Raw genomic sequence first — 72,089 nt, 5'->3', positions numbered from 1 at the left:
TATCTACCAAAGATAACAATCATATCAAGATCACAAAGCATCGAGACTGACATCAGGTTAAAACCAAGGGATTCAACAAGCATCACTTTGTCCATATGCCTGCCCTTGGAAATAGCCACTTTGCCAAGTCCCAATACCTTGCTTTTACCTTTGTCAGCATATGTGATTTTCTTCAGAGGTGATGGAGTTAGTGGCATATTCATCAGCAAGCTTTTATCACCAGTCATGTGATGTGTGCAGCCACTATCAAGAACCCACTCAGTATTCTTGGGTTTGTCATCCTGCAGATGAATTAGTACAGCTTACCATCTCATATGCTTCAGATTTGAAGAATATGATATCAATTTCATCAGAAAACAATTTCATCATAACAGAATTATAAGGATGTGTGAAATATTTCTATTTCATCAATATTAGCTTGCGTCCCATCAAGCATTTCCTCAGGTCTCCAGCAAATTCTTTAGATGATGATTTTCATCTCGAGACCTGACCTGCACAAGTGATTAGTTTGATTTCTTCACCACCCACATGTGAAGGGGTGGTAAAGCATTCATCATCCTGCGAGCACCATAAGAAAAAGGTGGCATTGAAGGTAATGCACTTCTCTTAATAGTAGGGGGGTTAAAGTACTCATATGAATATGCAGAGAACTGGTTTGAGGATTTATGAACATAATGATTTGAAGAGAAACGCTGATATTCATATTCCTTGTAGTTTCCCTCCATGTTATACGCATTAGCACGGGTACGAGCATAATTTTGACCAGTTGAGGATTTTGATCCTCTTGAAGACTTTGGTCCTCCTGAGGAATTTGATCTGGGGTTCAGATTCTTCATCGGTGGTGTCATGAGGACATTCACCTGAAGATTCTCAAGACAGCTTTTGGGAACCCAGATTTTCCTCAAGGGAGGACCATTCCTGCAGTTACTTCCAACATATCGAGCAAATACTTCACCAGACTGATTATTGAACAGTTTATAGTTGGAGTCAAATGACTCATCTGAGGAATAGGATAATTCACATGAAAAGCCAGTTAGATTGGATGGATCAAAAGGAGGCCCAGTAGCAGCAACCCATGAGGTTTTGGGATACTGATCAGGTTTCCAATAAGATCCATCAGCATTTAATTTCCTCTCAAAGGCAATTCCTTCTTTCCTCGGGTTCCTGTTCAAGATCTTCTTTTTCAGCACATCACAAAGGGTTTGATGTCCTTTGAGACTTTTGTATATGCCTGTCACATACAATTCCTTCAACCCTGCATTTTCATCAGTAAAATTTGTGTTTTCCTCAAGTGAGGAAATAGACACTACAGGTGTAGTTGAAGAATTTGTAGCAATAGAAGCATTTGATGATTCTGGTGAAGAATTAGCAGTTTCGCGTTCAATGCATTTAAGACATGGAGGAATGAATTCAACTTGAGCAGCGCTGATCTATTGAGCTAGTAATGAATCATTTTCCATACGAAGATCATCATGAGACATCCTCAGCTTCTCTAGATCAAGCTTCCTTTGAAGAAATTCATAGGAAAGCTTCTCATGATCAGCGAGGAGTGTATCATAACGATCTTGAAGATCATCAAATCGATACTGAAGACTTTTCACATCTTCAGTGAGGATTTGGGTATGGTTCATTTCATCATTCAACAGATCATCACTTCTATCTAGCAGTTTCTGAAGCTTTTCCAGGGCAGTCTGTTGTTTAGTGGCAATGATAGCAAGTTTACTATAACTGGGTTTTTTATAATCATCAGGTTCACAGTCAGTTGAATCAGAGGAGGAAGCATCATTTGGTACCTTTGAACCTTTTGCCATAAAGCAATAGGTTGGAGCGAAGTCATCAACATAGTCATCAGTGTGGATGGTGTTATCATCTTCTTCAAGATTGAAGATTGACTAGCTGACGAAAGTGGTTGCCAGTGCAAGACTAGCCTGTCCGGATTCTGAGTCTTCATCAGAACCCTCTTCTTCATCACATTCCTCTGATTCTGCCTCGGAGTCCATTTCCTTGCTAATAAGTGCCCGAGCCTTTCTGAAACTAGTCTTCTTGTGCGATGAGGGCTTTGAAGATGAGGATTTTGAAGATTTCTTGTTCTTCTTCGAGTCATCAGAACTGTCATCCTTGTATTTCTTCTTCTTTGATTCCTTTCCCCAACAGGGACAATCATCAATGTAATGACCTTATTTCTTGCATTTGTGGCAGGTTCTTTTCTTGTAGTCTTCAGATGAAGATTCTGATTTCCTCATGTCTCTTCTTGAAGATTTACCGAACTGGCCACATTGTGTAAACCTCTGGAATTTCCTCACGAGCATTGCAAGCTCCTGTCCAAATTCTTCAGGGTCACCAATGCTGTCATATGAGTCTTCTTCTTCAGATGAGGAAATTGCTCTAGCCTTCAGTGCACGTGGTCTGGAATAGCTTGGTCCATATAGATATTTCTTTTCTTTTAGCTGGAATTCATGAGTATTGAGTCTTTCGAGTATATCAGCTGGGTCAAGCATCTTGTAGTCTGGTCTTTCTTGAATCATCGGAACTAAAGTATCAAATGAAGAATCCAAATATCTCAGCAGTTTCTTCACAACTTCGTGATCAGTAATGTCTCGAGCTCCCAGTGCTTGCAGTTCATTTGATATGTCAATGAGGCGATCAAAGGTGTCTTGGCAGCTTTCATTGTCATGCCTCTTGAAGCGATTGAAGAGATTGCGAAGAATATCAACACGAGAGTCACGCTGGGTTGATACTCCTTCATTTACCTAGCACAATCTCTCCCAAATCAGTGTTGCAGAGCCCAAAGCACTTACTCTTCCAAACTGGCCTGGGCTCAGATGGCCACAGATGATATTCTTCGCTTGAGAATCGAGTTGCCTGAATTTCTTCACATCAGCAGCAGAGACACTAGCAGAGATGAAGGGGACGCCATGTTCCACAATATACCAGAGAGCATTATCAATAGCTTGTAGATGCATTTGCATCTTGTTCTTCCAGAAGGGAAAGTTCTTTCCTTCGAAGGTAGGACATGTTGCAGTCACTTTAAACATGCCTGCAGTCGACATAACTAAAACTCCAGGTGGTTAAACCAAAATCACACAGAACAAGGGAGTACCTTGCTCTGATACCAATTGAAAGTGCGTTATATCGACTAGAGGGGGGTGAATAGGAGATTTTTAGAATTTCATCACTGAGGAAATTCCTCACTTATGACTAACTTACAGCGGAAATAGTAAAGGATCAGAAGTGCAAAGTTTCACAACAGCAGTTTTTCAGAGTGAGGAATGTGAAAATAGATTGCACATTGAGCAGGCACGCAAAAAACAGATGAGAATTAACTAGCGTGAAGAATTTGAGGTTGAGGAATTTCAGAGAAAGTCTTCAGCAAATTCTTCAAGCAGTAGCACTGAAAGTCATCAACACATAATTCGAGGAAAGTAAAGAGTTGAGGAATTAGAACCCGTTTCACAGCGAAGACAGTAGTTGATGACCCAGTTCCAACTGCTGTGACAGTCGTACATCTGGTTTGGAGCAGCTTGGTATTGAAACCAAAGGACACACAGTCCCTACCGTGTTCTCCTTCGGCTAAGAACACACAATCCTCGCCCAACACTCGTGGTAAGTCTTTAGGGCAGACTTCCAAACCCTCACAAACTTGGTCACCCGGGGATCCACAATTGACTACTGGATTGCTCTAGACCATGCGCCTAATCGTCTGGAGGATGCACAGTCCTCAAAGGTAAAAGGCTTCAGTCCCACACAGGAACAACCTCTTCAGTGATGCTCAATCACTTGGTTCTAGGTTTGTGGTTTCGGTGTATGGGGTATTTCCTCACTGATGAATTACTCTCGAAGACTCTGAGGAATTGGGTTGCTCTTATGACAAGTGTCAGTTCCTAACGGAGCAACCAACCATCTAATGGTTGTGGGGGCGGCTATTTATAGCCTGGGAGCATCCCGACATGATTTGACACTAATGCCCTTAAATAATATGACCGTTGGTGTGGATAAGACCAATGACTTGGCGTGGCTATCGAAACGATCGGAACCCTCAACTATGAGAGTCCTCATGTCACTCGTATTCCTCAGTTGAGGCTTTTGGTAGGATTAGGCTTGGGTTGAGCATCATGAGGAAATTCATCCCAAAGTGTAACTTTGACCCCCTTTAACAGTACGGTGTTCCTATTACTCAAGGGTGAAGAAAATAAAACAGAAAGAGTAAATCTTCATGCTTCAAAGTCTTCAAGATGATTTTCTTCAGGACACACCGAATTCCTCAATTTCAATATCTTCATGAGGATTTCATCGCAGATTCTTGGCGATTCAATTCTTCAGCTTCAGACCAAATTCTTCAACCGAAGATATACATTTTTAGGGGTCGATATTCATCAAATATCTCAAACTCCTCAGTGACTTATAGATCCTGTGTACACTCATAAACACATTAGATACTTAACCTATAAGTCTTCAAACCACCAAAATCACTAAGGGGCACTAGATGCACTTACAGTTCTTATCTTTTCTTTTTCGGAGTTCCATGTCTTTGCAAGTATTTCTTCATGAAGCTTCATCTAAATCTTTACAAGGCCATAATCATATTCTTTTCAACCTACAATTGTTTTCTACCATCCTTTAATCGTAAAGTTCTTCCAAGGGTTCTTCATGGTGATTCTCCAAGGATTCAATTCATTCTCAATGAGTTCTTCAAGGTTCTTGTTGGAGAACCTTAAGTGTTCCTTCTCTTGCCTTTCAAAGTGTAATTATTCCTCCATTATCCTTTGAGGTGGTGCTATAACATTCTTGACTCACAAGGAGTCTCGAAGAGAATTTGTTTGAGGAATGAGATATTTAAACCCACAAATTTCTTCAATCATGAGATGTTTTCGACCAATCATTTCTTCCATTGAGCTATCTTGGTTTGGATTTCACCTAAAGCTTTTTCTAAGATTGTTGCTATTATGGTGATTGTCGTTGGTCCAAGTTCTCAATATATCCTCTTGGTGAAAGAAGTTTTGCATATCTTGTTGCTCCCAACCAATCCTTGTTTTGTTAGTGGCGGATTGTCACCTCATAATTTTGAGATGGTTTTCATAAGCCCACAAGCTTGTTCTTTTCGTTATTGATTTTCCAACAACTTTGTTCAATTGTTATTGTGGGGATGCTTATCAATTTAATTACGATAGAATTAGTCATATTCATATTCCTTCTTTTCTTTTCAATGATCTAATTCTATTCCTTCCATTGTTAGATCTCGGGTCGAGATCTCTTGTTAGTGTAGGAGAGTTGTAACAGCCTGGAACTGACGCTCCGAAAGATTCCCCTTTTATTTCGTTGTCCCCGTGTGATTTGTTTGTTTGTCGCATTTATCATCGCATCATTCGCATCATCCGGATTGCATCGGCACTCCGTGGTCATCACATTTTCAAAACTTGCACCCGTTATTAGTTGCCGATTCTCTCTGTTTTCGTCGATGACCATTTTGAGACCAACCACACACACAGGCGCCCTCGGCATCATTTAAATCTTGTTTTTCAAATGTGTATATAAAATATTCTTGGATTGGGTTGAAACTTGATGTGCGGTCTTATTTTATTGTAGGTAGTCCACTTGCCAAGTTTCATTGCATTCGGAGGACGTTTGATACCCGAACCATTAAATATATAGCATCACTATAGCCGGCCAAATTATGGAATGTTTCAGTATTTTAAACCGTGATGTCGGGCTGCTCGTTTTCCATCTCTTCTTGACCCAATCCCCTCTACACAACCCACTAACCCAGCTAGCCCCTCCGGTTTCGGATCGTCCAATCGAGATCATATGGTCCGAAAACAAAGCAATTCCCTAACCCTATCCTCTCTTGGTATATATAGTTGGGCAACCCTAAATTCTAGGAATCTTGTCCCATCCCACCGATTCAGCCGCCGCCACCCACGTGTGGTCTGCTCCTTCATTTCCCCTCCTGCCCAATCCCGTGGAGCCTCCTCACCCGTCGAAGCCCGAGGCCACCTCCTCTGCTCGATCCCAAGGGAATCACAAGCAGCTCATCCCCGGCAACTAGATCGTTCGACGTGCCATCTCCCCGTAGATGCAAGCTCTCGCCCGAGCTCTTCGCATTGCTGCTTGCAACTCCGTATATGGTGGATACTTCGGCGAGCATCGCGCCGCCGGACCAGGTCGTGCCTTGCCGCCCCGTGCTTCCTTCCCTTCCTTCTCGGCCTCCCTCTCTCACACTTCTTCCCCCCTTTCTCTCTGTCAACAGGAGCAACCATGAGTCCCCATGAAGCTCTCCTCTACAGCCATGGTTGGAGCCAAGCTAGTCATCAAGCCCCGTTACCCAAGCTCCTCTCGAGCGCGAGCATCGCACCCAAAGACCGATGTCATTGCCTCGCTTGAACCATCAGACTCTCATCCCCGGCCTCGTCTGCTAACGCCACCGTCCTCCTGAAGTGCGGCCGTTGCCCTGCAGGTCGACATGCCTCTTGCCTCTTCTTTCTTCCACCTCTATGTTTCTCTGCATCTCATCTCTTTCTATGTGTGTGAAACAGAAGCACCACGCCATGGCCACCACAAGCTCCAGAACGTACCAAGCCGCCTCGTCACCGAGAATGGATTCCCCATGATTGGATCTGGGTGTTCCCAGCCTCCCAGACGCACACGCGCACGTACACATCCAGCCACGCCCAAGCAAGCTTCTCTGGGGCTCGGAGATTCGCCTCTGTTTTGCAGGTCTTGTTGGTTCAGATTCACTCGACGCAGTGCATTATATTCTTTAAGTCCGGTTTGCATCACAAGGAGTAGGCTAGCTCAGCTGGTTTGCACATTTTCGTATCAGCCAGAGGATCAACTCTCATTGTGGCCATTTTGTCACAAGTTCTTTCACTAGCTTGGTGGTTGGCGCCACAAGTTCCATGCCAGAGATCCTCGGGTGAAGTCCTTGGTACCTCATCCTTGTTTTTGTTACTGTTTTTCTGTTCAATTGTGCACGCACTCAGCCGTTTGGGCTTGATCCATTTCTGGATCGCTGCACTATGTTGCAATTCAGCCCAGAGGTTATATTTTTTTAGTCTGCAACTTTGCCAATTAACCACTACATTGCATAATTTTAGTATATATGCATGTTTTAAATTGCCGATAAGTAATGAACCGTACATCGCATTAAAATAAGTTAAATATGTAAAATGTTCAGAATTTCGTGTAGCTTAACAATTCCAGGTTTCATGCATGTTTAAAGTTTTTTAACCTACTATTTGCATTTATTTGCATAGATGACATGTTAAAGAGGTTTATGTCATAACTAATTAACCATATCTCCGATTAAAATATTCCACATATATATATCGACTAAAATGACGTGTAGAATCACATGCTCCCCTTTATTTTTTTCATTTAACGAATATAAAATATGTTTAGATCAGATCTGGACAGATTTCAAAATTAACGTGTGGGGTCGTTTAGGAAATGATATAGGTTGTTTCCGACCTCATTTAAAATGCCTAGCTAGTGTTCATTTATGCTTCACCTCTTGCCATGTTACCAACATTTTAAAACTTTCGTGTACCTAAATGAGAGTGAACTAAATATTTAAATGTGGAGTGTCGTCAATATGCGACTTGTTGCATATTGAGCTTCATTTAATGTGTAGTAATAAATTGGTGTGCTTTGTCGTGCCATGCATAATTAAACCGATCATGTATCATATGTGATGTGCATTATGTCATGCATATGTGGTGGTGTTATCGTGCATTGATTGTTGTTCCATATTGTTTCTTCTCGATTGAGTTCCACAAGCGTGTCAGAAGATGACGATTGGTTCGACTATGCGGTTCGTCTGCTTGACGAATTCCTTCTTCTTTCAAACGGGATCACATGCAAGATGACAATTTACCTAGATGCATTACTATCAATGCCATGCTAGTTGTCTCGCTTCTTTTGCTATGTCTCGCTGCCTACCACTTAAATATCATCCTCCTAACATTGCCATGAAAAGCCTCTAACATTTTCACAGCCGAGCAAATCACTTTTTGGCCATGTTACCGCTTGCTCAGCCTTTTGATAGGTTGCTAGTTGCAGGTGCAGTTGCTTCCATGTGAAAACATGGTTTCCTTGTTATATTACCATATCATTGTTATTTAATTTAATGCAGCTATATACCTGGTAAAAGGAAAAAGGCTTGGCCTTCTATCTAGGTGTTTTGTTTCGCTTTTGCCGCCTTAGTTTCGGCTACCGGTGTTATGTTCCATAAAGGAGCGCTCCTAACATGCTTGGGGTTGTTATTGTTGGGGAACGTAGTAAACTCAAAATTTTCCTATGCCATACAAGGTTCTATCTATGGAGAAACCAGCAATGAGAGAGGTTGTAGAGCATCTTCATACCTTTGAAGATCACTAAGCGGAACTATGAACGCGGTCCATGGGGTCGTACTCGCAGCAATTCAGATCGCGGTTGGTTCCGATCTATGTGCCGAATCACGACACCTCCGTGTTCAACACACGTACAGCCCGGTGACGACTCCCACGCCTTGATCCAGCAAGAAGGAGGGAGAGGTTGAGGGAGAGATCCGACAGCACAACGGCGTGGTGGATGTGGAGCTATGAGGTATTCCGACAAGGCTTTGCCAAGCACCGCGGAAAAGGAGGAAGAGGAGGGGCAGGGCTGCGCCGACAGAGAGATTTCATGTGTCTCAAACAGCCCCAAAACCCCAGGTATATATAGAAGGGAGGGAGGAGGGTGCGCCACCTCTAGCGTTTCCACCCTAGGGGTGGCGGCAACCCATCTGGGGCCAAGGGGGCGGCGGCCAGGGTGGAGAGGGGAGGGCGGCACCCTAGGTGGGCCTTGGGCCCCCTCCCACGCCTAGGGTTTGCCCCCTCCACCTCCTTGTTGCGCCTTGGGCTGGGTGGGAGGCGCACCAGCCCACCAAGGGGTTGGTTCCCTCCCACACTTGGCCCGTGTAACCTCCCGGGGCTGGTGGCCCCTCTCGGTGGACCCCCGAAACCCTTCCGGTGGTCCCGGTACATTACCGATGTCGCCCGAAACAATTCGGTGACCAAATCCTCACTTACTATACATAATTATTTACCTCCAGACCATTTCGGAGCTCCTCGTGACGTCTGGGATCTCATCCGGGACTCCGAACAACCTTCGGTAACCTCGTACACTATTCCCATATAACCCTACCATCACCGAACCTTAAGTGTAGACACTACGGGTTCGGGAGACATGTAGACATGATCGAGACATCTCTTCGGTCAATAACTAACAGCGGGGTCTAGATATCCATGTTGGTTCCCACATGTTCCACGATGATCTCATCGGATGAACCATGATGTCAAGGATTCAATCAATCCTGTATGCAATTCCCTTTGTCCATCGGTATGATACTTGCCCGAGATTCGATTGTCGGTATCCCTATACCGTGTTCAATATCGTTACCGACAAGTCTCTTTACTCATTCTATAACACATCATCCCTCGGCTAACCCCTTAGTCACACTGAGCTCAATATGATGATGGATTACCGAGTGGGCCCAGAGATACCTCTCTGTCACACGGATTGACAAATCCCGGTCTCAATTCGTACAACTCAACAGACACTTTCGGAGATACCCGTAGTGCACCTTTATAATCACCCAGTTACGTTGTGATGTTTGGTACACCCAAAGCACTCCTACGATATCCGCAAGTTGCACAATCTCACGGTTTACGAAAATGATACTTGACATTAGAAAAGACTTTGCATACGAACAACACGATCTAGTGTTATGCTTAGGATTGGGTCTTGTCCATCACATCATTCCCCAATGATGTGATCCCGTTATCAATGACATCCAATGTCCATGATCAAAAAACCATGATCATCTATTGATCAACGAGCTAGCCAACTAGAGGCTTACTAGGGACACATTGTGATCTATATATTCACACATATTACGGTTTCTGGTTAATACAATTATAGCATGAATTATAGACAATTATCATGAACTAGGAAATATAATAATAACCAATTTATTATTGCCTCTAGGGCATATTTCCAACAGTCTCACACTTGCACTAGAGTCAATAATCTAGTTCACATCACTATGTGATTGCAATGAATCCAACAGCCATACAGTTTTGGGGTTCGATCATGTCTTGCTTGTGAGAGAGGTCTATTAGTCAACGGGTTTGAACCTTTCAGATCCGTGTGTGCTTTACAAATCTCTGTGTCTTCATATAGATACTACTACCATGCACCATTTGGAACTATTCCAAATGATTGCTCCACTATACGAATCCGGTTTACTACTCATAGTCATCCGGATTAGTGACAAAGCTTGCATCGACGTAACCCCTTTACGACGAACTCTTTAATCACCTCCATAATCAAGCAAAATCCCTTAGTCCAATAGTTATTAAGGATATCTTTAAACGTTGTCCAGTGATCCATTCCTGGATCACTCTTGTACCCCTTGACTGACTCATGGCTAGGCACACTTTAGGTGCGGTACACAGCATAGCATACTTATAGAGCCTACGGTTGATGCATAGGGGATGACATTCGTCCTTCATCTTTCTTCCGCCATGGTCGGGCTTTTGAGTCTTACTCAAAAATTCACACCTTATAACACAACCAAGAACTCTTTCTTTTGCCAATCTATTTTGAACACTTCCAAAAACATGTCAAGGCATGCATTTTCTTGAAAGTTCTATTAAGCACTTTGATCTATCTCCATAGATCTTGATGCTCAATGTTCAAGTAGCTCATCCAGGTTATCCTTTGAAAAACTCCTTTCAAACAACCCTTTATGCTTTCTAGAATTTCTACATTATTTCCGATCAACAATATGTCAACCACATATATTCATCAGAAATTCTATAGTGCTCCCACTCACTTCTTTGGAAATACAAGATTCTCATAAACTTTGTATAAAACCAAAAACTTTGATCATATCATCAAAGTGTATATTCCAACTCCGGGATGCTTGCTCCAGCCCATAGAAGGATCGCTGGAGCTTTGCATACTTGTTGGCATCCTTTAGAATCGACAAAATCTTCTGCTTGTATCACATACAACCTTTCCTCAAGGAAACCGTTGAGGAAACAATATTTTGACATCCGATCTGCAAAATTTCATAAATGATGCAGCAACTGCTAACATAATTTCAACAAACTTTCAGCATACCTACGAGTGGGAAAGTCTCATCGTAGTCAACTCTTTGAACATTGTCAAAAACATCTTTGCGACAAGTCGTGCTTTCTTAATGGTGACTTTTCACCATCACCGTCTGTCTTCCTTTTAAAGACCCATCCATAGTTAATAGTCTTATGACCATCAAGTGGGTTTTCCAAAGTCTATACTTTGTTTTCATACATGGATCCTATCTCGGATTTCATGGCCTCCAACCATTTGTCGGAATCCGGGCCCACCATCGCTTCTCCATATCTCGTAGGTTCATTGTTGTCCAACAACATGACCTCTAAAACAAGATTACCGTACCACTCTATAGTAGTACGCGTCCTTGTCCACCTACGAGGTTTTGGCAGTGAATTGATCCGAAACTTCATGATCACTATCATAAGCTTCCACTTCAATTGGTGTTGGCGCCACAGGAACAACTTCATGCGCCCTGCCATACACTGGTTGAAGCGATGGTTCAATAACCTCATCAACTATCCACCTATCAACTATCCACCATACTCCCACTTAACTCTTTCGAGAGAAACCTTTCCTCGAGAAAGGACCCGTTTCTAGAAACAAACACCTTTGCTTCCGGATCTGAGATAGGAGGTATACCCAACTGTTTTGGGTGTCCTATGAAGATGCATTTATCTGCTTTGGGTCCGAGCTTATCAAGCTGAAACAATTTCACATAAGCATCACAGCCCCAAACTTTTAAGAAATGACAACTTAGGTTTATCTAAACCATAGTTCATACGGTGTCATCTCAATGGAATTACGTGGTGCCCTATTTAAAGTGAATGCGGTTGTCTCTAATGCCTAACCCATAAACGATAGTGGTAATTTCATAAGAGACATCATAGTATGCACCATATCTAATAGGGCACGCCCATGACGTACAGACACACCATCAGTCTATGGTGTTCCAGGTGGCATGAGTTGTGAAACAAATTTTCACGTGAAACTATTTTCACCTTGTCTTAAACGTTTACCAAACTCACAACTTAGATATATATGTTTACCTCCACGATCACATCATAGACATATTATCCTCTTGTCACGATGATCTTCAACTTCACTCTGAAATTACTTGAACCTTTTCAATAATTCAGACTTGTGTTTCATCAAGTAAATACACTAGTATCTACTCAAATCATTTGTGAAGTATGAGCATAATGATATCCACTACGTGCCTCAGTACTCATTGGACTACACACATCAAAATGTATTACTTCCAACAAGTTACATTCTTGTTCCATCTTATTCGAAAAGGAGGTCTTCAGACATCTTGCCCATGTGGTGTGATTTGCATGTCTCAAGTGATTCAAAATCAAGTGAGTCCAAACGATCCATCTGCATGGAGTTTCTTCATGCGTTTATACCAACAGGCATGGTTTGCATGTCTCAGACGTTTCAAAAATGAGTGAGTACAAAGATCCATCAGCATGGAGCTTCTTCATGCATTTTATACCAATATTACTCAAGCAACAGTGCCACAAATAAGTGGTACTATCATTACTACTTTGTATCTTTTGGCAACAATATTATGAACATGTGTATCACTACGATCGAGATTCAATAAACCATTCATCCTAGGTGCAAGACCATTGAAGGTATTATTCAAGTAAACAGAATAACCATTATTCTCTTTAGATGAATAATCATATTTCCATTAACATAATCCAATAATGTCTATTATCAACGCAAACACCAAATAACAATTATTTAGGTTTAACACTAATCCCGATGGTAGAGGGAGCGTGCAATGTTTGATCACATCAACCTTGGAAACACTTCCAACACACATCGTCACCTCGCTTTCAGCTAGTCTTCGTTTATTCCGTAGCTTTTATTTCGAGTTACTAACACTTAGCAATTGAACCAGTATCTAATACCCTGGTGCTACTAGGAGTACTAGTAAAGTACACACCAATATCATGTATATCCATATTCTTCTGTCGACTTTGCCATCCTTCTTATGTACCAAGTATCTAGGATGGTTCCTCTTCAGTGACTGTTCCCCTTTTTACAGAAGCACTTAGTCTCAGGTTTGGGTTCAACCTTGGGTCTCTTCACTAGAGCAGCAACTGGTTTGTCGTTTAATGAAGTATCCCTTCATGCCCTTTCCCTTCTTGAAACTAGCGGTTTTACAAACCATCAACAATTGATGCTCCTTTTCAATTTCTACTTTCGTGGTGTCAAACATCGCGAATGGCTCAAGGATCATCATATCCATCCTTGTTATGTTATAGTTCATCACGAAGCTCTATTAGCTTGGTGTAAGTGACTTTGGAGAACTATCACTGTCTCATCTGGAAGATCAACTCCCACTCGATTCAAGCGATTGTAGTACTCAGACAATCTAAGCACATGCTCAAGGATTGAGCTCTTCTCCTTTACTTTGCAGACAAAGAATCTTGTCGGAGGTCTCATACCTCTTAACAAGGGCACGAGCATGAAATCCCAATTTCATCTCTTCGATCATCACGTATGTCCTGCTATGTTCGAAACGTCTTTAACGCCTCAATTCTAAGCCGTTCAAGCAATATGCACTGAACTATCATGTAGTTATAAAAAACATGTATGTCGGATGTTCGCAACATCCACATATCACACTTGGGATTTAGCACACCGAGCGGTGCATTAAGGACATAAGCCTTCTGCTTAGCAATGAGGACAATCCTCAGTTAACGGACCGAGTCCGCATAATTGCTACTTCTATCTTTCAACCATATTTTCTCTAGGAACGTATCAAATACCGTAGAGCTATAGCGTAAGTTACAACATAATTTGCAAAGAACTATTTGACTATGTTCATGATAGTTAAGTTCATCTGATGAACTCCCACTTAGATCGACATCCCTCCAATCATCCAAGTGTTACATGATCCACGTCGACTAGCCCGTGTCCGAACATCACGTGAGACGGACTAGTCATCAATGGTGAGCATCTCCATGCTGATCGTGTCAACCATACGACTCAGGTTCGACCTTTCGGTCTCCCGTATTCGAGGCCATGTCTGTACATGCTAGGCTCATCGAGTCAACCCAAGTGTTTTGCGTGTGTAAACTGGCTTACACCCGTTGTATGCGAACGTTAGAATATATCACACCCGATCACCACGTGGTGCTTCGAGATAACGGTCCTTTGCAACGGTGCACACTTAGGGGAATACATATCTCAGAATTTTAATGAGGGATCATCTTATCTTTGTTACCGTCTTCCAAGCAATAAGATGAAAAACATGATAAACATCACATGCAATCTTATAGTAACATGATATGGCCAATATCATTTTGCTCCTTGGATCTCCATCTTCGGGGCACCATGATCATGATCATCACCGGCATGACACCATGATATCCATCATTGTGTCTCCATGGAGTCGTCACGCCAACTATTACTTCTACTACTATAGCTAACTGTTAGCGATAAAGTAAAGTAATCAACATGGCGTTGCATCTCATACAATAAATTAAGACAACTCCTATGGCTCCTGCCGATTGTCATACTCATCGCCATGCAAGTCGTGAATCCTATTACAAGAACATGATCAATCTCATACATCACATTCGTTTGGCCATATCACATCACATAGCATACCCTGCAAAAACAAGTTAGACGTCCTCTAATTGTTATTGCAAGTTTTACGTGGCTGATTTGGGTTTCTAGCAAGAACGTTTCTTACCTACGTGACAACCACAACATTGATAAGCCAATGCTATTTACCATTCATAAGGACCCTATTCATCGAATCCGATCCGACTAAAATGGGAGAGACAGACACTCGCTAGCCACCTTATGCAACTAGTGCATGTTTGTCGGCGGAACCATTCTCACGTAAGAGTACGTGTAAAGTCGGTCCGGGCCGCTTCATCCCACGATGCCGCCGAATCAAGATAAGACTAGTAACGGCAAGCAATTGACAAAATCATCGCCCACAACTTTTGTGTTCTACTCGTGCATAGAATCTACGCATAGAACCTTGGCTCGGATGCCAGGGGAACGTAGTAAATTCAAAATTTTCCTATGCCATACAAGGATCTATCTATGAAGAAACCAGCAACGAGAGAGGTTGTAGAGCATCTTCTGTCACATCCCTGACACCTTAAACAAGTTAGTCTTGTGCTCATGTCTTCTTTGCATTGCATCTAAGAAAATTTCAACAAGAACAAAGGAAGTGATGAAGGAAAGCTCAAAAACCCTAGCCACTTCTTTAAATAAAGGAAATCTCAAAACAAGTTAAAATAAATGAACCCAAAATGGCCTCAAGAAAAGTTCAAACTTTCTGATAAATCATGAAAGTAAATGAGCAATGAAGAAAACCATTTTCTTGACACTTTAAACATTTTAAAGAAATGCAAAAAGCTACTAGTTTCAAGTTTTAAATTTGAAATCAGAAACTTTAAATTTTCAAAAATATGTTGAAAACCTTGGGAAATGGATGGAAATATTCCAACAAATATTCTAAGGTGCTCAACATAGTTTTTTCAATTTATTTGGGAGTTGAAATAAATAGAAAACCAGTGAAATAGCAAAACAGAAACAAAAACAGAAAAAAAATGGAAAACCTTACCTGTCGCCTAGCCGGCCCAGCCCAGCTCCTCCTGTCGTCTCCCTCCTCGCCAGTAGGAGCAGGAGGTGGCCGCCGCGTCGCCGCGCGCCTCCACGCAGCTCCCTGGCTGCCTGGCCGCCGTTTCGCACTGGCAAGCACGGGGATAAGCTCCCCGTGGCCGACCCTATCCATTCCTAGCGCCAGATCCCCCCTCCTCTCGGATCTCTTCTCCCTCCTTCTGTCGCCATTGGAGCCCGAGCAAAGCTCGAGCTTCCCGTGCCCCTAGCCATAGGATCCCCTCTCTGAGTGCACCGTTAGCTCCGCCTCATCGATCTGGTCCTTCCTGCAGAAGCCGAAGCTTCCCCGAGCCCTGCAACGCCCACGCCACCGTCGTCTTCAACCTTCGGCCGCCGGTGAGCTCTGCTCGATTCGTCGCCCTCAGCCCTTCCCCGAGCCGTCTAAGCTCTGCTCTGCACTCCCCGTGAGCATGCGGTCGTTTCCCCTAAGATCTCCCCGTCGATCCCCTCCTCTAGGCCTAGTTCCACCGGAGCCCGACAAAATCCGCCGCTGCAGCTCGTCGCTGGTAGCCCTCCGGTGATCAGCTCGTCCTTCCGAGGGCACCAGCAGCTTCAGGCCGTCGCGTAGATGCTGTAGGAGCTAAGAACCGTGCGTAGTTCTCTCTGTATCAATGACCTCGATGACGCCCGAACCTTGACCGCCGCCAAGCTCGTCGCCGGCGTCATCTCCGGCCAGATCAGCCCCGGCTAACTGCAGAAATGGAGCTGCGGGAGATGTGTCGTTCTTCTGGTGCTCGCCGCGCAGCGTTTGGCCCCTTGGGCGCCGTTTCCGAGCCCCTCCGCCGTTTTGGTGGTCGCCGGAGGCTCCTCGCCGGCTAGGACGACCTCGCCGCCGGTGGATCTCGGCTGGCCTGAGCCACTGACGGGTGGGGCCAGCCTCTGGATAGTTTAGAGATAATGAAAATAAATCAGATTAATAAATAAGACACTGACATGTGGGTCTAGTGAGTTTATTTAACTAAATAAGATTAATCCTAATCTAAAATTGACCAGAGAGACTGATCAGTGGGTCCCACTGGTCAGGTTTGACTTTCAACGGCCAGATGGACTTGCTGATGTCATGCTGATGCAATAAAAGTATTTTCCAGTATAAAAATAATTCTAGAAATGTTTAAAACATCAAAAATTCATGGAAATTAATTTGTAACTCCAATGAAAATAATTTATGTATGACAAAGTATCAAAAAAATTCAAGGAATCTGAATATGCTATTTTCAATCATGTTTGAAAAAGTTACAGAACCCAAACATGTAGATTAATGAATAAGTGAATTCTTATAAATACTTTATAAATAGAATATGAAAAGTATTTAAATTTCTTCTTGTTTGACATGATCAAACATGGTTCTAATAACAAACCAGTACCTAAACATGACATCTCATGCATGCTAACATCAAGTTGATCTGAGCATCAGGTCGAATCAATTAAATCGGTATCCGAGAATACCTCGTTTGAATTGATATTTGAATGTGATTCAAATCAACTTCAAACCTAATACATGTTGATTATATTAGTATATCACCTTGCATTCTCATGCCATGCTCATGCATCATCTTGTTTGCATATGATTGTTATTGATTGTTGCCCTTCATCTCGGTAGGCTCCGCACCCCCGGATTCCACCGAATATCCGTCTGACGGATATTGTCCCTCCTCTGGGCAACAAGGCAAGCAACCATTTTTATCATCCCGATAAATCCCATGTTCTTGCTCCTGCACTTATTTATTGCATTAGGATCAAATGCTTCAACTGCTTTTGCCACGTTAGTTGAACCCACTTCCTTTGCATGACCTAACCTTGTCACAGTAAATAGCCGAACCTTGCAACCTAGCATACCTGATAGTTGCTTGAGCTATGTTGTGCCTTATCCTGCTATGCATGCTATGCTTAGAGTTGTGTATGGTCTGTCATCTGGGATATGAACAGAATTGTGAGAATGTGTTCGGTAAGCAAAGGTTGTGTGTTGAACCTGATTTGGTAAAGGTACCGGTGAAACGCTGTGTAGGAGTACATTGCGGGTTGTTTCATTGGAACCGTCCTTAGGAACTGAGTTCCGTGTATATAATCCAAGACTAGATACTACCACATGCTGGGCCCTGCAATATGACCCCGCTCGGCCTATTAATCGCTTAGTACTCAGTCCAGGAGTTGCAAGTAGTTTCTGGTGTTTATAGTAATGCTGGAGACCGTGCATGGTGCTGACCTGAGAGGTGGGCCGTGATGCGGTAGGCAGTGGCACGGTGTACCAAGTGGCACCCAGATGGTGGGCTTGGGAACCCTGCGCACATCGTTTGAGGCCGTGGCGGAAACCTCGGCCGGACTTCCGTACGGGTTACTCTCAGATAGGCGATAAACCTGGACTAGGTACTAGTGTGTTTAACGGTCGTGGCCGACTCCCTCGCTGGGCTTCCTCTTGAAGGTTGCCGAGGTGCATGACGTGCACATGGCGATAAGTGGCGAGAGCGTGTGTGTCGAAGTACACCCCTGCAGGGTTATGATCTATTCGAATAGCCGCGTCCGCGGATATGGACTACTTGGAGACATATGTTGTTCATAGATAACTTCAATGGCTACTCATAAAATTGTCAAGATAAGCGTGAGTGTCGTGGACGGCAATTCCATATGGATACGGGATGATTCCACGATAGTGTATTGTTGTAGTGTTAGTGGACTCGTGTGTGAGAAATCAAGTTGTCAATTTTTTTTAAAAAATGCAAGTTGTTTAGCCACGAGTCACATGCTGGATTTCCGGATGAAACCCCACAATACTCTTTTGATACCTTGCATGAGTAGTTAGATATCCTAAAGTCTTGCTAAGTACCTTCGTACTCATGTTTGCTTAATAAATGTTGCAGAGGTTGCTAATGACCCTAATGGAGGGTTCTTCGTAGACATTGACGACGACGAGTAGCTGGTGTCCCAGCTACGATCTGGCCATAGGTTGGGTCTGTAGTATAGTCAGGCCGTGTGCCTTCTAGGTGCCCTGTCTGTACTCAGACAGTTTAAACTCTTCCTCTGGCTTGTAACTGAATGACTGCTATTATGGGTCGTGAGACCCTTAATGTGTAATATTATGTGTGTGCCTCTTCCGAGCCTCTTAAATAAAGCTTGTATGTTTATGGTTATGTTGTGATGCCATCGATGTATCTATACATATCGGTATGCCATGCGTACGTGTGTCATACTTGATATGTATGGGGTTCGATTACCTAGTCGTGAACTTTAGTAGCACTCCTTACAAGGAAATGCCCCTTTGTGATCCAACGAGACTTGGTAGTTCGCTACTGCTCCGGACACATTGGTTGACCGGCATGTGTCCTTCTTAGCTGCTGTGTCTGTCCCCTTTGGGGAAATGTCACGCGATGTAATGGAGTCCTGGTGGCTTGCTACGACTCGTCTACACTCGCTGGTGACCGACACCTGCTTTGTTGGGTCATGTATGCCTATCCTTGTGCAGTACTGCCACTTTGGTTTGTGAATAGACTTGTCGATCCGGGTTCTGTGACATTGGAATGCTAGCGACACTATTACATACGTGAGTCAAAAGACGCAAACGGTCCCGGCTAAGGTAAGGCTGCAGCCGTGGAGTTAACCGTGCGTGAGACCGCAAAGAGATGCGATGTGTTACTGGCTGGATTCCTATGACTTAGGATCGGGGTCCCGACATCTTCATACCTTTGAAGATCGCTAAGCGTAAGTGTTACTATGAATGTGGTCGATGGAGTCGTACTCGCGGCGATTCAGATCGCGGTTGGTTCCGATCTATGTGCCGAATCACGGCACCTACGCGTTCAACACACATATATCCCGGTGACAACTCCCACGCCTTGATCCAGCAAGGAGGAGGGAGAGGTTGAGGGAGAGCTCCGACAGCACGACGGAGTGGTGGCGGTGGAGCTACGGGGTATTCCGACAGGGCTTCGCCAAGTACCGCGGAAGAGGAGGAAGAGGAGGAGCAGGGCTGCGCCGAGAGAGAGATTTTGTGTGTCTCAAACAACCCCAAAACCCCGGGTATATATACGAGGGAGGAAGGAGGGTGCGCCACTTCTAGGGTTTCCACCCTAGGGGTGGAGGCAGCCCATCTCGGGCCAAGGGGGCGACGGCCAGGGTGGAGAGGGGAGGGTGGCGCCCTAAGTGGGCACTCGGGCCCCTCCCACGCCTACTGTTTGCCCCCTCCACCTCCTTGCTGCGCCTTGGGCTGGGTGGGAGGCGCATCAGCCCACCAAGGGGCTGGTTCCCTCCCACACTTGGCCCATGTAGTCTCCCGGGGCTTGTGGCCCTTCTCGGTGGACCCCCGGAACCCTTCCGGCGGTCCCGGTACATTACCGGTGTCGCCCGAAATAATTCGGGTGACCAAATCCTCACTTCCTATATATAATTCTTTACCTCCGGACCATTCCGGAGCTCCTCGTCACGTTCGGGAGCTCATCCGTGACTCTGAACAACCTTCGGTAACCTCGTACACTATTCCCATATAACCCTCGCATCATCGAACCTTAAGTGTGTAGACCCTACGGTTCGGGAGACATGCAAACATGACTGAGACATCTCTTCGGTCAATAACCAACAACGGGGTCTGGATATCCATGTTGGTTCGCACATGTTCCATGATGATCTCATCGGATGAACCACGGTGTCACGGATTCAATCAATCATGTATGCAATTCCCTTTGTCCATCGGTATGATACTTGCCCGAGATTCGATCGTCGGTATCCCTATACCTTGTTCAATATTGTTACCGGCAAGTGTCTTTACTCGTTACGTAACACGTCATCCCGTGGCTAACCCCTTAGTCACATTGAACTCAATATGATGATGGATTACAGAGTGGGCCCAGAGATACCTCTCCGTCACACGGAGTGACAAATCCCGGTCTCGATTCATACAACTCAACAGACACTTTCAGAGATACCCGTAGTGCACCTTTATAATCACCCAGTTACTTGTGACGTTTGGTACACCCAGAGCACTCCTGCGATATCCAGGAGTTGCACAATCTCACGGTCTAACGAAATGATACTTGACATTAGAAAAGCTTTAGCATACGAACAACATGATCTAGTGCTATGCTTAGGATTGGGTCTTGTCCATCACATCATTCCCCAATGATGTGATCCCGTTATCAATGACATCTAATGTCCGTGATCAAGAAACAATGATCATCTATTGATCAACGAGCTAGCCAACTAGAGGCTTACTAGGGACACATTGTGATCTATATATTCACACATGTATTACGGTTTGTGGTTAATAAAATTATAGCATGCATAATAGACAATTATCATGAACTAGGAAATATAATAATAACCAATTTATTATTGCCTTAGGGAATATTTCCAACAATTATGGGGACCCCTAGATTTTCGTTCTGGGATAAAACTCGTCTGGCAAGGCCCAACATTGGTACTGCATTTGCCCAAAATAATAATGCTAACCTTCGTTAAAAGCATAGGGCGTCATGAACGCAAGGATTAATTCAACATAATACAGGGGGAGTGCTGGTCCAAAATAGAGCCACTTGAGGGGCCACCTGGGGAAACTCGGGGGTTTCTATCCGGCCACCGTATGTAGTGTTCATTCGTCGTGTCCTGAGAACGAGATATGTGGCACCTATCGGGATAGTTGACACGCCGGGCGGCATTGTTGGATTTGTTTTATCTTTCTCGAGCGTCTTGTGCGGGGGATTCCGAGTATACTTTGGGCTATCTCAAGGTTAAGGTTTTTGCCGCAGTGTGTGGTAGTTTGTGATGGACTAGTTGGAGCACCCCTGCAGGGTTAAATATTTCTAAAAGCCGTGCCTGCGGTTATGTGGCAAACTTGGAAACCTTGTTTAGCATCCGGTTCTAGAAAACTTGGAGTAAACTTAATTAAAATATAACAACTATGTGCGTAACCGTGACTGTCTCTTCTCATGAGTTCTGTATCCGAAAGAGGAAATGGTGGGTTTATGTTTGACGCAAGTAGGTGTTCAGGATCATTCATTTGATCATTATTAGTTCACGTATGTTATGCGTAGATCATCCCCCTCTTATTCTTGTACTCGTAAGTTAGCCACCTCAAATAAATGCTTAGTCGCTTGTTGCAGTCTCACCACTTAACCATACCTCAACCATTAAGCTTTGCTAGTCTTGCTACCTTTGGAAATGAGATTGTTGAGTCCCTGTGGCTCACAGATTACTACAACAACAGTTGCAGGTACAAGTAAATAGTTACTTTGACGTGAGCGCGATCATTGTTTCATTTGGAGTTTCTTCTTCTTCTTCTTTGATCTAGGATGGGTTCCAGGCTGGCAGCCTGGGATATCAAGGATGGATGTCGTTCTTTTATCATTTGCTTTCGTCCGTAGTCGGACCGTGCTCTTCTACATGATGATTGAATATGTTGATGTATTGATGTGAGCTTGTTGTAGCTTGTGGCGAGTGTAACCCAATTCCATATATGCATCTCTTATGTACATGTACTTGTAACGATATATATTCTTGCAAAAAGATGAGATGCGCTTCTATCCCTGTCGAGGCCCTCGTGCCAAAATTAGGATAGGATCACATCTTGGGCATTTCAAAGGGATCGTGACCAGTTGAACCAGCTTGCAAGACCAATGACGAGGAACAACTTGGAAGGAGTGAGGAACATCCTCGACTTGAACACCGTTTTAGGGGATACTAATGGTGTCCTAGATTAGGGGGTGCTTGCCACGTCGACTCCCGACCATTTGAGCCAGGCGGAGGAGCCCCCAAGATGATCAACCAGTGGACCACGTGTGTAGATAACAAGAGCGCCAAGGTGGATATCTCTTGAAGACTTGGCGCATACTCCAAGACTTATGTAAACCCTAGGTACCCCGACATGTACATAAGCCAAGGGGTTAGATCTTAGACGACAACTTCATACACACACAATCTCGTGGTAGATCAGTCTGTATTATGTACCCCCTCAATCAATACAATCAAAGCAAGATGTAGGGTATTATCTCTTGGAGAGAGCCCGAACCTGGGTAAAATATGTGCCTGTTAGCATCACACTAAGGCTACCAGCTCAGTACCCCCTACCTGAGTCCTGTTGGATTTGACTCCATATTGTGCTCCTCCTGTGAGGATGAGCACGTGGTTCGCGATATCCTCCTATGCTCATTGACCAAAGGAGGCCATCGTCCACCATCACTGGAAGGGATAGAGGCTTCACAACATGAAGCTAAAAATCCTTCCTGAGCCAAAACCCTCGTTGAAGAACAATACCACGCGACCCAAGCCCTTGCCGAACTGCGGGGTGAAGAAGAGGAGGACTCCGACGTCAACTTCAATGCTTTCAATATACCTCTGCTTCAGAAACTGCCACTATAGCATTTTTTTAGTAAGTGTCCTACTTCTATGTTATATGTGATATGTCATATGAACTATTTATTTCTATGCCATTTTGTATGACTTATGTTCTATATTGTATAAACTATTTTTGATGGCACATGCCATTTTTAATCTACCATTCTTAAGAAGTTGCTCCCCACTACTCCCCATTCTTTCAACATGCACGCTGTCCACATCAGCGACATGCCACGATGTTGCAAGTTGTCCATGTCATCAAATAAATGCCACGTATAAAAACGATTTCTTCTTCCGTTAAGTTGATTGTAATGGGTAGTATCATATACTAGTATCATGCATATGGTATTAATGTATGATACCACATCCGTAGTGTATAGTATCATATGATAGTGTCATAAGATAGTTCATTTATTGTCATGCAAAACACATAGTAGCACATCATTTAATATGATACGGTATCATGATATGATACTCAACCCTCTCTTTTTTCATTTAATTCTATGCCACCTCATCGAAATTGCCTAGTTGGCATGCATGATACTACCTACTCCCTCCGTTCAGTAATAAGTGTACTTTTTCCTTTTCTGTCAGTCAAACTAGTTAAACATTGACTAACATTATTGAAAAAATGCTAGCATTTATGACATCAAATTAGTTCAATAGATTTGTCTTTACATGAAGTTTCCAAATATATCATTTTCGTGCCATATATGTTGCTACTATTTTCTATAAAGTTGGTCAAATTTTAAAAAGTTTGACTAAGTACAAATCTATATATACACTTATTTGTGGACGGAGGGAGTATGGTACTACCGTCAAGAACAATCTGGGCACTAGCCAATCTCTGGATCTGTAACGCCAGTTCTCTCCTCTTCCCACCAAAGTGACTCTTCCTTTTCCTTAACTTTTAATATCGTCTCATGAGGCATGAGCTCCTCTTAATTGTAGTACACTATGAAGCATCATGGAAAAATTCACTATAAAGGAGGGAGATTCCTTCTGTAACTGACTAGGCAGTCGAAAAGCACAAAAAAACAAAAGCACAGAGGCTCCGTCTTACCCTCATTCTTAATCAACCATCACCACCGGAATCGATCTCCTGTGCGCACTACCTCATCACGCGATGTCTCACCATCACGCCACGCCTGCCCAACACTGCTGCACGCTCCACGTCAGCGACACCTGCGGCGCTTCGTCGTTGCCCCGCATCGGCTTCGCTTGGACTATGCTATCATGCACCCGCAGCGGGTCGCCGGAAACAACAACGCCTTCGTCGTGCCTCGCATCGGCTTCTCTTCTCCACCACCGACCCCCTCTCCTTAGGGGGTGTTTGAGACTAAAAAAGTCCCGTTTAGTCCCATGTGAAAGAAACAGGAGGGACTTTTAATCACCAAAAGACTAAAAGGGTGTATTTGGGATTAAAAGAAGAAGTCCCTATGGGAGGGAATTTTTGGGACTTTTTTGGCATTTTTTTCAACAATGTCCCTACTTTTAGCATGTCATTTAATAACTTTTAGTATAGTAGGGGTAACATGATCTTTTTGCATGTCATTTAATGACCTCTAGTCCATGTTTAGTCCTTGGAAAGAAACGGATAGGGACTAGAGACATTTTAGTTGGGACTAAAAAAAAGTCCTAGGACTTTTTAAAGAAACAAGGCCTTAAGCGACCTTTGACGACCACGACGACACCCTCCATGCCCGGATGCGAGGTACCCATTATGAAATCCCGATCTGATCAATTGCTGCACTTTGCTTTTCATCACCAGCCCATCTCTCTATTGTGAGACGACACACAACGAGGAAGAACACGAGCAAGTGCCCGGGATTCCTGCCAAAGCTGTTGCATCTGGTCTGCACCCGCCTCCTTCTCGGGGATGTGCCGACATTGTCTGTAGGCACATGCCGCTCGTGCGCATTCCAAGTGTACCCGGCTGATGCTTGAGCGCCGCTCTCAGCATCGCCAGCGTCATCAGCTACTACAACGCCTTCGTTGGACCTTCCGCATCTGATTCTCCCGGCCACGAGTGCCCTCCACACCCGCCCCGCGCCATCACCGCTGCTCCACCAAGGAGAGCCCCTCCTTCGCTTGCTCTGGTGTGGTGCCCGACAAGCCAACCAGTGTGGCTTGCAGTCGACTAGGAAGAATAGGTGCTCTGCTCTCTTCGTTCTTGCGCTCTGCTAGCCTCAGAGCATGGTTAATAATATAGCCAACTAGTGATTGTAAGATGTTGTCATATCATCTATAGACAACACATACATTCATTCATAAATAAGATTGGTTATAAGGTTGACTATAAGATTACTCCCTTCGTCTTAATTTAGAAGGCATAGTCAAATTTATGCGCATTTTCATAATAGACAAGGTTTATGGCGCATTGCATTTAACTCCTAGCAGCTAATTAGTACTCTGTTGTACTACTTCTATATGCATGCGTAGTGCGAGTGCTATTTTTCAGTTCATCTCTCAATCAATCAATAACCACCAAGGTTCCAGAGAATTTCCAAATATGCCTACTAAACTGTGATGGAGGAAGTAGTATTTTTACTCATCTTCTCTCTATCCCTCTCTTCACATTTATTGCATCTGTCTAGGAACCCGCATAGAGCTAGGCTCTTGCATAAGAGACCACTCCCCTTACTTCTTCATGTTTCTCTCCTTCACATGAGCAAAATTGCCATGTAGGCAGGCTTATAGCCTATTATTGTAGTTGCTCTCAGGTAAGTAGAGTTATTTCACCTACATGGATAACTCAACCTTGTCACTGCTCCCGACGATTAGAGAGGAACTCCCAGAATTAATTTACCCTGTTACAGCTAATGAAATGGGATGCCTCGTTTCTTGCCTACATTTTTTCCGAGTAAGAAATGGTTGGGATCCATCCGTGGCCCATACTAATATATGATGAGTCATCTCACCTTACGTATCAAGATTAAGTTTTTATGCCTTTATTTGGTTCTTTCATACTCAATTTCTTTTTCTTAAGTTTATGCATTCGTTATACTATTTGTTCCACTTGAGGGCTAGAAATATTGTTATTATCTTAAAATAGCAATGTGTCCATAGTTTTTATGCTTCTGCATTTCAAATCCATGTTTTAACCGTGTTTATATACATGAGACTTATGTAAACCTATGTATTACTTATGCCATATAATTGTATTTAGTGAAAAACTTGATAGGATACTCCATACGTATACTCCAAGTACCGTGTACACATATGAGTATAAAATAATTAAAGTTATTCAATTAATGTATTATCATGTGCATATGACTAAGAGTTCATGCGATAACGTGCACGGTATCGTGTAGTTATGTGTATTGTGTGACCTACAAGTGATGCTCATGCATGATTCATGAAAATGGGGGTGAGGAGGTGGGGAGGATTTATAGCACGCATTTCATTTTTGTTTTGAGTTTTGATTTTCAATCCTCCATATCTTTTGAACCAAAACCTTAAATTAAATTCCGTTTACATATTCGATGAGTGCTTTCAAACAAGACACATTTTGAATCGTTTTAATGAGCATTTAAATCTTCAATAAATTTTAAATCCTAAAGCTTGGTAAGAACGACTGACAAAATCGTAAGTTGTAGAACATGTAACCAACAAAATCGTCAGTTTGAGTAATTAAGTTTTGAAACTTGTCGTGTCCATGCAAGAACCGATGAATTTATGGATTGCGAGACAATCAGATGATAGACAGCTCGGCAGGTGCGGCCTATGTGCCTCTATGAGTTTCAGATGAGAAGGGAGGAATGAGAATTGCCATAGGACAAATAGGGCTCAATCCTTGCTGTCCGCGAACATATGGGGAAGTAACCTCGGAGATGCCCTAAGCCCTTGATTGGCCAGCGGACGGCGCAGATGTAGTTCAGCCAGCAGATCTGCATAGAGCCCATGGTTTCATCACGTCTTTTCCTCATCTAATAATCACAATCACTTTCATTTCGTCTCCCTACCCTCGTCCCCGCCCCCTCGTGCCGCAAAAGAAAGGAAAACCACCTCACGTTCCCCTGCCCTGCCATATCTCTGCTCACTCCTGCTCCTCAAGCAACTATGGCGGGGCGACGATTAATTTTGCCTCCATCGCCGTTCCCGTTCTCCCTCATCGCCTCCCTGCTGTCTTCGCAATCTGTGGCCATTGGGTTTTAAGGTATGAGGTTGTTCTCATCCACCAATTAGTTAAATCCCACTAGCCTTCGCAATTTCTGGGTGTGCGCGCACAATCTAGATCCATTCCTGGTCATGGATGTAACTGAATGAATGTACAGATAACAATAGAGAACATAGCTTTTGGCTGGTGGACTGTGTGTGTTTTCCACTGCTAAGAGTAATTACGAGATTCTGTCAACTAGCCAGTTTGCCTTAACAATTTCGTTGGCTAGAGTTGGTAAAGTTCACACATAATGTATGCTAAAACCATATTTCACCGTAGAGCACCTGCCTTTCCCGTTCAAAGTAGAAATAATATTAATTCAATTTAGTTTGAACAATGCAATTCTGAATGGTTCAGGTTGTTACAGTATATGTGGATTGCACTAGCCCTTTCCATCAGTTTGGACTTTTGGTTGTGTTGACTAGTGCATGAAGCTTATCATGGTATCGGAGCTAAGGTCTTGAGTTCAAGTCCTGGCTTTCGCAATTTATTTAAAAAATTGCTGGTAGCCCCCCGCCCTTTTCATCAGTTCGGACTTTTGGTTGCGTTGGCTAGTGCATGAAGCTTATCAAAGGTGAGAACAACTAGATTCTGAATAATTAAGATTAGTGGAGACTCTACTAGGGGGACTTCAATAGGCTTAAGCCTACACTCCGAAAATCCTATTTCAGCTAATATACAACTTGACAATTAGATTGAGGTGTTTTATATGCTATAATTGCAATACATTTGCTAATTAGGCTTACAAATTTATGTTTTGAGCCTACCCTCCATAATCATGCTAGATTCGCCACCGGTTAAGATGGCTTGATAACTCAACAATGATTTGTTATCTTTGGCCTACATATGACAGTGAAACCATTCTATGATCCGGTCAGTGTGGCCAGTCCATTGTATGATATGTTCATAATGGTTCTTAAGCATAGCTAGCACCTCAACATTAACAGTTGTCGGTTATTTACATTCAAATTTAACCTGTTAAAACATCAGTGCCTTCTTACCATCTTGGCAAGTTCATGATGATATCTCAAACAATTTGAACTCAAGTATGTGGACCGTGGCTACTTGTCTTACAAACAATTTAAACTCAAGGAAAAGTGCATGCTCCAAAGATATGAACACATACACAGCCTTCATGTACCTGCATACAACATTAAGATCCGGCTCTCAAGTATGCCATGGATGTAAGTACACATTCTGTCTAAAAGCATGATACACACACTTTCCTAACCTTTTCTAAGCCACATCAGATCATAATGTAGTGTATATGCATGCATGGAAGGTACTGACAGTAAGGAGAATACCTTCTCTTTTAGCTTTTAAATTACCAAGTAATGACAATTGACAACATATCATCCAAATTATGGGCCACCAAATTTAAGGTGTTTTCTTTTGTTGAATCCCTAGTACCAAGATTTCATATTTGTGTGGTTATGATGGCCGAGAGATAAATTTGGACTATCAGTTGCATAAATAATCTTTTGTAGGAAACACTAGTCTGAGAAAAAACTTGATGCGAAGTGTGAAACATTTGTTCTCTGGATAGTGTTAAAGTATTCACTTTTACTTTTCATTCCAGATGATCTGCAGGCGAGAACCGTAAAAACCAGAAGGTCAAGAATTACTATTTCTGATAGCATTCAGTTGACACTATGCTACTTAGAGAGATCACATTGACAATGCTGGCAGTCATTCTGTTTCTTTGTAGCTCCTCAATTATTTATCTGAATATGTTTGGTTCATGGTGAACCAACTGAAACTAAAAAGATAGTCGACAATTGCTCTATTTTAACCAAGTAATGACTGAGTTACTAGTCTTGATGCATTGTGATAAAGGACAACCATTTTCTGACCATTTTACTAGGTTAAACATGTAGTGCATTTTATCATAGATGCTACTTAAGAAAGACTCTCTTTCTGGAGATGGGTTTACATGATGTAGTTAGTCATGGCATCATACTCTGTATTAAAATAGACTGGTGGTAACCACATAAAGCTTTTAATGTGTATATTACTGGTCTTTTAAGCCTTAAGGCACATTTATTTATATCAACCATTTGCTTTATTATTCCCCATGACAACCAGATCAACCTATGTTAGCCTTTATAAGTTAAAATGGTTGCCAGTTGATCAGCAAACTAATAGTATTTGTTAGCTTCAATAGCTTTGCCAGCTTACCTTATTTTGGCAGGTGCAGCACTGTTATGCTATAAAAGTATAAAGTATACAAGTAATTTACCACTGCATCTTCGGAAACATAGTAAACATAGTAAATGATGTTTGTAACAGCACTTGAATTTATGACAAGTGACATAAATTATGCTCCACCGTTGATGAGATAGTACCCCCAATGGATTAAAGAGCAAGCAGTCAAGCATTGATATCCTAATTCCTAAGCATCCAACTTTACATCTAAAATTGTTATATCAGGAAGCAGAAGTTTGATTGGATCTTGGATCTATCATTAAGCAAATGTTCCTCACAAGCATCCATATTTTCAGGTATACAAAATATCTGATAAGCTCGATGGCCTATAGTACTTGATCAGAAGATGAAGTCAACCGTGTTTTCTGCAATTGTTGTTTCTATTTGTTATGTATTACTTGGATGGGATTTTACAACAGTTTTAGGTAATCCTTTACTGGTAGTCTGGCACTGATTTGTCACGAGAAACTAATTGTTTCCTTAAAGAACCCAACTTTCTCTATTCCGAGGAAGCATGTCAAACAATCATACTAACTTGGTTTTAATTATCTGACAGAGGCTAATCTCCATATGGAATAGGAATTTCACTTAGAGAACGGACCTTCAATCGAGGGCATAATTGTAGCAGTTTCAGTTTTTGGGGCCATTGTGATTACAATATTCTCTGGATCACTATTGGATTGGCTTGGGAGATGTGTTGTATTGATTCACTCATCTCTGCTATTATTTTCCGGTGGCGCCCTTATGCTGTGGTCTCCTAATATCTACATTCTGCTCCTAGCTAGGCTAATTGCTGGATCAGGAAGTGGCTTGGTTTTCACCTGTGTTCCAATATATATCTCAGAAACATCTTCTCCAGATATGCGGCGATCACTGGGAACCATGCCACACTTCATGTACATAGTTGGAACAATCTTTTCCTATTGCATGCTATTTTGGATGACACTAGTGTCTTCTCCTAACTGGAGATTTATGATTGGCTCAGTCTTTGCTCCTTCCACTCTCTACTTTGCTTTATTGGTGTTCTACTTGCGAGAGTCGCCTAGGTGGCTTGTAAGGGATGGAAAAATTAGCCAGGCTAGAGTTTCTTTACAGTGGCTTAGAGGGAAGGATGATGTTTCAGGTGAGATTGTCCCCAACAACTTCAAAAGATCTATTCACATTTTATTATTTTCAGCTAATGATAGCTGGTTCCGAAATGTCAGCTAGGAAATGAGTAACTAGAACTAGAAATAGTCGTGAAATTTTAGTAGAGAAATGTCTAGTTGTAGCTGACATCTGAAGGCATGAAAATGCAAATTACCTGTGTGCTTGGAAAATATTGTTGAACTGGGGATAGATAATGGTTGTAGACTGTTGTGGCAGTAGTGGGCGGTGGTGCTGTTCGGTCCACCATGTGAAGTTGTTTCCTCGCCATGGTGTTCATCTAGTCAAGACAAGGAGAAAAGAGAAAGAGAACACGATCTTAGGTGTCAAGCTTTTCTGTAGTGTCTGCATGTGTTATGGTTGCTAGGGTTTGAGCGGGAGAGAGAGAGAGAGAGCTGCGAGGGCGCGAGAGAGCCGGCCGTGGGGGTCCGTGGGAGTCCTTTCCCACGGTCGGGAAAGAGGGAAAATGGTTTTCCTTCTTAATTCTTGCCTGATTAGATTTATACATCTCCTCTCCATATATAGAGAGGTTTACTTGACTTCCAAGTAAGGCTTACTTGATCCCTAAGCAAACCCTAAGACTAACGGACCCAGGCCCATCACGTACTCTAACACTACACCCCATCTGGACATGCAGCTCGTCCTCGAGCTGCAACCTAACGATGATTCGACCCCACACAACCCTAACGCCTAAAAAACAAGCCTTTTACATCTCGGCCTATTGTATTGACCTGAAATAAGCTAACCCGAATGAGACTCCATGTCACGCCCAAGATGCGACCCTATCCTCAATTTGGCACGAAGGCCTCATCAGGGATAGAAGCACATCTCGTCGTGTCGCAATAATGGATATCGTTACATGTACATGTACTGAAAAGAAGAGGTAAATATATAGAATTGGCTTACACTCGCCACAAGCTACATCAGAGTCACAGCAGTACATTACAGAATCATCAAGAGTAAGAGCAGGGTCCGACTACGGACGAAATCAAACGAGAAAATAAGAACGACGTCCATCCTTGCTATCCCAGGCTGCCGTCCTGGACCCATCCTAGATCGATGATGAAGAAGAAGAAGATGCAACTCCAAATGAACAATCAACGCGCTCGCGTCAAGTAACCTTTACATGTACCTGCAACTGGTGTTGCAGTAATCTATGAGTCACAGGGGACTCAGCAATCTCATTTCCAAAGGTATCAAGACTAGCAAAGCTTAATGGGTGAGGCATGGTTAAGTGGTGAGGTTGCAGCAATAGCTAAGCATATAAATATGGTGGCTAACTTACGAGTACAAGAAATAAGAGGGGGAAGATATACGCATAGCGGACGTGAACTACTGATGATCAAGAGAATGATCCTGAACACCTACCTACGTCAGACATAACCCCACCGTGTCCTCCATCGGAGAAGGAACTCACAAAAGAGACAGTCACGGTTACGCACATAGTTGGAATATTTTAATTAAGTTAACTTCAAGTTATCTAGAACCAGGGTTAAACAAAGCTTCCACGTTGCCACATAACCGCGGACATGACTTTCCGAAAAGATTTAACCCTGCAGGGGTGCTCCAACTAGTCCCTCACAAATGATCACAAGCCGCATAGAAATCCTCAATCACGAAGCTCGCGATCTCGTCGGATTCCCTAGTGGAAAACCTCAACTCTGAGATTACCCAAAGCATCACCGGAATCCCGATGCACAAGATATTCCGTCAAAGGTAAAACCAATCCAGCAAGGCCGCCCGACGTGTCGACGATCCCGATAGGAGTCGCGTACCTCGTTCTCAGGACACGGCGGATGAGCTAGACGTCGGGATCGCTAAACCTCCGGGTGAACAGAGGGGCGCCGGACATCGCTCAGGTGGGACCAACACTCATGAGGAGCACTGGCCCAGGGATTGATTAAATTATCCTCGGGTTAATTACTCCCTATGCAGTTCATTAGTTATTAGGAAAATGTAGTACCAAAGTTGGGCCTTGCCAGACCAGCTTTAATCTAAAACGAGTTATCAAGGGGGTCCCCATAACAACCCCGATCGTGTTAGTAGCGCTCATTTATGGAACATAACACCGGTAGCCGAAAACTAAGGGAGCAAAGGTGGAACAAAACAACAGGCTAGAAAGGCCGAGCCTTCCACCTTTTACCAAGTATATAGGTCCATTAAATTAAATATCATTAATATGGTGATATGTCAAGAAACCCATGTTTTCACATGGAAGCAACTACACCTGCAACTAGCAACGCTATCACAGGGTTAAGCAAGCGGTAACATAGCCAATCAGTAGTTTGCTAGGTCGAACAGGTTGAAGGTAATCATGGCATTGTTGAGAGGCTGATATTTAACATGTGGTAGGCAACGAGACATTAACGATAATAACGATAAATCTAGCATGGCAATGATAGTAATGGTATCTAGGGAAATGGTCATCTTGCCTGAGATCCCGCTTGGAAGAAGAATGACTCCAGGAAGCAGACGACCAGACGTAGTTGAACGGATCCTCACAATCCGACACGCTTGCGGATCTCTATCGAGACGGAGCAAACCGGAAACAAGCATCAACACAGATATTCACCACACGATGCACAACATGATGCAGAACCTAATATGATGCATGATCAGTTCAATGATGCAAGGGATGGCATGGCTGTTCACCTCATGCAAACTCTACACTTTAAGTGAAGCTCGATATGCAACGAGTTGCATACCGACGGAACTCCACGTTTTATTATTAGTTCACTCCCATTAATTTATCGGCAAGATTAAATGTTTTTAACATGGCAAGGGGTGAAGCGAGATCCTACAGTCATCCTAGTCGGTTAACACGCGGAGCATGGAACGGAGCTACGACACAAGAGGCATGCAACACACGATATATGCCATGAATGCGTCATGCATGCAAGTTCATCAACATCATGCCAAGAAGGGAAAGAAGCAAGGTGTCGCCACGGCGAGCGAAAACGAACCATGGCGGCAAAACGGAAACGATGCCACGGCAACGTTCCTATCACGACAACTCGTCGAGATATCGTGCCAACAAATAGGGAGCGCGTGCGGGAACCGTAAATAAAGATGGGGTGATCCCGGTTACCGGGTTCCCATGTGTCAGGGCTCAACGAGAGGAACATGTGCAACGGCAACATAAGGCGCAAACATAATCATCTCATACATCACATGAATACGGTTCTCGGCCACGTCTCATCGGTATACCTTCGACGCGTGCATATCGGAGTGGATCGGTTCGTAGCAAACGTCGTGGAAGTCGTGGTCGTCGTGGTACTCGGGTTTTGTCGACGGTAGTCGTTCGCTCGGCGTCGTGGTTCACGGTCTTCGGCGACGGTAGTCGAACTCCTTTTTCCGAAGATGGTCGGGGTCGTCGAGGACGACGTGGTACTCGCGGCGAACTTGTCGATTCCATGGAGGGGGGTTGGTGCACGCGGCGACGCAGATGGCAGCAACACGCAACAACATCTACTAGCGTGCACGCTACGACAACTAGCTAGCTAGCAGGCAACCTAGCATGCTACTGCAGCTGCTAACAAAAGCTAGCACAAAAACAAACTACAGCAACAGCAAGCGACTCAGCTAGCAGCAGCTATAGGCAATCAGCAACATCACAAGCAACCAGCAACAGCTATCTAGCACAGCAACTAGCAAGAGCACGCAGCAAAACTAGCAACATGGCAGCAGGGCACGACAAGCTAGCTCGGCAGCAGCAACAACAACCGGCAACAGCGGCTACCAACTAGCGGCAAGCAAGCAAACGGACAGCAACAGCAACTCGCAAGGCAAGCACATGCATCAGCTAAACTCGGCATCAAGCTAGCTTAGCAGGCCACGGCAGCAGCAAGCAGCGCGCAGGCAGGCAGCAAGCAAGCAGCAAGGCGCCAGCAAGCAAGCAAACAGCAGGAGGCACAGCGGCAGGGGGCAAGCTCGGCAGCAACATCCTACATAGCAACGCTAGCAACAGCAACACACAAGCTCGGCATCGACGCATTGGGTGCTTGGCAGGACGGCGGTGGCACGACGAGCAGCTACAGGGCAAGCCGGCGAGGGAGAACGGCGAGGCGGAGCAGGCGGGGCGCAGCGCGGGGGAGACGCGGGAGGAGGAGGGCTATGGCGGGCTGCTCGTGGGCTACTGGCGCGCGGGATGGCGTCCTGCGTGGTGGTGCAGGTGGGCGGGGGAGGCGGCGAGGCGGGCACGGCGCACCGGTGAGCATCACCAGTTTGAGGCCGGCGAGCTTGCGAGGGCGAGGGGCGAGGCCATGGCGCAGCGCGGGGGAGACGCGGGCAGGGCGCTCGGGCACCTCGGGCAGGGCCACGGCGAGCTCGGCACGGCACCGCGACGGGCGGCATGGCGACGGGGCGAGCGAAGGGAGGCCAGGGGCACGGGGATCGGGGAAGTAGCGGGAGGGAGATGGGAGGAGGCTGGGGATGACAACGGCTCATGGGCTCGAGGAGGGAGAAAGGGGATCGGGACAGGAGGGGATCGCTAGGGAGGAGACGGCGCACGAGGGAGGACGAGGGACGAGGCCTCGCTATGGCAGGTCAGGACTTGGGCTGGCTGGGCCTCTCCCTCTCTTTTTTTATCCCTTAAAAAAACAGAAAATCACACTCTAAAATAAAACGATTTTAACAACATAAAAAATGATTTTGGCTCCTTGAAAAAAATACCCCAACTATAAAATAGGTTGGGCATTTTTAAACAAATAAAAATGAAACCCTTTTAAAAATTAAAATAAAACTCTTTTAACAAGAGAATAAAATAAAACCCTTTTCTTACAAAAGAATAAAAATCAAATCCCTTTTATTTAAAGACTAAAATAAAGGTTGTTTAAAGGAGAAAAGAAATGAGAGTGTTTTAGAAAATAAACAAAAGGGAAAATAAAGGAAACCCAAGGGGTGGCCCCCACATTTTATAAAAGGGTTTTTAAAAGAAGACGCATTTTTTAAAAGGGTTTAAACGGAAACTTTTACACAACCCCAAAACAAAATCAAAGAGAAGAGAGGAGGGGAGTTTCTATCGCACTAAGACTCGGTGAGCACTCGAAGCACACACTCTCAAAACACCACACGCGATAGACGATGCAAGATGCCATGCATGATGTGACGATGCAAACTAAATGATGATGCAACAAATAAAAATAAGCACACGACGGAAACGGAAATAAAGGGGAATCTTCTCGGGCATCGGCATCGGGTTATCACAACTCTCCTACACTACAAGAGGATCTCGCCCCGAGATCCAAGAATGAAAGGGGGGAGAGGATGAGAAAGCACAAGAGGTAAAAACTTAGTCGCTTCTTTGACAAACGAGTGAAACCAACAATCCTTGAAGGTTGCAAACAGATGAGGACTGATATGAGAAAGAAGCAAGAATTCACGGAAAATTTCGGCAGCACTTCGGTAGGAAAATGGAACAAAAAATTCGATAAGAAGAGAGAATTAGACAATATTCATAACAAACAAGTAAATAGAACAAGGGAACACCATGAACTTGATAGAACAACATAATAGACCCAAAAGAGCAACATCACAACGCCTCCGAAGCAAGAGAATATGAACTAGCTCATACGGAAGAAGAGAATGAAGAAAAGAATGACAACTACTATCTCAAATGAACTTGACCAGCACCCTTGCGAGAAGAATTAAACGAAGTTGTTGGAAAAACAACAACGAAAAGAACAAGACAGTAGTGGGCTTATGAAAATCATCTCAACATCTATGAGGTGACAACCAACCACTACAAGAACCAAGGATAGATGAAAGCAAAGATTTGCAAACTTCTTACACCAAGAGGATACAATGAGAACTAGGATTAATGACAAGCGCCATGATAGCATAATCCATAGGAAAAGGTTTAGGTGTAATCCAAACCAAGATAGCTCAATGAAGAAATCATGGGTTGAAAATATCTCATGATCATAGAATTGGTGGATTTAATTATCTCATTCTTGAGAGGAAAACTCTTCGAGGCTCCTACACTAACAACAATGCTATAAATACCACCTCAGAGGATAAAGGAGAACAAACGCATTGGAAATGCAAGAGAAAGAGAACTTGAGGTTCTCCAATAAGAATCTTGAAGAACACTTGAGAATGGATTGAAACCTTGATGAACCACCATGAAGGACCTCCGTATACAAATGAATCATGCAAATATATGAAGGAAGAAAGAATAAGATTGAAGCCTTGCAATGATTTAGATGAAGCTTCACAAAGAGATACTGATAGACTTGGAACTTCGGAAAAAAAGATAAGCACTTGAGAAAAGAATTGATATCACGAGCCACTCCGAAAGAAGAATTGAAATCACTATGAACAAGAATAAGAATTACATTATGCTTATCCTTCATCAAGTTTAATTTATGACAAGCAACGGATTTAGCATATCACTTATTCTACTAGAAATGAATCTTGAAGAGGCAGAGAGATAAGCACCACTTGAGGCATGATTGAAGGACGCACCGGTAAGAATTCACAAATAAATGGGAACACCACGAATTAATGGAGATACAAGAGAATGAAGAGATCATATGCCACCTGAGAGAAAACTGGAACAAGGCATCGAACAATCGAGAGACAAATGAAGAGACAACAATGGAGAATAATTGAGGATGAAAGCTGAAAGCTGAGAACGAAGAATCTTCTAAAATTATGGCCTTCGGAGGATCGAGAATTAAAAACAACTCAGAAATGCAACGGATAGCAAGAAATGAATCACTCATGATTGGAACAAATGAGAGGATACACGAAGCTGAGGTGACAATCTTCACAAGAATGGAACAAGACTTGAGAGAAACACTCCTTCGAATTGCAAACTGAGAATGATGAAGAGAACAACACCCAGAATTACTGAGACACTCCGGAATAACGAAGAATGAAAGGTTGAGCCAAATATGAGAACTAATTCAAATAGAACTTGCAGAAGAGATATGACTGATGAAATTCATACTTACGTCATAGTTGAAAAGAATTAGAGATCTCCGGAAAAAAAATAGAAGAGCCAGGAAAGATCCTGGGAAAGAACCTGTGGGTTATGGGCCCACTCAAAGAAACCATCGTTAGAAAAGATTGCTTAGAAGAGAGATATTGCACCGGTATGAAGAGAACTAGATGAGGTTAGCACCTCGAAATAATTGAAGGATTGAAAACCAGAACTTCTGAAATATCTGTAACACTCCGGATAGAAAGAGAGAGAAATTAAAAAAACAAGATAGGCTGAAAGAATTTCCAACGTCAGAAAGAATTTAATGGTTAAAAAGGATATGATGACCATGGATAACTGAACTGAATTCACCGGTAAGGATGACAAGAATGAATAAAGATGAACATGAAGCTCCTGAGAATCTTCACAACGAATCACCGGGTAAGAGAGAAAAGAACAAACAACGGAAGCACCATGAAAAGAAAACTCTTGGATGAAAATTCAATCACTGAGAAAAAGGGCGGGTGGGTGGGGAAAAACAAAGACAACTTGGGCTAGATGAGATGAACTCCGAAATAAAATGAGAGAATGATCTTGCAAAAATTAAAGAGGATTGAATTCACTGAAGAGAAGCACACCGGTTAAAAAGGAATTAACATAACGACTCCAGTTAACAAGAATTGACAAGACAACTGATTAAGCAAAAGGATTAGCATTCACATAAAAATATGAGAACACCTCTTGGAAAGGTCTGAAATCACCACTTGACATCGAAGCAACACAAATTTGTTGGAAGATCGTCCTATAAGTAACTACTTGAATTCCCACCTAAGAATTCCCCAAATATCTGGTCATGCAATCTCGTACACGGATACAAGGAGTAATAATCACACAACTCCTATGCTAACCCGTCACCTGTATCACATCCGTCAACACACAACCGGAATCTCGGACCTTCATCTACTACAGACCCTCGTGATCACAACGATACAAAGTATGGCAGTACTCCCGAACAATCTGCACCAGTACTGGGGACATCGGGGTTATCTCGCCACTACTAGTATTGAAGCAATTACGAACATCCTTCGTTCTGAGATACTAAGAAATCAGAATGATAATGATGTGCTCAAGAATCCCCTGGAGCTCAACTCCCCTGAAACACAAAGCAGATAGGAGGCACCAAGACAGAACTCCATCACATCGGCATCACATAGATCCCAAGAATATCCGTGTGATCCTAAAAAAATTGAGTGAGAAGAGGAGTAGAATAAATTATTACGTCAAGATTCCTCACCAGAGCATAGAAGAGGAGAAAAAAGAATCCTACTCTCCGATATATAACTAGACTGAAAGCAGTTTTTCACTAGACTCGACTTGGCCAAGTTCGATCAATCAAGGGGGCTCCTAGGTCAGTACTGCTCTGATACCAAGTTGTCTTGCCCAAGATGCGACCCTATACTCAATTTGGCACGAAGGCCTCGTCAGGGATAGAAGCGCATCTCGTCGTGTCGCAAGAATGGATATCGTTACATGTACATGTACTGAAAAGAAGAGGTAAATATATAGAATTGGCTTACACTCGCCACAAGCTACATCAGAGTCACAGCAGTACATTACATAATCATCAAGAGTAAGTGCAAGGTGTGACTACGGACGAAATCAAACGAGAAAATAAGAACGACGTCCATCCTTGCTATCCCAGGCTGCCGGCCTGGAACCCATCCTAGATCGATGAAGAAGAAGAATAAGAAGCAACTCCAAATGAACAATCAACACGCTCGCGTCAAGTAACCTTTACCTGTACCTGCAACTGGTGTTCTAGTAATCTGTGAGTCACAGGGGACTCAGCAATCTCATTTACAAAGGTATCAAGACTAGCAAAGCTTAATGGGTGAGGCATGGTTAAGTGGTGAGGTTGCAGCAGCAGCTAAGCATATAAATATGGTGGCTAACTTACGAGTACAAGAAATAAGAGGGGGAAGATCTACGCATAGCGGATGTGAACTACTGATGATCAAGAAAATGATCCTGAACACCTACCTACGTCAGACATAACCCCACCGTGTCCTCCATCGGAGAAGGAACTTATGAAAGAGACAGTCACGGTTACGCACACAGTTGGGATAATTTAATTAAGTTAACTTCAAGTTATCTAGAACCAGGATTAAACAAAGCTTCCACGTTGCCACATAACCACGGGCACGACTTTCCGAAAAGATTTAACCCTGCAGGGGTGCTCCAACTAGTCCATCACAAATTACCACAAGCCGCATAGAAATCCTCAATCACGAAGCTCGCGATCTCGTCGGATTCCCTAGTGGAAAACCTCAACTCTGAGATTACCCAAAGCATCACCGGAATCCCGATGCACAAGATATTCCGTCAAAGGTAAAACCAATCCAGCAAGGCCGCCCGACGTGTCGACGATCCCGATAGGAGTCGCGTACTTCATTCTCAGGACACGGTGGATGAGCTAGACGTCGGGATCGCTAAACCTCCTGGTGACCAGAGGGGCGCCGGACATCGCTCAGGTGGGACCAACACTCATGAGGAGCACTGGCCCGGGGGTTGATTAAATTATCCTCGGGTTAATTACACCCTATGCAGTTCATTAGTTATTAGGCAAATGTAGTACCAAAGTTGGGCCTTGCCAGACCAGCTTTAATCTAAAACGAATTATCAAGGGGGTCCCCATAACAACCCCGATCGTGTTAGGAGCGCTCATTCATGGAACATAACACCGGTAGCCGAAAACTAATGGAGCAAAGGTGGAACAAAACACCAGGCTAGAAAGGCCGAGCCTTCCACCTTTTACCAAGTATATAGGTCCATTAAATTAAATAGCATTAATATGGTGATATGTCAAGGAACCCAATTTTTCACATGGAAGCAACTACACCTACAACTAGCAACGCTATCACAGGGTTAAGCAAGCGGTAACATAGCCAATCAGTGGTTTGCTAGGTCGAACAGGTTGAAGGTAATCATGGCATTGTTGAGAGGCTAATACTTAACATGTGGTAGGCAACGAGACATTAACGATAGAAACGATAAATCTAGCTTGGCAATGATAGTAATGGTATCTGGGGAAATGGTCATCTTGCCTGAGATCCCGCTTGGAAGAAGAATGACTCCATGAAGCAGACGAACCGATGTAGTCGAACGGGTCCTCATAATCAGACATGCTTGCGGATCTCTATCGGGACGGAGCAAACCGGAAACAAGCATCAACACAGATATTCACCACACGATGCACAACATGATGCACAAGCTAATATGATGCATGATCAGTTCAATGATGCAAGGGATGGCATGGAAATTCACCTCACGCGAACTCTACACTTTAAGTGAAGCTCGATATGCAACGAGTTGCATACCGACGGAACTCCACGTTTAATTATTAGTTCACTCCCTTTAATTTATCGGCAAGATTAAATATTTTTAACATGGCAAGGGGTGAAGCGAGATCCTACAGTCATCCTAGTCGGTTAACACGCGGAGCATAGAACGGAGCTACGGCACAAGAGTCATGCAACACACGATATATGCCATGAATGCGTCATGCATGCAAGTTCATCAACATCACGGAAAGAAGGGAAAGAAGCAAGGTGTCTCCACGGCGAGCGAAAACGAACCATGGCGGCAAAACGGAAACGATGCCACGGCAACGTTCCTATCACGACAACTCGTCGAGATATTGTGCCAACAAATAGGGAGCGCGTGCAGGTACGATAAATAAAGATGGGGTGATCCCGGTTACCGGGTTCCCATGTGTCGGGGCTTGACGAGAGGAACACGTGCAACGGCAACATAAGGCGCAAACATAATCATCTCATACATCACATGAATACGGTTCTCGGCCACGTCTCATTGGTATACCTTCGACGCATGTATACCGGAGCGGATCGGTTCGTAGCGAACGTCGTGGAAGTCGTGGTCGTCGTGGTACTCGGGTCTTGTCGACGGTAGTCGTTCGCTCGGCGTCGTGGTTCACGGTCTTTGGCGATGGTAGTCTAACTCGTTTTTCCGAAGATGGTCGGGGTCGTCGAGGACGACGTGGTACTCACGGCGAAATTGTCGATTCCATGGAGGGGGGGTTTGTGCACGCGGCGACGCAAGCGGCAGCAACACGCAGCAACATCTAATAGCATGCACGCTACGGCAACTAGCTAGCTAGCCGGCAACCTAGCATGCTACTACAGTAGCTAAGAACAGCTAGCACAACAACTAACTACAGCAACAACAAGCGGCTCAACTAGCCGCAGCTAGAGGCAATCAACAACATCACAAGCAATCAGCAACAGTGAAAGTGCGTTATATCGACTAGAGGGGGGTGAATAGGAGATTTTTAGAATTTCATCACTAAGGAAATTCCTTTTGAAGAAATTCCTCACTGATGACTAACTTACAGCGGAAGCAGTAAAGGATCAGAAGTGCAAAGTTTCACAACAGCAGTTTTTCAGAGTGAAGAATGTGAAAATATATTGCACAGTGAGCAGGCACGCAGAATACAGATGAGAAATGACTAACGTGAAGAATTTGGGGTTGAGGAAATTCGGAGAAAGTCTTCAGCAAATTCTTCAAACAGTCACAGTGAAAGTCATCAACACATAATACGGGAAAGTAAAGAGTTGAGGAATTGGAACCCGTTTCTCAGTGAAGACAGTCGTTGATGACCCAGTTCCAACTGCTGTGACAGTCGTACATATGGTTTGGAGCGGCTTGGTATTGAAACCAAAGGACACCCAGTCACGGGAAACACAGTCCCTACCATGCTCTCCTTGAGCTAAGGACACACAGTCCTCGCCCAACACTCGTGGTAAGTCTTCAGGGCAGACTTCCAAACCCTCACAAACTAGGTCACCCGGCGATCCACAATTGACTGCTCGAAAGCTCTAGACCACGACGCCTAACCGTCTGGAGGATGCACAATCCTCAAAGTCAAAAGGCTTCAGTCCCACACAGGAACAACTTCTTCAGTGATGCTCAATCACTAGGTTTGGTTTGTGGTTTCGGTGGGTGGTGTATTTCCTCACTGATGATTTACTCTCGAAGGCTCTGAGGAATTTGGGTTGCTCTCATGACAAGTGTCAGTTTCCAACGGAGTAGCCAACTAGCTAGTGGTTGTGGGGGTGGCTATTTATAGCCTGGGAGCATCCCGACATGATTTGACACTAATGCCCTTAAATAATATGACCATTGGAGTGGATAAGACCAGTGACTTGGCGTGGTTATTGAAACGGTCGGAACCCTCAACTGTGAGAGTCCTCATGTCACTCATATTCCTCACTTGAGGCTTTGGATAGGATTAGGCTTGGGTTGAGCATCATGAGGAAATTCATTCCATAGTGTAACTTCGACTCCCTTTAACAGTACGGTGTTCTATTACTCAAATGTGAAGAAAGTAAAACACAAAGTATAAATCTTCATGCTTCAAATTCATCAGAATGATTTTCTTCAGGAACCACCGGACTTCTCAATATCACTATCTTCATGAGGAATATCAATTTCATCGCAGATTCCTCGCAATTCATTTCTTCAGCTTCAGACCAATTTCTTCAACTGAAGACTTATATTTTTAGGGGTCGATATTCTTCAAATATCTCAAACTCCTCAATGACTTATAGATCATGTGTACACTCACAAACACATTAGATACTTAACCTATAAGTCTTCAAACCACCAAAATCACTAAGGGGCACTAGATGCACTTACAATCTCCCCCTTTTTGGTGGTTGATGACAATTAGGTTAAGTCTTCAACAGGGATAAAAAAATATGAAGTGTAAATACTCATTTGAGGAATTTGAAAACAAGATTCAGAGAGACTCCCCCTGAAGATGTGCATATCTTGAGGATTTTGCTTTTCACAGCAATTGCACATTGATGATTTATATCATGGAGATCTCCCCCTGAGTCTTGTAAATCATGCATACATATAACATATCATATGAAGAAAATGAAGATGCATGATGACAAATGGTATCTGACGAATTCCAGCATGCGTGCATTAAAACTTGAGGAATAAGCATGCGAAGAAAAACGTTCAAAAGCGTCAGAGTACCATCGGGCTTAAGTTACAACTCATTACATAAAAAATTCAGAAGAGCCAAGAGTTTGTAACTTAAATATAGTTTATAAGCCCTAAAAATATCCTGCTTGAATATCCCTCTTGAAGACTAACTCTCGAGTTTCTCCCCCTTTGTCAACAAGTGACAAAAAGGGACAAACTGAGGACTAACGCCCGTGAAGAATTCATTTCTTGGCGGTTGAGGAAGAGCCGCGATGCTTCTTGGGAGTAGTCTTCTTCCTTGGGCCGGTTGCAGTGTCGAGCTGTTCTTCATCAGATTCAGCAGTGCGGAATGAAGAAAAGGAGGTGTCTTCAAGGTCTGGCACTGGAATGAGCCTGAAGTTCTTCTTGGGAGGCCACGACTAGTCAAAGTCTCGCTCAAAGTCCATTTCTTCAAGCTCAGTCTGAGTCTTCAGATGTGCAAGTGTAGCCCAGGTGCGATCAAAAACCTCATGCAGATAGTGATGGTTAATCTTCACAGAGTTCTGTGTTTCAGTGAGGGTTTTCACAATGGCACCAAACTGGCGTTTGACCCATTTGTGGTTGCGATCCACCTTCTCGTGAAGACTGAGGAGGAGCTCTCTGGTATTCAGCACGCGAGGAGGAACGGGGCTTGCTGGACGAGTCTCAGTATCGTCCCATGAAGAATAAGCTTCTGGCTCTCTGAACTGGCCATCAAGGGGCCTGCTGCCTTCTTCAATCATAGATTTTCCTTTTCCTTCAATGGGCTTGAAAGTCTTCTTGTTGACCCGGATAGGAGGCATATAACCAACATGGTTTTGACAATCAGCGTGAAAGTTGATGCCTGTCCTTGTCCTGATGAATCTCATGATCCACGGGGCATATATCTTGTGATCAAAGGGGCACATGGCATTTTTGGCCAAAGTCCTCAAGAAGAAATCATGGATATTGATAGGAATACCATGAATGATCTTGAAGAGTATATTCTTCATGAGGCCTACAACATCTTCTTCATTGTCATGGCCTTTGATCGGTGCAAGCACACTGCAAAGGATTCTGTAGACAGACCGGGGTGTGTACTTGAGCTCGTGGACGAGGAAGGTTGTTCTTGAAGATTTGCCTTCAGCCAAAGGCTTCATGAGGACTTCCATCATTTCATTTGGCAGCTCACGCTCACCATAAAGCTTCACAGCCCCATCTGAGGGAAATGGTACGGGCAGTTCTGTGAGGAGTTCAGAAGCAGGAGCCTTGTAGTGAGTGTTTTGTGACATCCAGTCAAACACCCAAGTGTTGATGTCTTCAGGGTTCCAAATATAAGAAGAGTGGCATAGAACTGAAGAATAAGCTCGCTGTTCCAGTCTGATATGTCTGAGCACATTGGGAGCAAACCTGCATCGTGGAGTACACTGAGGACTGGCTCCAGGCAAGGTATTGCTTCAAGTTCAACATGAGGAATATGCCTGTGCTGGAATATCTTGTTTCGTCCATAGAGCACAGAGGCATAGTAGTTCATCTGAGTCCTTGTCCAAAACATCAGATGCCTCATTTGAGGCTTGTCATAAGGGTTCTCTCCGATGAAGTACATGCGTTCTTCAAAGAAATTTTCTTTCTGAAACTTTGGACGCTTGGAGAAAGGCTGACGTTGAACTGGCTGAAGATTTTGCTGAGGAATAGGGGGGGAGACAACAATAGCAGTCTCTCGGTTGAGCACAACGAATGCATTGTCTTGGGCGGGTGCATTTTCTTCAGCATTTTCCTCAGGGTGAGGAATTTCAGTAGCTGGTACTTCAGACTGAGGAGATGATGCTTGCTCTGGCTGACCATCTCATAGGAAGGGGCGACATTGAGAGGTACCGGGTCCAGAGGAGCAGTTTCTTCAATTTCTTTGAGGCGCTTTGCCTCGGTTTCTTCTACTGCTGAGGAGGCTTTTCTCTTCTTGGCTTCCTTTTCAGCAGCCTTTGTTTTCTTCACGTCTGATACAGACGGAATTATCTTCTTCACCTTTGAAGCTTTTGGTGAAGGTGTTCTCTCTACAGTTTCTTCAGCTGGTATTGAGGAACCAGCTGGAACAGAGTCATCAGCCTGCTTTGATAAAGCAGTTGGAACAGGAGCAGTCTCATTAGTGGCAGCAAGTTCATCAGTTGGAGTTTCCATGATGATTTCTTCAATGGCCGGTTCATCAACACGGCGCTCTTGGTGTTCTTTCTCAGCTTGAGGAGTTTCCTCCTCATGAGGATATTCATCTGCTGGCTCCTCGATCAAGGGCTGAGGAGTTGGTGCTGGGGGTCCGGTTCTCTTGTTGTAGTCATCAACAGCACTAGTGGCCAGCTTAATGAAATTTCTCTTGAGGTTTTTGCGATCTGACAGCTTGGCGTACTTGTCAGTCAGTTTTTGCAGCTCTGCCTATGTAGTCACCAGTGCATCACGAGTCAGTTTGAGGAGATTCTGCCTGAGGAATTTCTCCTTTTTGATCTTTGCAACTTTGGCCTGCCTGGCCTGCTGTTCTTTCCACTTGGCTTCATTGATGAAAGTGGTCACCATGTGACTGATGCCAGGTGGAAGCTTCAAGTCATCAATAGGAGTGTTTGGGTCCTCATACCAGATATTGATGTAGTCAAGGAGGACTTTGGGGTCCATGGCCAGAGGAATAGCACTGCCTGATGCTTGAGCTACTCTTTCTTGCTTGTTTCTGATGATGGCTTGCAGGGTTTCATCATCATATTCATCACTTCCCTCTGATGCAGATGGGACTGTCATGATTTTGCTGGGGCTGGGCAGAGGTGCACGTTCAGCAGTTGCCAAAGTCTTCGCAGGAGGTGTTGAAGACTTTGTCTCTGAGCTGGTTGCATCTGGGAGTGAGGAGTTGGAGCTGGCGGTCGTAGGCTTCACGACTTGCTTATGTTCTGGTCTCTCTTGAGGCTTTGGAGGTGGAGCTGAGGATTTTGGTGCTGAGGAGATTGGTACTGAGGGTTTTGGCGCTGATGGTTTTGGTGTTGAAGGTTTTGGTAATGAGGGTTTTGGTGCTGAGGGTTTTGGTGCTGAAGCCTGAGCAGACTTCTCTTGAGGCTTTGGAGCCCTTGGCTTTGATGGCACAGACTGCATTTGAGGAATTTCTGAGCCTGAGGTTTCTGTAGCTGAGGAATTAGCAGCACCTGAGGCAGCACCTGAGGTTTCATTAAATTTCCTCACTGCAGCTTCTGTCTGCTTCTTGAGTTTGACCAGATGATTTTCTTTCTCATCTAGATAGTCATCAATGGTCATGAGACTTGAGGGATGTGCTACTTGATGATCCTCAAGTGGGGCCCTTGTGCCAGGAGGCTTCAAAGCGAATTTCTTCGCATATTTGGGAGTCACAAACATGTACTCCTTCCATTCCTTCGCCCATCAGCGTTCAATCGTCTGCAGTCGTATCTTTCTCTTGGCCATTGTCTCATTTTCATCAGGCGTGCAATAGTCCAAGTAAATGTCCTCAGGGATATCAGCAGCTGTGTTTTGCTCAAGTTTCTTTCCTCCCTTCTGTTTTCTGTCTTCCTCCCTTTTCTTCAGTTGAGGATTTTGCTGATGATTTTGAACTCTTGAGGATTCTGATGAGCCTTGAAGAGTTTCTTCCAGAAACGCTGCAAATGAGTTAATGTGATGAGAACCGAGAGATTCATCAGCTGACATGTGTGTACGTGTGAACAAAGTATGGTTGCAAGGAATTTGGAGAGGTCATATGCGTTCTCAGATTTGAAGAAAAATGGAAAAGTTTGACAGTTTGAGGAATATAACCAGCGGTTGAGGAATTTGCCTAAGCATACTATTCTTGGGTTCCACAGTTGTACAGATCCAAAAATTCGCACAATTGAGGAATCTCGTGATAATCTTAGATGCTTAGTATAGTTCATCAATGATTGTGGTGATAGGTAGTGTTTGAGGAATCAAGTACGCATCGTATCTTGAGGAGAAACAGATTTCACATAGAGGATGTAAAATTTTAGATCTAACTTGCTGTAAAAATGGGATATATTTACCCTGGAAGGTGCGCACGAAGAACACAGAAAGTTGTGTGTGGAGAGGCTCTTCGTTCGAGTGTCCAATGAACCCTAACTCGGCGACAGAGGACATCTATGGCGGCGGCGGACGAAGATGGTCCGACTCCGGCGTGGTTCTGGCGACGAAGAGGTCGAGGCAGTGGAGCTCTTCCTCACCGGCGACGAGACTACCAGCGGTGGCGCTAGGTTTCGGTGGAGTGTGCTGTGGCAGGGGAGAGATGAGGTGAAGAAGAGGATGCCGAGGGGGATAAGGAGATATTTATAGCCAAAAGTTACTGTTTGGTGCGAAAATGTTGGACCAAATAGCCCCTGCCTCTACGTCTCCGCAGGACACGTGTAGCTCCCATACAATGCGGTGGAGATAGTGGAGATCGTGGTTATCCGATCGTGGGAAGTGGGGGTTCAGTTACTGTGTCTTTAAAGAAATAATTTTTTAAGATTTGAGGATTTTCGTTACAAAATCATCAGCTGACAAGGATGCAGTGAGGATTTTGAACAAAGTTTCAAGTAGAACGCATATGAAGAATTGAATAGACTGGATAAGTATAGCATAGAGGGAAAGTAGGGTCCGATCACATTCACTTAGCAGAAACATCAACTTGAAGAAATAGCAATAAGTGAATGTTGTTGAGGACTAGAAATCACAGTCTATCTAGTCAAATGAAAGTCATCAAGTGTTTTTTAAGATTTTGTAATATATCATCACAATGAAGAACAGCTGCTTTGAAGAAAAACGTATTGTGAGGAAATTGATCTTTTGAAGAAAATCATCTTGAGGAATTTCACATTGGGCGGTGGCGTTACCCACCATATAAGAATGTTGATTACAGACGCCGCGTACAATTGTCGTAGGGCCCTGAGAATCAATTTCTTTGTTAATTTATTCACATTCAGAGTGACATTCTTCATCAGTTGAAGAAAATCGATTCATCATGTGTTGCACATCTAAGTCATCAACTTTGCATAAGTGTTAGGATGTGTGCATGTTTTTACAAAACATTTGAAGATTCTAAGATATTTAGCTCACACCGCAACTTGCAAAACCTTTTCTCATCCAAGGGCTTAGTGAAGATATCTGCGAGTTGATCATCAGTCTTCACATGGTCGATGAGGATATTGCCCTTGAGGACATGGTCCCGAAGAAAATGATGACGAATCTGGATGTGCTTGGTCTTCGTGTGCTATACTGGGTTGTATGCAATCTTGATAGCACTCTCATTGTCACAGTAGAGAGGTACATTCTACATGTTGATGCCATAGTCCTTGAGGGTTTGCTTCATCCATAGCAATTGAGCACAGCAAGAACCAGCAGCAATGTACTCAGCTTCAGCAGTGGAGAGTGATACGCAGTTCTGCTTCTTTGAGGACCAGCAAACTAGTGATCTTCCGAGGAAATGGCATGTGCCAGAAGTTGACTTGCGATCCACACAGTCACCAGCATAGTCTGAATCAGAATACCCTACCAAATGAAGATTGGAGCCCTTGGGATACCATAATCCTAGTGTTGGTGTGTGAGTTAAGTATCGAAGAATATGTTTCACAGCCTTATGGTGTGATTCCTTCGGTTTTGCTTGAAAACGTGCACACATGCAAACACTAAGCATTATATCTGGCCTAGATGCACATAGATACTATAAGGAGCCAATCATAGAACGGTATACCTGCTGATCGAAATCTTTACCATTTTCATCAGTGCCAAGGTGGCCGTTGGTAGGCATCGGAGTCTTGGCACCTTTGCATTCGTGCATGTCGAATTTCCTCAGAACATCCTTGAGGTATTTCTCCTGTGATATGAAGATTCCATTGCTTTGTTGACAAATTTGATGACCTAAGAAGAATTTCAGCTCCCCCATCATGGACATCTGATATTCTTCACTCATCATGTAGGCAAATTCATCACTGTATCTTTTGTTAGTACAGCCAAATATGATATCATCGACATATATTTGACACACAAATAGCTCATTATCATAGGATTTAGTGAAAAGAGTTGGATCGAGTGAACCAGGTTTGAAGCCTTTCTTCATGAGGAATTCCTTCAATGTATCTACCATGCCCGAGGGGCTTGCTTGAGGCCATACAGAGCCTTTTTGAGTTGAAGACTTTGTCTGGATTCTTTGGATCCTCAAAACCTGGAGGCTGAGCAAAATATACTTCTTCCTCAAGCTTACCATTGAGAAATGCACTTTTGACATCCATTTGATATAAGATGATGTTATAATGATTAGCATAAGCAAGTAATATTCGAATAGCTTCAAGTCTAGCAACAGGTGCAAAAGTTTCATCAAAATCTGTTCCTTCAACCTGGGTGTAGCCTTGGGCTACAAGTCGTGCCTTGTTCCTCGCCACTTGACCGTCCTCATCTTGCTTGTTTCGGAAAATCCACTTGGTGCCGATGATGTTGTGCTTGCGAGGATCTGGTCGTTTGACGAGCTCCCATACGTCATTCAGCTTAATTGAAGAAGTTCGTCTTGCATAGCTTGGATCCACTCCGGTTCCAGAAAAGCCTCAGCAACTTTTGAGGGTTCTGTGATGGATAAAAAGGAAAAGTGCCCACACAAGTTAACTAAGTGTGAAGCTTTTGAGCGAGTGAGAGGACCTGGCGCGTTGATGTCATTGAGGATTTTGTCAAGTTCTACATCGTTTGCAATCCTCGGATGAGCTGGTTGAGGATTTTGTCTGGGCTGAGGAAGTGATGCTTATTCAATTTCCTCAGGAGCATCTTCTTGGTTTTTATCAGCGATGGGGATCGTTTCTTCATCAATTTCCTCAGTTGGGACAATGTCTTCAGTAGGCTTGAGCTTTATTGCTTCCTCAGGAGACAGCTTATCTGGATCAGAAGGCAATTGCTCTCTTTGCGAGCCATTAGTTTCATCGAACCGCACATCTACAGTTTCAACAACTTTGTTGTGATAATTTTTGAAGACTCTGTAAGTGTGCGAGTCCTTTCCATAACCGAGCATAAAACCTTCATGTGCCTTAGGTGCAAATTTTGAGCTATGGTGAGGATCTCTAATCCAGCATTTCGCACCGAAGACTTTGAAATAACTTACATTGGGTTTCTTGTCAGTGAGGAGTTCATATGAGGTTTTCTTGAGGAATTTGTGAAGATATACCATGTTGATGATATGGCATGCAGTGTTGATTGCTTCAGGCCAAAAGCGACGAGGAGTCTGATATTCTTCAAGCATAGTTCTCGCCATTTCAACCAGAGTCCTGTTCTTCCTTTCGACGACACCATTCTGCTGAGGAGTATAAGGAGCAGACAATTCGTGAGTAATACCAAGTTCATCAAGATAATCATCAAGACCAGTGTTTTTGAACTCGGTTCCATTATCACTCCTGATATGTTTGATCTTGATGCCAAAGTTCGTCGAGGCCCTTGAAGAAAATACTTTGAAGATTTCCTGCACTTCAGTTTTATACACTATGATATGCACCCAAGTGTATCTAGAATAATCATCAACTATGACGAAGCCATATAAAGATGCTGCATTGGTTAGTGTGGCATAGTGAGTAGGTCCAAATAAATCCATATGAAGTAATTCGAATGGACGTGTAGTGGTCATGATGGTTTTAGAGGGATGCTTGGATCTGGTCATTTCCGAGATTCACAAGCACCGCAGAGATGATCCTTGAGGAATTTGACTGATTCGATGCCGATGACATGCTTCTTCTTAGCGAGCGTGTGCAAATTCCTCATGCCTGCATGACCTAGTCTTCGGTGCCACAGCCATCCTTCTGAGGTTTTTTCTAGTAAGCAAGTGGCTGGTTGAGGACCTGTAGAGAAATCAACAATGTACAAATCCCCTCTTCTTACACCTTCAAAGACTTTGGATCTGTCAGATTCCATGATGACTACACATCTATATCTACCAAAGATAACAATCATATCAAGATCACAAAGCATCGAGACTGACATAAGGTTAAAACCAAGGGATTCAACAAGCATCACTTTGTCCATATGCCTATCCTTGGAAATAGCCACTTTGCCAAGTCCCAATACCTTACTTTTACCTTTGTCAGCATATGTGATTTGCTTCAGAGGTGATGGAGTTAGTGGCATATTCATTAGTAAGCTTTTATCACCAATCATGTGATGTGTGCAGCCACTATCAATAACCCACTCAGTATTCTTGGGTTTGTCATCCTGTAGATGAATTAGTACAGCTTACCATCTCATATGCTTCAGTTTTGAAGAATATGATACTAATTTCATCAGATCAGTAATTTCATCATAACAGAAATATATGGACGTGTGAAATATTTCTATTTCATCAATCATTAGCTTGCGTCCTATCAAGCATTTCCTCAGGTCTCCAGCACATTCTTCAGATGATGATTTTCATCTGGAGACCTCACTTGCAGAAGTGATTAGTTTGATTTCTTCACCACCAACATCTGAAGGGGTGGCAAAGCGTTCATCATCCTACGAGCACCATATGAGAAAGGTGGCATTGAAGCCAATGCACTTCTCTTAACAGTAGGGGGATTAAAGTACTCATATGAATATGCAGAGAACTGGTTTGAGGATTTATGAACATAATGATTTGAGGAGTAACGTTCATATTCATATTCCTTGTAGTTTCCCTGCATGTTAGACGCATTAGCACGGGTACGAGCATAGTTTTGACCAGTTGAGGATTTTGATCCTCTTGAAGACTTTGGTCCTCCTGAGGAATTTGATCTGGGTTCAGATTCTTCAGTGGTGGTGTCATGAGGACATTCACCTGAAGATTTTCAAGACAGCTTTTGGGAACCCAGATTTTCCTCAGAGGAGGGCCATTCCTGCAGTTAGTTCCAACATATCGAGCAAATACTTCACCAGATTGATTTTTGAACAGTTTATAGTTGGAATCAAATGACTCATTCGAGGAATAGGACAATTCACATGAAAAGCCAGTTAGATTAGATGGATCAAAAGGAGGCCCAGTAGCAACAACCCATGAGGTTTTGGGATACTGCTCAGGTTTCCAATAAGATCCATCAGCATTTAATTTCCTCTCAAAGGCAATTCCTTCTTTCCTCAGGTTCCTGTTCAAGATCTGCTTTTTGAGCACATCACAAAGGGTTTGATGTCCTTTGAGGCTTTTGTACATGCCTGTCACGTACAATTCCTTCAACCCTGCATTTTCATCAGTAACATTTGTGTTTTCCTCAAGTGAGGAAATAGACACAACAGGTGCAGTTGAAGAATTTGTAGCAATGGTAGCATTTGATGATTCTGGTGAGGAATTAGCAGTTTCGCGTTCAATGCATTTAAGACATGGAGGAATAAATTCAACTTGACTAGCACTGATCTGTTGAGCTAGTAATGAATCATTTTCCATACGAAGATCATCATGAGACATCCTCAGCTTCTCAAGATCAAGCTTCCTTTGAAGAAATTCATAGGAAAGCTTCTCATGATCAGTGAGGAGTGTATCATAACGATCCTGAAGATTATCAAATCTAGACTGAAGACTTTTCATGTCATCAGTGAGGATTTGGGTAAGGTTCATTTCGTCATTCAATAGATCATCACTTTTATCTAGCAGTTTCTGAAGCTTTTCCATAGCAGTTTGTTGTTTAGTGGCAATGATTGCAAGTTTACTGTAACTGGGTTTCTTATAATTATCAAGTTCACAGTCACTTGAATCAGAGGAGGAGGCATTATTTGGTACCTTTGAACCTTTTGCCATGAAGCAAAAGGTTGGAGCGAAGTCATCAGCATAGTCATCAGTGAGGATGGTGCTATCATTTTCTTCAAGGTTGAAGATTGACTTGCTGACGAAAGAGGTTGCCAGTGCAAGACTAGCCTGTCCGGATTCTGAGTCTTCATCAGAACCCTCTTCTTCATCACATTCCTCTGATTCTGCCTCGGAGTCCATTTCCTTGCCAATAAGTGTCCGAGCCTTTCTGAAACTAGTCTTCTTGTGAGATGAGGGCTTTGAAGATGAGGATTTTGAATATTTCTTCTTCTTCTTTGAGTCATCAGAACTGTCATCCTTGTATTTCTTCTTCTTTGATTCCTTTCCCCAACGGGGACAATCAGCAATGTAATGACCTGATTTCTTGCACTTGTGACGGGTTCGTTTCTTGTAGTCCTCAGATGAAGATTCTGATTTCCTCATGTCTCTTCTTGAAGATTTACCGAACTGACCACGTCGTGTAAATCTCTGGAATTTCCTCACGAGCATTGCAAGCTCCTGTCCAAATTCTTCAGGGTCACAAATATTGTCATCTGTGTCTTCGTCTTCAGATGAGGAAATTTCTCTAGCCTTCAGTGCACGTGGTCTGGAATAGCTTGGTCCATATAGATCTCTCTTTTCTTCTAATTGGAATTCATGAGTATTTAGCCTTTCTAGTATATCAACTGGATCAAGCATCTTGTAATCTTTTCTTTCTTGAATCATCAGAACTAAAGTATCAAATGAAGAATCCAAAGATCTTAGCAGCTTCTTCACAACTTCGTGATCAGTGATGTCTCGAGCTCCCAGTGCTTGCAGTTCATTTGATATGTCAGTGAGGCGGTCAAAGGTGTCTTGGCAGCTTTCATTGTCATGTCTCTTGAAGCGATTGAAGAGATTGCGAAGAATATCAACACGAGAGTCACGCTGGGTTGATACTCCTTCATTTACCTTGCACAATCTCTCCCAAATCAGTGTTGCAGAGCCCAAAGCACTTACTCTTCCAAACTGGCCTGGGCTCAGATGGCCACAGATGATGTTCTTCGCTTGAGAATCAAGTTGCTTGAATTTCTTCACATCAGCCGCAGTGACACTCGCAGAGATAATGGGGACACCATTTTCCACAATATACCAGAGATCATTATCAATAGCTTGTAAATGCATTTGCATTTTATTCTTCCAGAAGGGAAAGTTCTTTCCTTCGTAGGTAGGACATGATGCAGTCACCTTAAACATGCGTGCAGTTGACATAACTAAAACTCCAGGTGGTTAAACCAAAATCACACGACAAGGTAGTACCTTGCTCTGATACCAATTGAAAGTGCGTTATATCGACTAGAGGGGGGTGAATAGGAGATTTTTAGAATTTCATCACTGAGGAAATTCCTTTTGAGGAAATTCCTCACTGATGACTAACTTACAGCGGAAGCAGTAAAGGATCAGAAGTGCAAAGTTTCACAACAGCAGTTTTTCAAAGTGAAGAATGTGAAAACAGATTGCATAGTGAGCAGGCACACAAAATACAGCTGAGAAATGACTAACGTGAAGAATTTGGGGTTGAGGAAATTCGGAGAAAGTCTTTAGCAAATTCTTCAAACAGTCACAGTGAAAGTCATAAACACATAATACGGGAAAGTAAAGAGTTGAGGAATTGGAACCCGTTTCTCAGTGAAGACAGTCGTTGATGACCCAGTTCCAACTGCTGTGACAGTCGTGCATATGGTTTGGAGCGGCTTGGTATTGAAACCAAAGGACACCCAGTCCCGGGACACACAGTCCCTACCGTACTCTCCTTGAGCTAAGGACACACAGTCCTCGCCCAACACTCGTGGTAAGTCTTCAGGGCAGACTTCCAAACCCTCACAAACTAGGTCACCCGACGATCCACAATTGGCTGCTCGAAAGCTCTAGACCACGACGCCTAACCGTCTGGAGGATGCACAGTCCTCAAAGTTAAAAGGCTTCAGTCCCACACAGGAACAACTTCTTCAGTGATGCTCAATCACTAGGTTTGGTTTGTGGTTTCGGTGGGTGGTGTATTTCCTCACTAATGATTTACTCTCGAAGGCTCTGAGGAATTTGGGTTGCTCTTATGACAAGTGTCAGTTTCTAACGGAGCAGCCAACCAGCTAGTGGTTGTGGGGGTGGCTATTTATAGCCTGGGAGCATCCCGACATGATTTGACACTAATGCCCTTAAATAATATGACCGTTGGAGTGGATAAGACCAGTGACTTGGCGTGGTTATCGAAACGGTCGGAACCCTCAACTGTGAGAGTCCTCATGTCACTCATATTCCTCACTTGAGGCTTTTGATAGGATTAGGCTTGGGTTGAGCATCATGAGGAAATTCATTCCATAGTTTAACTTCGACCCCCTTTAACAGTACGGTGTTCCTATTACTCAAATGCGAAGAAAGCAAAACAGTATCTTCATGAGGAATATCAATTTCATCGCAGATTCCTCGCGATTCATTTCTTCACCTTCAGACCAATTTCTTCAACTGAAGACATATATTTTTAGGGGTCGATATTCTTTAAATATCTCAAACTCCTCAATGACTTATAGATCGTGTGTACACTCACAAACACATTAGATACTTAACCTATAAGTCTTCAAACCACCAAAATCACTAAGGGGCACTAGATGCACTTACAAACAGCTATCTAGCATAGCAACTAGCAAGAGCACGTAGCAGCACTAGCAAGATGGCAGGAGGGCACGACAAGCTAGCTCGGCAGCAGCAACAGCAACCGGCAACATCGGCTACCAACTAGCGGCAAGCAAGCAAACGAACAACAACAGAAACTCGCAAGGCAAGCACATGCAGCAGCTAAGCTCGACATCAAGCTAGCTTAGCAGGCCACGGCAGCAGCAAGCAGCGCGCAGGCAGGCAGCAAGCAAGCAGCAAGGCGCCAGCAAGCAAGCAAACAGCAGGAGGCACAGGGGCAGGGGGCAAGCTCGGAAGCAACATCCTACATAGCAACGCTAGCAACAGCAACACACAATCTCGGCATCGGCGCATCAGGTGCTCGGCAGGACGGCGGCGGCACGGCGAGCAGCTGCAGGGCAAGCCGGCGAGGGAGAACGGCGAGGCGGAGCAGGCGGGGCGCAGCGCGGGGGAGACGCGGGAGGAGGAGGGCTATGGCGGGCTGCTGGCGCGCGGGCTGGCGTCCTGCGTGGCGGTGCAGGTGGGCGCGGGGAGGCGGCGTGGCGGGGCACGGCGCACCGGCGAGCATCACCAGCTTGAGGCCGGCGAGCTTGCGAGGGCGAGGGACGAGGCCACGGTGCAGCGCTGGGGAGACGCAGGCAGGGGGCTCGGGCACCTCGGGCAGGGCCACGGCGAGCTCGGCACGGCACCGCGACGGGCGGCATGGCGACGGGGCAAGCGAAGGGAGGCCAGGGGCACGGGGATCGGGGAAGTAGCGGGAGGGAGATGGGAGGAGGCTGGGTGGAACGAAGGCTCACGGGCTCGAGGAGGGAGAAAGGGGATCGGGACAGGAGGGGATCGCTAGGGAGGAGACGACGCACGAGGGAGGACGAGGGACGAGGCCTTGCTAGGGTAGGGGAGGACTTGGGCCGGCTGGGCCTCTCCCTCTTTTTTTTATCCCTTTAAAAAACAGAAAATCACACTCTAAAATAAAACGATTTTAACAACATAAAAAATGATTTTGGCTCCTTGAAAAAAAATACCCCAACTATAAAATAGGTTGGGCTTTTTTAAACAAATAAAAATGAAACCCTTTTAAGAATTAAAATAAAACTCTTTTAACAAGAGAATGAAATAAAACCCTTTTCTTACAAAAGAATAAAAATCAGATCCCTTTTATTTAAAGACAAAAATAAAGGCTCTTTAAAGGAGAAAATAAATGAGACTGTTTTAGAAAATAAACAAAAGGGAAAATAAAGGAAACCCGAGGGGTGGCCCCCACATTTTATAAAAGGGTTTTTAAAAGAAGACACATTTTTTAAAAGGGTTTAAACGGAAACTTTTACACAACCCCAAAACAAAATCAAAGAGAAGAGAGGAGGGGAGTTTCTATCGCACTAAGACTCAGTGAGCACTCGAAGCACACACTCTTAAAACACCACACGCGACAGACGATGCAAGATGCCATGCATGATGTGACGATGCAAACTAAATGATGATGCAACAAATAAAAATAAGCACACGACGGAAACGGAAATAAAGGGGAATCTTCTGGGGCGTGGGCATCGGGCTGTCACACTCTGACTCTTTTATTTTTGACTCCGAACGATAAGGCGAGAATCCTCCGTGCGCCGAACTTGTGCGTTTGCAGCCCCTGGATCCCAAGGACACCATTGGGACCAAGGGAGCCCTCGCGGCGTCCGGCGGTGGAATGCAGTGGTGCTACGCGGTGCGCTCCTGTCGGTGACACCATGTCTTCTCCCCGCCGGCTGACTATCGATGTCGCAGACTTGAAGGTCGTCGCCCGTGGGAAAAACAGCATGCCCGCCGCCCGTGGGGGAAACCGCATGCCCAAGATCCCCCACGCAGCTAGGCCTGGGCATTCGTTCAGACCAAAAAAATCGGTTCGGTGCTTCAGTTTAATTTAAAATTCGGTTTCCTGATTTGCCTAACCGATCGGTCCTCAGAAAAAACAATAACCGAGACTTTCGGTCCTCCAAAAATTCGGTCCGGTGCTCGGTTATGCCCGAAGAGTCCTAATAGGCTTGGAGGATGAAATCGGGAGTCGAATTTTAGGCAACACAACTCAAATGACCGTACAAGAATCAATCGTAATATGCATGGATCTGAGGAAATGGAAGGAGGAAATGACGCATCACTGCAATCCGGCAGCAGTCGAAGAAGCCAAGAAGGAGCGATGGCCGTGAGCTTATGATTGCGTGAGGGTGATGGAGGTCCTGCGCGGGGGCCATGGGCTCCGCCTGCCTCCATCAGGCAGGACCTGTTGACGCGATCGAGCAGCCAACGACCGCTAGGACTGCAGTGGGGAAACGGAGGCAACGGCCATGCGGACGCGCGTGCACGAAGTTTCTCGAGCGAGCCCAGCCAGGATAAGGATGCGTGGTTGTGTGTGAGTTTTTTTAATGGAGCTGCATCATGGAGCTTGCCATGTGTTGTTCTGTTGGATGGGGTCGATTAACGTGGATAGCTAATTGGGCTTATTAGGGCATGTACAATGGTTGATAAAATAGTCTTATCTTAAATCTCGCATGTAATTTAGAGATGGCAAAAAAGAGAGTCTACAATGGGTCATCTCTTAGCCTTATCTTTTATAATTAGTTATTCCTAAAAACATGGTGAGACATATTGTGCTAAGAGATCACCTCTTGTCTTCTCTTAAATAAGAGAAGGCAAAGCCTTTTTTCAAGTTCTCTCTCCTCCACCTCATCATTTATCCTGTGTAACACTCTTAAGATAGCACCATTGTACATGCCCTTAGTTGGCTGGGTTTTAGTACAGTATACATGGAGTATTTCGGTTAGTTCGGTCGATTCGTTCAATACACTGCAGCAACCGAATCCACCGAAGTAAGTTCGGTTCCTGATGTTAGCTGACCGAGCAAACAACTGAAGCTTAGGTCATCGGGTTTTCTCGGTACGGTCACGGTTTTTTTGGCTCCGGTCTTCGGTTCTCGTTTTTTATGCCCATCCCTACACGCAGCGGACGAGATCGAGGTCCGTTGCACCGCGAAGCGCAACTTGGAGGAGTTGCAGCTGCAAATCACGCATCTTCCGCACATGCCGACGCGCTAGGAGGCCGCGCGCAGTAGCCTGCAGCCTCACCGCCGCCGACATGTGGTGGGTAGCGATCCCAGCCGGAAGCGGTGCCGGCGACGGCTGGAACTTGATCTGTTGGATGGAATTGTCTTGGGACGGCGGTGGCGCTGCTGGGAATGAGGTCATCTCAGTCCCGTCGTAGGGCATCCCATGCAGGAACGTGATGACCGACGCCGTGGTCGTAGCCGAGGGCGGCGGCGGCGGCCGTGCGGGGGTCGACGCCGGTGTTGTGACCATGGAGGACCCCCCGTGGAATGGCGCACCGTCGGGACCGGCGAAGCGGGAGGGCCCGCCGTACTGTTGGGGTGGCGCCGGTGGCGACTGGATGTGCGGCGGCGCCCAGGCCGCCGTATAGATCGGCCCGGAGACGGGGAGCGGCAGCGGCGGCTGCAGCAGCCTGGCGACGACAGCAGCAGCGTCGGCTGTCGTGGCCCAGCAATCGTGGCGGCTGCCATGGCAGCCGCGCCGGTCCGTAGGCGGCGACTGATGGCACGGCCGGCGGCGTTCCGTAGGGACCGGCCAGGAAGAGGCAGATCCCTTGGACGACGGTGGTGAGATCGCGGATTCCTCCGACGATCTCCTCCGGGGTGAGGGCGACAGGAAGCGGCGGCAACGGGGTGAACATGGTCGAGCCTAAGAAATCTGATACCAGATGTTATGGTTGCTAAGGTTTCAGCGGGAGAGAGAGAGCTGCGAGGGCGCGAGAGAGCCGGCCGTGGGGGTCCTTCTTATTTCTTGCCTGATTAGATTGATACATCTCCTCTCCATATATAGAGAGGTTTACTTGACTCCCAAGTAAGGCTTACTTGACCCCTAAGCAAACCCTAAGACTAACGGGCCCAGGCCCATCACGTACTCTAACAGCATGCCTCCAAAATTCCTAATACAATCACTTTACTTATATAGTAAGACAAGCTTGTAGTGTGGAAAGTTTGAAAGATATGTACCTTTACTTATATAGTAAGGCAAGCTTGTAGTGTGGAAACTTTGAAAGATATGTACCTACCAGTGGGTGTCTCGATGAGGGAGATTCCGTCGGGACTTTTCAGGGTAAGGATTCAAATCCCAACCCCCTATCCTAAGATCCTAAGAGGCAACTTCACAACCAAAGTAGGATTTGAAAAAGGATAATCCTATTCATCATGCTGCTTTCAAAACCGATTGCCAAGAATCTATACCAATTTGCACTTGACACAAGAAGTAAAACTATTTGACCGTAAGATGTGTATGATAATGATCTATTGTGAATAGAATGCTGCTAAAATAATATGAAAAATGTCAAGGGAAGTTAATTCACGTATGATACCGCTAACATGTGGCATGTTGTTTTCATAAATCTAACCAATAACTATTTGGGACAACCTGGCTAACTACTGCCATGAAGATGAATAGACGGCACAACGTAGGGGATTGGGGAGTAGAACATAGTTTACGGAGGATGAACAATGGACACAGTATATTGACAAACTATTCTCTCATTGCTTGATTGATTATGCATACATATGATGTCTCTTATATATAGTAGGACTTGCTTGACCCTAAGAACAACTTAAAGGATAAATGGATCTCTAACTATAACTTATCTCTTTGCTCGTTAAATAATTCTCCTGTCTATTTATATAATATTCCATATTTATTTAAACATTTGTAATCCTATATTTGTGCACAACACTTCGTATTATATTATAGCTATGATAGGGAAAAACATAAATGCACCGCAAATCATAACATCACATAGACCTGCAGGTGAAATAGCTCTTATTGTGGATGGTATGAACATTATACCAGGCATGGACATTGGAAGACATGCTATCAGCAATGCTCAAGGTCAAAGTTTTCTTTGTACTAGTACCAGCCAGCTTTCACATTATAGTAGCTTTTATTGGCACCTTTCAGATCCACTAGTTGATCTTCTTGGAAGCATCCATGAGAATATGTCAGAAACAGGAGGTGCGCAAAACAATTTCGTCCTTGCCGCGAGCAGTTTTAATTTTACGGAACATGAACGGGTGAATGGACATGTGGGGGAGGATGTCAGTGTTCAACAGATTAGGGAGGCTCATCCCGTTGATGAAGGCAATAATGGAGATGGTTTACAGGCTTCTCTGCTCTCTCAGGCGGCAACTGCGGAAGGATATGATACAAATGCACCCTTTACGTCTGAAGGGAGTTCTTCAAATTTAAGAAGGCATGGCACAACAGGACTTGTGCAAGATTTTATGGCTTCTTTAGACGATCATGTGATTGAAGAAGAGGAGGAGGAAGAAGAAATCCACGAAGCAGCATTGTTGTCACATCGGCCTACACTTCATGATGTGGAAAGCACAAGGAGACATCTATCCAGCCAACATATTGTCCAGCTATCTGAACCAGCTAATATAAGGCCTAAGTGGAGGGTACTTCTTGAGCCAGGAGTCAGGCATGCTTTGTGTCATGGCATGTTAATTCTGTTAGACATGAGATATTGTAGGGATAGATATTGTGTGTTGTAACTTCTTTATGTTTAACTTTCTATCCCTATCTCTCTCATGTATATCTCTAGTTGTTTATTCTCCCAACCGATCACCACTCAATATATAACCTTCGGCCCTCCTATTGGAGAGGCAAGGCGCATCATATCTTTCTACAAATTCAAGTGCTTCAGGAGGTACAATTCTCTCTGTCACCCATACGCGTCTATGTACATAGTTTGAACAGGAAGCTCAGTTCACAGTCCTGCACTATCAACTGAACATCTTGCCAGTTGTGCTAATGGCTTGCTTACTGTTTGCCCTCTGTTGAAAATGTAGTCTGCAGGAATCAATGGCCTCCTCCGCTACACTCCTCGGATTCTTGAACAAGTTGGAGTGGTTAGTTTGTTTTCAGACATTGGACTTGGCTCTCATTCAACCGCAATCCTCCTAAGTGCCCTTAATGCTTTGCTCATGCTGCCTTGTATAACTGCTTCGATGATGCTGATGGATATTTGCGGACGAAGGTTAACTCTGAGACTACATGAACGTCAAACATAAATATTTACAACTGGAAAAGCGTCAGTAAATTCATGATTTATTGCTGTTTAACTATCATATAGTAATATTGTTGAGATTCTGACAGTTCTTCGAAATTGCCATAGTTGCCATCTCCATGTTACCTTGAATATGTTTTCTATTACAACTTTACAAATAAACTTATCAATATTGGCCATCGTTTCTGTCAGCATTGGAAAAAAAAATTCATGTCATACATGAGAATAAGCTCATCATACCGTGCTCATGATTTTCAAGATGTGATTTCTTGCATGTTCTGCACAAAACTCCAGATTAAGACCTTTGTACATTTATGCAGGTCTCTTCTCCTTGTAACTACTCCTATCCTAATGTTGTCCCTGAGTACAATATGTTTGTCCTCCATAGTGAATATGGGATCTTTGGCGCAAGAAATCCACTTCCACCTCACATTAACCATTTGCCTCTGCTCTTATGTTGTTGGTTTGGGCCCGATACCAAATATTCTCTGCTCTGAGATGTTTCCCACAAGGGCCCGTGCAACCTGTGCAAGTTTTTGTTCACTTTCCTTCTGGTTCGGGAGACTGCTTTCAACATACTGTTTCCCAGTGATGCTGAGTACCATTGGGCTCACAGGAGCATGCGGTGTCTATGCATGCGTGTGCTTTGTTGTTCTTCTGTTTGTCTACTTAAGAGTGCCGGAGACGAAAGGTCTTCCCTTGGAGCTCATCGCCGAGATCTTTAAAATTTCAAGGAAGGAATGTCTATAACGGAAATGTTCAGGACTGAAGGCAACACAAGCTGACTGCTCAATGTATGCTTCCTCTAATATGTGTGCATATGACAAATGTAGATTTGTTGTTGGATTGTTTTTGTGTTAGTTAGGAAGATTGATGATAGTGCATCTAGTGGTCTATCTACTTCAGTTGTAGAGATACAGCAGGAAAATTTGACCTCATGTTTCTTCCACGAAAATAAAGCAGGCATACCGACAGCTGTTGTATTGTATATAGAGATGAGATAAAACCACAACACGAAATACAGTAAGATGGTTGCTGAAGAAAGTACGGGAGCCTCCATATGTTATCCCATTCGTCTTTACAGAAGCATGTTAAATCAAGCATGGTATACACACCTGAAGAGGGAACATGCAGCTACTAAATTAATGTTTGCCTAATTTGCCATCTTTGCTATTTTTAGGGCGATATTACCTGCCTCATTTTTGTCAAGGAAAAACCAAACTACCAGTCTACTCTCCAGTACAAATCTACAGCTGCCCTTTTTCTTTTGTTGATGAAAATATTGGCAGACCTGTTGCATTGCATCATCTCCGTTGCTCACCTGTTATCTCAGCATGCGTCATACTATTTTTAGGCTCCAAAAATGCATGCCAAACCACTGGAGCAGAAGAGGCATTGACAAAAAGCAAAAGAGGCAATGCCAAGAAAGGCAGGAGACATTTAGAGAGGCTGGAAGAAAACTAGAGGAAAGGCTCTGACCTCCACCAAGATGGTCATGGTCATCCTCATCCTAGCCTTCCGGCTCTCCACTCTTCTCCTCCTCGCTGGCGGCCGGGTTGTCGTCGCCGCTGAGCCTGATGCCTCCCCACCAGGCACCGAGGCCGAGGCGCTCATGCGCCTCAAGGCGTCGTTCAAGGACCCGACCAACGCGCTAGAGGCGTGGTCCCCGTTGTCGCCCCCGGCGCCGTGCAACGCCTCTAGGCCTTGGCCTGGGGTGCAGTGCTACAAGGGCAGCCTCATCGGCCTCCGGCTGGTGCACCTAAACCTCTCCGGCCCATTCGATTTTGCTGCGCTCGCCAACCTACCGGGCCTGCACTCAATCAACCTCAGGCGCAATGCCTTCGCAGGCCCGTTGCCGGCGAGCCTCGCCACCGTCCGCAGCCTCCGTGCGCTCTACCTGTCCCACAACGCCTTCACCGGCCCTATCCCAGGCGACATGTTCGCCAACATGCGCTGGCTCAAGAAGCTCTACCTCGACAACAACGACCTGTCCGGCGCGCTGCCAGCTGCCTCCATCGCCGGCGCGCCGCGCCTCCTCGAGCTCCACCTCGATCACAACCAGATCGAGGGCACCGTCCCCGAGCAACTCCCGGCGTCTCTCCGGCTGTTCAACGTGTCGCACAACCGCCTCACGGGCGTGCTCCCGCGCGCTGTCGCCGCGCGGTTCAACGAGTCGGGGTTTGCCGGGAACCCAGCCCTGTGCGGGGCTCCAGGGAGTGATGCCAAGGCCTGCGCGCCGCTGGGCTCGGCGGTGGTCGCGCCGGCGCCCTCGTCGATGCCGCCGATGACGGCAGCAGACTACTTCGCCGTGGAGGAGGAGACCAGCATCGTCGTCGTGATCGGTATCATCCTGCTCGTGATCGCGCTGGTCTCCGGGGCGATGGTCCTCATGCTGCAGCAAGACGAGCAGCGGAACAGCGCGCCGCCAGCGGCGTACTACGACGCCCCTGCCGCCAGCGGCGGCATCCCTCCCAAGCCGGCCGTGACAGCCGCGCCTCGCACCTCAGGGGTGGGGATGGAAAGGGGCGGGTCCAGCCACGGCGCCAGCACCAGCCAGGGCCAGGGCTCGGCACGTGGTGGTGTTGGCGGCAAGCGGATGGACGAGTTCGTCCTGATGAACAAGTCGAGCGGCGAGTTCGGGCTGCAGGACATGATGAAGGCTTCGGCGGAGGTGCTCGGTAACGGCACACTTGGGTCTGCGTACAAGGCTGCCATGCGCAACGGCATTACCGTGGCCGTGAAGCGCATGCGCGACATGAACCGCGTCGGCCGCGAGGAGTTCGAGAACCACCTCCGCGTGCTCGGAGAACTCCACCACCCCAACGTGCTCGCTCCGCTCGGCTACCATTACCGCAAGGAGGAGAAGCTCATCGTCTCTGAGATCATGCCACGCGGCAGCCTCCTCTACGTCCTCCACGGTACGTACGTAATTATGAACTAACATGCAATTAATCACTTCTTAATTATAGTTTTTTCCTTGAAACTATTTAATTATAGGATTGAGTAGTACTCTAGGCATCGTTGATATTGTAGCAACTGCTACAGCACAACGCTACAGTGTACTCCCTTTGTTCATGAATATAAGTCTTTTTAGATGTTTCACTAAAAGATTATGTGCGGATGTATATAGACATATTTTAGAGTATATATTCATTCTTTTTCTTCGTATGTAGTCTTTTAGTAATTTTTTTAAAAATATTTATATTTAGGAACGGAGGAAGTATAAAGGAATTGAGCCTCATGCAGCAACTGCAACGCTACGGTGTATAAACTACTCACAATGGGAAGTAACATAGAATAGTAACATACATATGTTATTAGTCTATACATATGTTACTAATCTAAGTTACTACCTTCATAGTGGATAGTAACATAGGGGTAGTAACATTGAGCCTTTCATTTAGGGGGGTGATCTGCGCCGGCGCGCCGGCCCAGATTTTCGGCCGGCCGTGCGCGGGTCGCAGAATCCACCAACCCCGCGTCGTCCGCGCCGTTGGATCCGCATGCAACATTTTCCTCCTTATGCAGCAAAATTTCGATGCCTTGCAGCAATTTTTTCAACGATTGCAACAAAAAACAAAATTTGTAGCAAAAAAAATATCTACGGTATTGTAGCAAAAAGACGGAACTGATGGTACGTGGTAGTAAAAGTCAAACACAGGTTGTAAAAAAAATTTACGTGACGTGTATGCAACTTTTTAGTGAACGGTTGCAGCAAAACATGATGCCGGTTGTAGCAAAAAGTAAAAAACATCGATTGTAACAAAAAAATCGACGAACTAGAGTTGCAACCAAACGTATATGCAACTTTTTTACTGAGACAAAATATAGTAAAAAAACGGTTGCAGCAAAAATGACGCAGGTTGCAACATATTTAGACGAAAAATGTTGCATCCATTGACCGGAGAAGCGCGCGGATGGGAAAAATGTTGCAAGGGTCCGCGCGCGCCAGGGGGCGACCGACGGGTCGGTTCGGCCGGCGCGCGGGTGGGAAACGATTCCCTTTCATTTATTATCCAATAGACTCATCTTGCCTTGGTATCCGATATGTTACTCCTAGTATGAGTAACATGTTAAGTTACTCAAATTTTCTCTCTTCTCATTAATTAGTTGCCACATCATATTTCTTATTTAGGTGGCATCTACGTTACTACCTATGTTACTCCCATTGTGAATAGTCTAAAGGAATTGAGCCTCATGTCGGGCCCTGGCCCTCGGTCTGGGGATCCACCATTGAATACTCTCTCAGTTCTTAAATAAGTTCTTTTAAAAATTCCACTACGGACTAAATGCTCGGTATGTAGTTCTAGTGGGATATTTAAGAAGACTTATATTTAAAAACTGAGGGCTGGCTAAGGCCTTTTCTAATGCAAAGATGCTTACATGAGGTGTTAAACACATTTAAAAGTTTAGTAACTAAATTCTCTAATGCATCGATGCTTAACTTGTTGTTGCTAAGCATCCTTATTTAATGATTTTAGAACTAAAGTTGTTCATGCATCGATGGACTTGTTTCATTAAGTGTTTCGCCTAGGTTCACGTGCTTAGCATTGTATCTTTCTGGGGTCATCACATCCATCTCTTTTCTATTAATTAACTTGTCACACCAGATTTTTTACCTACATGACAGTCTTAGCATCTGTATAAGATGGAGCATTGGAAGAGACATACTTCATCTGTCACGGTTTAGAATACATGCTTGGAAATTCTCTCGAACCTAGGTGGTTATTGATTGGTTGTGAGATGAGTTAAAAAATAGTATTCACACCACATATGCATATAGAAGTAGTACAACGAAGTAGTACTAATTAGCTGCTAGGAGTAAATGCAACACGTCTTAAACCTTGTCTTTTGTGAAAATGCACATAAATTTAACTGTGCCTTCTAAACCGCGACGGAGGTAGTAAGAGAAACAATATCTAAAAAGTGATGACGTGTATTGATTGTCCTCGACCACAATGACACCGATGTGCTACGATGATGTTGGAACCTACTAGCTCCGACCAATCCTACATCTATTGACAATCTACTCAATCCTAAGTAAGGCTGGTTGTAATGGTAGTATCATAAGTAGTATCATGCATGCCAACTAGACATATTTGATGATGTGGCATAGACTTAAATGAAGAAAGAGAGGATTGAGTATCATATTAGGCTGGCCATAATGGGAGTAACTAAGGTAGTATCATGTACTTGAGACTAGCAAACATGTTGATGTGACAGATAATTAAAGAAGAGAGAAAGGGTTAGAGTAACATAGATAGATATCGTAACATGTTAAATGCTATGCTACTATGTGTCATGCATGTCAATAAATAAGGTCATCTATGATACTACTTTATGATACTATGCATTATGAAAGTAGTATCATACAATAGTATCATATGCATGATAGTACTATATGATACTCCCCACTATGACCAGCCTTATGATACCGCATCATATTAAATGTTGTGCTACTATGTGTCATGCATGGCGATAAATGAACTCTTCTGTGATACTACTATATGATACTATGCATTACGGATATAGTATCATACACTAGTATCATATGCATGATACTAGTATATGATACTTCCAATTACAACCAGATACTAATATATGATACTCCCCATTACAACCAGCCTAACCTGCCAAACTCATCCCCCTAATTTCACGGGGAGGCGAGCCCCTTTCACAAGTTATCTGTTACATAAAAACTACAAGATATTTTTTATGTAGGTCTATTATTATTCATCAGCTCATGCTCAAAAAAGGGTGGCCTAATAAAAGGTGAGGTAGTGTTTTAGATCTGATCCTCAACGATTGTCATTGGACCCAAACTAACCATGTCTTCTTGGGCTCTGCCGCACGTCAACAATAGATGAGGACTCTAGTGTATCATGTCTTAGCTCATTGATGGAGATAATAAGTGCGGTCGTGCGGTCAAGCATGCACGTCGGTATAGGTAACTCGAACGCTATGCATAGTAGTCATGGGGAGCCACTTTTGTGCTTCTGGTCAACAATCAGCGCATCGCCGTCAGAGCCGACCACAAAGTAGAGGGAGGCAGGATGGCGGCATTGAAGCCCTAGTGCAGAAACCCTTTTGTTACTGCTTGACCCGTTGATTATTTGAAGAAAAAACTTAGGGGGTGTTTCTTTACAGGGATTTTTATTGTAGGGACTAAAAAAAGTCCCTTTTAGTCCCATGTGAAAGAAACAGGAGAGATTTTTAGGAAATAAAAGGAGATATTTGGGACTAAACGAAGAAGTCTCTATGAAAGGTTCTTTTTGAAACTTTTTTAACACTTTTTTCAACCGTGCCTTTACTTTTAGCATGTCATTTAATAACTTCTAATATATTACTAGGGGTAACATGATCTTTTTGCATGTCATTTAATAACCTCTAGTCCCTGTTTAGTCTCTGAAAAAAAACGGGTAGGGACTAGAAACTTTTTAGTTGGGACTAAAAATAGTTCTGGGACTTAAAAAAAAACATGACCTTACTTACACACACGTAAATAAATCGGTTGACATACTTGAGTACATCAATAAGAAAAATGATTGGTGAAGTTACTTTATAGGGATGGCGAGCCATCAATTAATGTTTCTTTTTATTATTAGACCAATGGAAACAAAATTCCATTTAAATGAACCCAATTAGTCTAGTTAATTAATTGCATTATTATCTCAATTTAGAAATTGGTTTGACACAAAAAAAATCTTATTTAAATAGACCTAATTATCTGTAATTAATTAACTATATGATTAAGGTCATGTTTGGAACCATAATAGATTATAATAATGTGGATTATGAAGATGTATTACGTAATCGGATTTATAAAAATAATCTAGGTGGGTATGTTTAGAGATCAAAATATGTAAACCGTAATCCATGTTTTCACATTGCATAACGATTTGTTTGTCTTGTGCGCGCGCTGAGGAGAAAAAAGGAGGATGGTGACGGTGGCAGAAATTAGGAATTACCTTTAACATTAGTAATCCATAATCTGGTTTTATCTGGGATAGAGTAGATTATGAGTTTTTGATAATCTGTCCATCTAATTTTTATAATCTATAACATAATCTATCATGTTTGGAGATAGTATATATTATAAAAACCGGATTTTATCATAATTTGAGTGGTTTCAAATAGGACCTAATTAATTGCACTACTAATTTGGTTTTCCAAATTGATTTGACGGTTATTTTCAAATTGTGTTAGTGTTAAAAATTACAGGACAAAACGACGTACGAACTCCCCTCTTTAATTCTTTTTTCGTCCTTTTACTTCGCATATAAAATTTATCTTGGATGAAACTTTATAATGTTTAACCAAATTTATATAAAAAACATCAACATCTACGATCCTATATACAATATGAAAATTAATCTCATATGCATCTCATGATATTGGTTTCATGTCGTGGATGTATTTTTATATAATGTTAGTCAAACTTTGTTTGAGTTAAGACAAATCTTATACATGTGGATAAAAGAAAGGAAGGGAGTACTACTGATAGTTAATCACTTTGTTAATGTTTACTATATAATGTTTATTATGGGTAACTAAAATGACGTCCGTGTGATCGATCGGTGCAGGGGACCAGAGCCCCAACAGGGTGGTGCTGGACTGGCCAGCGCGGCTGCGGATCGCCCTCGGCGTGGCACGGGGCATGGCATACCTCCATGAGAAGCTCAACATGCCGACGATGCGGTTCGTGAGCATGGACGACGCCGACTTTGACGTGCCGCCCCCTCCACCGCTTCATGGGAACCTCAAGTCCGGAAACATCCTCCTTGACGCCAACCTGGAGCCGCACATCGTGGATTACGGCTTCTTCCCGCTCGTCAACGCGCCGCAGGCGCCTCAGGCCATGTTCGCGTTCCGATCGCCGGAGGCTGTCGCCGCGCTTCAGCAACAACAACGCGTGCCCGTTTCGGCCAGGTCCGACGTGTACTGCTTCGGTGTCGTGCTCCTTGAACTCATCACGGGGAGATTCCCCTCGCAGTACCTCCTCAACGCACGCGGTGGCACAGATGTCGTACACTGGGCGGCTGCGGCGGTGACGGATAGCAAGGAGCACGAGCTCATCGACCCCGTCATCGTCAGAGCCGGCGGGGGCTCCGCCGTGCAGCTGGTGCGTATCGCCGTTGAATGCACCGACCCCGCGCCGGAGAGCCGGCCTAACATGGAAGAGGTGGCGAGGATGGTGGAAGAGGTCGCCAGCGCCTCAGGCGCGTCGTGACCACTGCTCGCCGGTGCATGGAACAGGAGGAGTGATACGCGATGCAAGTCTGCCCGTGCATGTGTACTTCGAACGGGATCAAATCCTGGCCTTTGATTAGAGGGAGGGTGACGTGCCAAGAATTGGCAAAGGAGGGGTATGGTTAGTTGGCTGCATGTGAATTCAAGGTCCGAATTTGTAAAAACAGATGAAAATCAGGAGCAGAGGATGATCATGCCACTCTACATCTCTAGTGACTTTAGGCAACAATTTATTCTAGTTGGAGGATGGAATTTTCTAGACTCCGTTTTACCTTGTATACATGTCATAATAGGATTATATATTTGTTGAGAAATACAATTTGGATTTTAGTTTTGCTGCTTACAAGGAAAACTTGCATTTGAATTCAACACGAGTAGCTATAATTGATTACGAGCAGTGATAAATAAATTGAACTTTGGTGGCGCAATCAGATACTATTGTTAGATTGTATATGTAGAGTTTGTATACGCCTTGTATTGTACCCTTTGATACCTTTATATAATGAGATAGTTACGTCTCTTTTAGGGTGTCGAGCAGTTTTTCAAACACATGTTTAACATGGTATCAGATTAGGGTTACGATGTCTTTTGGTGCCCCAACCGCCGTCGTCGCCGCGCCGGTCCATGCGCCGGCCTCTGCCTGCGCCCCCTCCTCGCCCTTCCTGTCCTCTCGACCCCTAGCTGCGGTCTGGTGGCACGCTCGTTCCCTCGATGAAGCCCCTCCGGGTTCACAGATTGGATCGGGTGGGCAGGGCGATATGCCTCCGCCGATCTCCTCCGGCCGCCCGTCTTCCTCGACCAGCGACGCTGCACCGCCGCCCTACCGTGGTCCTGCGCCCGCGTATGGCGCCGTCCCTGCGTCGCTCTATGGCGCTCCGCACCCGTACGGCGCCTCGCCGTCGGCCTACGGTGCTCCGTGGTACGGCGCCCGTGCATCGGCCTATGGTGGCGTACCACAACAGCCGTCTGCCTGGCCGGCGCCTCTCTACGGCGCACCGTCCTCTCAACCCTATGTCGCGTCGTTGCGCCCTCAGCCCTGTGCGGTGCCGCCGCCTTCACTGCCCTACGGGGTTGCGTCTCCCACGTCCTCTGGGGACCCGGTCGCGACTACCGGTGGTGCCCTAGCTCCTGGCGCCTACCCGTCGTCCCCGTACGCAGGTGCTGCGTCGGGCTATGGCGCACCTCTGGCGATCGCCCCACACTCGGAGATGGATCTGTCGATGGGTATCGACACGCCACCGACACCGGCTCATGCAGATCATGTTGCGGCGCCATCGCCGTTTTACTTCTCACACCTCCTTCCGATGAGGCTCACGCCGGACAATTACTTGCCGTGGCAGGCTCACGTGCTGCCTCTTCTCCGGATACGCTACTTGGAGGGGTATGTGGAAGGCTCCATCCCGTGCCCATTGACGTATCATCCGGCTTATCACGTGTGGGTGGCCCAGGATCATGCAATCCTCTCCGCCATCCAGTCGTCACTCACTCCGAGCGTGTCGTCGCTGGTCATCTTCGTCGCGAGGTCTCGGGATGCTTGGTTGGCACTTCACAGCAGCTTCGCCTCCCAATCTCAAGCACGTGCTCACTCCATACACACCGAGTTGGGGGAGACTAAGCTTGACGGCCTCAGCATCACGGACTACTTCAACACGATGCGTGGCCTCGCCGACACATTGGCCTCGATCGGTCAGCCGCTTGGTGATGAAGATTTCACCACCCACGTACTCAATGGCCTTGATGACGACTATGATAATCTCATCGAGAATGTCCATGGTCGCGAGGCTCCACTTCCGCCACGTGAGCTCTAT

General features: G+C 44.5%; 1 protein-coding gene and 1 pseudogene across 1 annotated transcript; both read left to right on the top strand.

The window, feature by feature from the left end:
* Nucleotides 1-29,624: 29,624 nt before the first annotated feature.
* LOC123446302 lies at nucleotides 29,625-62,781 on the top strand (annotated as a pseudogene).
* A 546-nt stretch (nucleotides 62,782-63,327) lies between these two features.
* On the top strand, nucleotides 63,328-70,485 carry LOC123446301 (pollen receptor-like kinase 3). The gene is made up of 2 exons (XM_045122974.1): nucleotides 63,328-64,949; nucleotides 69,615-70,485. Exons 1-2 carry the CDS (start codon nucleotides 63,521-63,523, stop codon nucleotides 70,259-70,261), a joined length of 2,076 nt encoding a protein of 691 aa, XP_044978909.1. The 5' UTR covers nucleotides 63,328-63,520; the 3' UTR covers nucleotides 70,262-70,485.
* The last annotated feature ends 1,604 nt before the right edge of the window (nucleotides 70,486-72,089 follow it).

Source organism: Hordeum vulgare, chromosome 4H, assembly GCF_904849725.1.
Source record: "Hordeum vulgare subsp. vulgare chromosome 4H, MorexV3_pseudomolecules_assembly, whole genome shotgun sequence".
Lineage (NCBI taxonomy): Eukaryota > Viridiplantae > Streptophyta > Magnoliopsida > Poales > Poaceae > Hordeum > Hordeum vulgare.
This window is presented reverse-complemented; position numbering and strand designations above follow the sequence as displayed.

What these genes read in the sequence shown, in the direction of transcription:
- LOC123446301 (XM_045122974.1), top strand. Translation starts at nt 63,521, where the DNA reads ATGGTCATGGTCATCCTCATCCTAGCCTTCCGGCTCTCCACTCTTCTC. An exon ending in CCTCCTCTACGTCCTCCACG is followed by an intron (nt 64,950 to 69,614) that starts GTACGTACGTAA and finishes CGATCGGTGCAG; the next exon opens with GGGACCAGAGCCCCAACAGG.